This window comes from Neovison vison, chromosome 10 (assembly GCF_020171115.1).
Source record: "Neovison vison isolate M4711 chromosome 10, ASM_NN_V1, whole genome shotgun sequence".
NCBI classification, from domain to species: domain Eukaryota; kingdom Metazoa; phylum Chordata; class Mammalia; order Carnivora; family Mustelidae; genus Neogale; species Neogale vison.
This window is the reverse complement of record NC_058100.1, coordinates 71,943,617-72,013,099: the sequence shown is the minus strand read 5'-3', so window position 1 is coordinate 72,013,099 and position 69,483 is coordinate 71,943,617. Positions and strand designations below refer to the sequence as shown.

General features: G+C 54.0%; 3 protein-coding genes across 7 annotated transcripts in view; 1 reads left to right on the top strand and 2 right to left on the bottom strand.

The window, feature by feature from the left end:
* Positions 1–10,884: 10,884 nt before the first annotated feature.
* On the top strand, positions 10,885–12,983 carry MYOG (myogenin). The gene is made up of 3 exons (XM_044266337.1): positions 10,885–11,418; positions 12,173–12,254; positions 12,862–12,983. Exons 1-3 carry the CDS (start codon positions 10,885–10,887, stop codon positions 12,981–12,983), a joined length of 738 nt encoding a protein of 245 aa, XP_044122272.1.
* A 5,120-nt stretch (positions 12,984–18,103) lies between these two features.
* PPFIA4 (PTPRF interacting protein alpha 4) lies at positions 18,104–66,658 on the bottom strand. 3 transcript variants are annotated; one of them, XM_044267635.1, is made up of 30 exons: positions 66,529–66,658; positions 54,017–54,648; positions 50,695–50,796; positions 50,174–50,338; positions 49,799–49,873; positions 49,480–49,569; positions 48,709–48,900; positions 48,257–48,403; positions 47,871–48,005; positions 45,958–46,041; positions 45,594–45,725; positions 45,233–45,295; positions 44,473–44,564; positions 42,308–42,416; positions 40,528–40,736; positions 38,792–39,032; positions 38,322–38,357; positions 37,973–38,106; positions 37,510–37,676; positions 35,392–35,485; positions 34,847–34,928; positions 34,386–34,586; positions 33,616–33,678; positions 32,965–32,991; positions 31,128–31,303; positions 27,689–27,786; positions 26,846–27,021; positions 24,620–24,688; positions 20,962–21,136; positions 18,104–20,494 (listed from the first exon to the last, which is right to left on the bottom strand). In XM_044267635.1, the coding sequence occupies exons 2-30, from the start codon at positions 54,248–54,250 to the stop codon at positions 20,445–20,447; spliced, it is 3,618 nt and encodes a 1,205-aa protein (XP_044123570.1). In that variant the 5' UTR covers positions 54,251–54,648; positions 66,529–66,658; the 3' UTR covers positions 18,104–20,444. The 3 variants fall into 3 exon arrangements, with proteins under 3 accessions (XP_044123570.1, XP_044123571.1, XP_044123572.1); XM_044267636.1 differs by lacking the exon at positions 32,965–32,991; XM_044267637.1 differs by lacking the exons at positions 18,104–20,494; positions 20,962–21,136; positions 24,620–24,688; positions 26,846–27,021 and adding an exon at positions 27,197–27,447.
* A 2,646-nt stretch (positions 66,659–69,304) lies between these two features.
* TMEM183A (transmembrane protein 183A) overlaps positions 69,305–69,483 on the bottom strand; it is a 14,314-nt gene continuing 14,135 nt past the window's right edge. For all 3 annotated transcript variants that reach the window (XM_044267632.1, XM_044267633.1, XM_044267634.1), the window contains one exon: positions 69,305–69,483. This exon is cut by the window's right edge and continues 525 nt beyond it. The gene's annotated coding sequence lies outside the window, so the exon portion shown is untranslated.

Sequence of the window (69,483 nt, the reverse complement as noted above, 5' to 3'; positions counted from 1 at the left end):
GCCACATTCACGTCCCTGTCCTGAGAACAGAGGGGCAGGCAAAGACAGACACGGTTCCTATTTAATGGTAGAGACACATGTTGTGTCCTTGGGGAGTCCCCTGCTCGTTAGGGAAGATGGAGCCCCTCTCCCCAGAGGGCTCCCAAGATGATAGAGTGATAGAAAAAAACACTATTGCTGCTCTCAGGTAGCGCCCAGTCCGATGGAGGAGACAAGGACAGAAGGCAGGTTCAATAAAAATAATGAAGCTAAGTTAATTGAGTAGACACTAAGTGCCAAGTGCTTTATGAATATGAACCCATTTAATCTATACAAAAATTCCATGAAAAGGTCCTAGTTTTATCCTTATTAAAAGAATTAAAAAGTAGAGGCACAGAGAGGTCAAGTCATTTATATAAGGTCACAAAGCTCAAAAGTGACAATGCCAGGGCTATAAGCCAGGCAGTCTGGATCAAGGGTTCTCAAGTAAAAGACCAAGAAAAAATAAGCCACTGAGCAGTGCTGGACAGTCTGAGGATACTTTGATTACCATGGATTCCAGGCGACTAGACACAGTGGGTCTGGTCTGAGAAAGCTATCTGAGGAGCGTAGTGTCTGAGAGCTTGCTTGGAACGGAAAACCCGGGGATAAGGTTCCAGAAAAGCCTGAAGCAGAGAGCAGGCTCACTGAGATCAGGATGGGGGAACCAGGCTGGGGGAGCAAGATGGGGGCAGTAGAAGTAGGATCCCTGGAGGAGAAAGATCAAGAGCACTTGGAAAGAGATTGGATGGAGCATCTGCACGAGGCCAGTGAGCCCGCCATGGAGAGAGCTGGCTGGGGACGGGAGCACCAGAACTGAGAGGAATTTGGGTGGGGAAGAGCACGAAGAAACCTCCATTGTGAAACTTTCCATAGGGAATGTTCTTGAGCACTGAGCCTGGAGGTGACTCTGGGGATGGGGAGCTGAAGAGGAGGCAAGCAGCCTGTCAACAGCTCAGCCACACACTCCTCCATCCCAGGCCCAACAGGGCTCTCCCAGCACAGAGCTCTCTGGGGCACCCATCTCAAATGGGTGCCCGTCTCTAACTAGTTGACTGTTGAACAACATAACTGAGTGCAAGCTGGGCTTTGGCATGAGACGATCTCAGTTTCTGGTCCTGGCTTTACCATTTACCAGCTACCTACCCTCTCTGGGCTCTGGATCCTCATTGGCAAAATGGTGACAAAAGTAATGATCTCATGGGGATTACTGTGAGGATTAAGTAAGACACAATTTATCTAGCAGCACAGGACTTGGCAGAAAGGGCTCAATAAGTAATGACTCATGGGCTCTCTAAAAGTTTAATTTCCAAATATTGGGGGATTTTCGAGAAACTTCTGTAATTGGTTTCCAATTTAGCCACTGCAGTCAGAGCATATGCTATTTATTGTGGTATTTTTAAATCTATTGAGACTTTCAGTGGCCCAGCATATGACCTACCCTGGTCAGTGTTCCGTATGCCACTTACTGTTACAAACGTCAGTTGGCAAATCGATGGAATGAATAAAGTCTTCTATCTCCATATTAATTTTATCTACTTGTTCTGTGAATTACTGAGAAAGGATTTTTGATATCTCTAATGAGGGCACCTGGGTGGCTCATCGATTAACTACCCAATGCTTGATTTGAGCTCAGGTCTTGATCTCAGAGTTGTAAGTTTGGGCCACATGCTGGGCTCCACGATGGACATGGAGCCTACTTAAAAAATAAAATGTTTTTAAAAATGAAGTTTCTAACTGAAATTTGGGGTTTATCTAGTATTTCTTTCAGTTTTGTCATTTTTTGCTTCGTCTATTTTGAAGGTCTATTATTAGGTGCATAGACATTCAAAAATTAATATGTCTTATTGAAGCATTATTGACCCCTTCATCATGTAATGTTTCTCATTATCCCTAGCAATGTTGCTTGTCAGAAATCTGATTTTCCTGATACTAATACAGCCACTCCATATTTCTTTTTCAATTTTTTGAGATTTTTTACTTTAAGTAATCTCTACACCCAACATGGGGCTCCAATTCACAACCCCCAAATCAAGGGTCACACGCTCCACTGACTGAGCCAGCCAAGCATCCCAGCATTTCTTGATCAGTGTTCCCATGGTATATATTTTTCCATCATTTTACTCTCAACTTATCTGTCTTTACATGTTAAGCTAATTTCATATAGATAGCCTATAGCTGGATGTTGCTTTTTATCCAGTCCTACTAAATACATTTAATACAGTTAGAGATATAGTTGGGGGTAAATCTTGCAAATTGTTTTCAATTTGTCCCATCTGCTCTCTATTCCAGCTCATCTCTTTTCCTGTCTTCTTCTAGATTAACTGAATATTTTTTTAATATTCCCATGTATCTCTACTATTGGTTTATTAGCTATAGGTCTACAATTTATTTTTTAGAAGCTCCTCGAGTGTTAACAATATGCATCTTTAACTTCTCACAGTCTAGCCTCAAATAATACTATACTACTTCACGTATAATGTAGAAACCTTAAAACAGTATAATTCTATTTCCCACCACCCATTCTCTGTGCTACTGTTCTCATAATTCTATTCTTACATTACATATCCTATAGCACATGGTTACTATTTCTGTCTTAAATAGACAACTATCTTTTAAAGAAATTTTTAGATTTCTTGGGGGTGGAGTGTCATCCTTTTCATATTACTCACATGCTTAGCACTTCTGATTCTCTTCATTCCTTTCTGAAGATTCAAGTTTCCATCTTGTATCATCTTCCTTCTGCCTAAAGAACTCCCTTTAACCCTTATTAGAGTGACTATCTCCTAGTGATAAATTCTGCCAGCTAGTCTCTGTCTGAAAAAGTCTTTACTTCACTTTCATTCTTGAGAGATATTTTTATTGGGCATAGAAGACTTGGTTTATAGTTTTTTCTTTCCTTTTAGCACTTTAAAGATGTTGTTCTGGGGGCACCTGGGTGGCTCAGTAGGTTAAAGCCTCTGCCTTCGGCTCGGATCATGGTCTCAGGGTCTTGGGATCGAGCCCCGCATCAGGCTCTCTGCTCAGAATGGGAGCCTGCTTCCCCCTCCCCCTCTGCCTGCTCTCTGCCTACTTGTGATATCTCTCTCTCTCTCTCTCTCTCTGTCAAATAAATAAATATTTTTTTAAAAAAAAGATGTTGTTCTGTTATCTTCTGGCCTTTGTAGTATCTGATGATAAGTCAATACTTTTTAAAAAATTGATTCCCTTATTTATAGTGTGCCTCTTTTTCTCTGATTGCTTTTAAAATTTTCTCTTTACCACTGGTTTTTGGAAATTTGATTATGATGTGTCTTGGTGTGGATTTCTTTGTGTTTATGCTTTGGGGACAAATGATTTTGATTTATGAGTTTATAGTCTTCATCCAATTTGGAAAATTTATAGCCATTATTTCTTTCAACATTTTTCTGCCCTTTTCTGGGACTTTAATTACCTGTATGTTAGTCTCCTTGATATTGTCCCACGGATCAGTGTAACTTTTTTTATATATTATTTTTCTCTGTGTTTCATTTTGGATATTTCTATTGCTTTGTATTCAGATTCAGTGAACTTTTTTCTGCAACATCTGATCTGCTATTAATATGGAATGTATGGAAGGTTTGTGTTCTCCCCGATATTCAAATGTCAAAGCCCTTTGTGTGATGTATTTGGAGATGGGGCTTTGGAGCGGTAATTAGGTCATGAAGGTGAGTGCATTGTCTGATGGGATTAGTAACCCTTATAAGAAGAAACACCAGGAGGCTTGATATCTCTCCGTATATACACACATGCACTGAAGAAAGACCACGTGAGCACACAGCAAGAGGGCAGCCATTTGCAAACTGGAAGAAAGTTCTAACCAGAACGCAACCATGCTGGCACCTGACCTCAGACTTTCTGCCTCTAGAACTGTGAGAAAATAAATGTCTGCTGTTTAAGCCATCCTGTCTGTGGTATTTTAGTATGGCAACAAAAGCAGACTAATATATAATCTTATCCTGTGAAATTGTAATTCCTTTTTGTATCTTCTAATTCTCTCTTATGTTTATGTTTCTCTTTAAATCCTTAAACATACTGAGCATATTTATAATAGCTCTTTTAATGGCCCTGCCTGCTAATTCTATCCTCCTTATTATTTCTTAAAAAAAAAAAGAAGAAGAAGATTTATTTACTTATTTGAGAGAGAGAGCACATAAGCACACACACAGTGGGAGAGGCAAAGGGAGGGAATCTTCAAGCGGACTCCCCGCTGAGTGAGGAGCCCAACCTGGGGCTCCATCCCACAACCCTGATCATGACCTGAGCCAAAATCAGGAGTCAGACACTCCACTGACTGAGCCACCCCTGTGCCCCCTCTATCTTCCCTATCATTTTTTTAAAGATTTTATTTATTTATTTGACAGACAGAGATCACAAGTAGGCAGAGAGGCAGGCAGAGAGAGCGGAGGAAGCAGGCCCCTCCCCGCTGAGCAGAGAGCCCGATGCGGGGGCTCAATACCAGGATCCTGAGACCATGACCCAAGCCGAAGGCAGAGGCTTTAACCCATTGAGCCTCCCAGGCACCCCTTCCCTATCATTTCTTAATCCATTTCAATTGACTCGTTTTTCTCTGCAGGTCACATTGACATAAAATCTTTAGAGAAGACAAGGGCTAATGGGATCAATGGCACAGGGAGAGTTCCCAAGTTTCTGCAGTTAACAGGTGGCAAAACTATTTGCTGTTGGCAGGGAAAACAAAATTCATCACTTCCATCTTAAAGATAGAAAAATAAAGCCCGGGCAAGAAAGGGACTTGCCTCAAACCACACAGCTTGGGACTTGGCAGAAGAGATCCTATCCCCCACACCCGGCCACCTGACTTTCTATCCCAGAAGGCTCCCTTTGTCTCAGTCTAGAGGCTGGGCCACTCCTGCAGAAACCAAGGAAAAGCTGGAGGTCTGAGTTCCACAGAGGGGAATGCAGGGAGGGTCTTCCAGCACATTCTGGGAAGGGGTGGCTGTTGGGAGAGGTATTGGGGAGGAGAAGACAGAGTCAGGAGAAAAGCAAAGGCATCTCCACCCAGGCAGCAGCTGCTCCCAAATATGTCACAACTTGTCAAAGAGGCAGAAATAGAAGCTGTCCATGGAGTGGAAGGGGGTGGGGCAGCTCTGACCCCACAGGGAGGGCAGAATGTGGGGGAGTACTAGGGCATTAGAAGGGAAGGGGGCTAGGTGGGGGGGCTAAGTCTGGGGGCAAGTATGACAGATACATGCCAGCCAGTTCGAGGGAGACGGAAATGAGTCCCGAGAACCCTCTGGTTGCCTTTCAGGGAAACTGAGTTTGGGAGTAGAAGTGGAGATGGGAAAAGGACAAAAAAATCCAAGGAAACCTGTCCTCTCTCATCCTACAAGTCCATTCTCCTGGGCCCGGCTCGGTTCAAACCACTCTCCAAACAGTCCCACGCTGACCCTATGAGCACTTCCTCCAGACCCACAGGCTGAGTCAGAAAAAGAATGTTACCTCTGAAGGGGCCATTTGGATGATTCAGATCAGCATCTTGATTTACAAACAGGGAAACTGAGAACCCGAGAGGAGAACCGGCAGCGACGTGCCCCGCCTCCTTATCCATGGTTCCTCCTTCCACTTGCCCTTAACTTCCCCACAGTATTTGTCTCCATCCGGAGCTGAAGGCCCAGTTCACACAGGCACATGGAATACTCATAAGAAATCCTCACCCCGATTGTCAAAGGCCCCCAGGTTCACCTAGCAACACACTGTGCTGAAACCCGGAGTGGTTATTTTTAAACCTAGCTCTGTGCTTTGTGTCCACCAATCACCACCCCCAGCCCCCCCACCCCGTCCCTGGGGACCCATTCCCTTCCGCCTCCAGGCCCACACCTTCCCCCACCCCAAGGCCAGAGATTCTTGATAAATGAGCCTGGCCCTGAGCTCCAGATTCCAGGCAGGGACGGATTTCCCAGTGGTTATCTGATGCTCAGTCCTCAATGGAAACAATGTGAGGCCTCCGGAGGCCTAGGGCCCCCCCTGCTCCTCACCTCTCAGCTGGGGCTCCCATCTGCCTCTAGACCTCTCCTCCTGTCTCAAACCCCCAGGCTTCCTTTGGTCTCCCCAACCTAGTGTCTTTCACTCCCTTCACCTGTCTTCATCTCTCCACGTCTCCCTGACTTTCCATTCCAAGCCTGGGGCCACTCCAGTCCCCTCTCTGGCTGCCACCTGGAAATCATGTACTCACATGAAGTATGTTCCTTACCTGTCAGCCTCAGGGAGAGAGAGGAGACATCTGGATTCAGCCCCAAGGCCTAAAATCGGGCCGTCCAAGAGCCGACACCCTTCAGACTTCTGATACTGGTGCTCTGTGCACCCTTGGACAAGTCTGATCCCACTTCTGGGCCTCAGTTTCCCAGCATGTAGAAGGAAGAAGGTGAACCAGCTAATCCTTCAGCTACCTCCCCGCTCTGACGTTCTATGATTCTGTGATGGGTTCTCACTCTGCCATGAGGCTACTGCTCCCCAAATAATCAAGCTGATTTGTATGCCACATTCATGCATCTAGGTCCTTGAAATGTCATACATTCCTGCCACCCAACCCCCACCCAGTTCTCATCCACAACACCCAGAGACCCAGGCGAAGAAAACAAAAAATGAGGTCTGTCTGGAGAAGCCTGAAGCCCCCACCCTTTCCAGACTCTTCTTTTTGCTTCTCTATTGCCAGGCACTTGAGACTCCAGAATGGAAAACTTGCTTTGATGTTGGCCAAGCAACATGGCAGCCCAGGTCAGCCCACCTGTGAGGTCGGCAGGGACTGGAAGGGGCTGGGAATCAGAGAGTAGAACTAGGAGTGTAGCAGAGGGGGAAGGAAGGATCCGCGAGGCAGGGGAAGGGGATTTCTGGGCATTTGGAAACCCAACCACTACCATGCAGATGAGATCAGTCCAGCATGCAAATAGATAGAATTGAGTTGAGACAGACAGGGTGGGGGAACAAACAGCTTAGCCCTGGAGCCCCAGCCAGGGATAAGGGCTTCTTCTGGAGGGAGCGGGTCGGATGGAGGAGGCTACAGTCGGGGCTGGGGGCCCTGTGTGCCCAAGCCAGCAGGGGTGGGGATTAGGGCCCGACGCCCTGCTGTCAGGTTAGAGTGATGGATCACCGCTGGTGGCGGAGCACAAAGGCTGTTCTGTGCTTGGCACCAATGTGTTCCCATCCATCAGAGGGCAGCCTGCATGGGGTGGGTGAGTGTGCAGGGGAGGAAGGCCGAGCCCCGAGATGCGGCTGCTCCGCAGCTCAGCTATGAAAGAGGAACAAGGTGGGAACCCCCACCAGGGTTTTGAGGTCAGAGATGCCTGGGCCACCCTAGCTTCTCAGTCCTAGGAGGGTCTGTGCCCCCCAGCTGGGCCCTGACATGGTCCTTAGGCCACTTACACGGGGCAGACAGACACAAACACATCTACAGACAAGGATTCACTGAAACCCAGGCACAGAAGACCACCCTAACCTTCCAGCCCTGCCCTCACCTTTGGTTAGAGACAAACATTACACACACAAGACCAAACTCACACCTGAACCTAGGAGTGGCCACTGAGCCTGTTTCCCGCTCCCACCCAGGTGCAGCCCCAGCCCTGGGGAATGACGCAGAGTGGGCCCCTAGGAAACCGGGTTCAGCTGAGAAAGGGGGGGAGTTCATAAACTCTTTCTCTGGATTATAGCATAGCACTTTTCCAAATACTCTTCCGCCAGCTAACTCGGCTCACTCCGGTTAGAGAACTTCGTGTACCCATGTCTCTTTCCACTGTGACTAGGCTGCAGGCACAAAGACCACATCTTATTCACATCGGTGACCCCAACACGCAGCACAAGGTGTGCGATACATATTTCTTGATTGAAAGAGTGAGTGAGTAAATAAGATACACACCTGGGATGGGGCCAGGTTTTCCCTCCCCGACTCCTGCTCTTCTGGTCCCCTGGAGGCGGTGACAGCCAGGGCAATAGCCTGGGAGAGAGGTCAGGAGTGCAGAGGACAAAGCAAGGAAAGGGACTGATACTTACTGGGTGTTTCCACGTTCCATGTTCATTACTACAATGACCATTCCCCTCTCACACATATGCCTGCACACGCATACCATCCCTCTGCCAGCTGATCCCCACACCCTCTCCTGGTGGAATCTATCTCCCCGCAACTTAGTGGGTTGCTCCGACCTTCAGCACCTCACTCCTGGATCACTGCTATGGTTTTCTATGGGGTCTCTTTGTCTCAGCTTTCGAATCTGCCCATGTCCAGTTGGGCCCCCTCCCATCTGTACAGACTCGTTGGATCGCCTACTTACCAGAACCCCGAGAGCCATGAAAACCCTCCACCCAGAGCTCCCTTCCCCTCCTCTCTTCTCTTCTAAATCCCACCTGTTCTCCAAGAGCCAGCCCAACACTCTCCTCCTCCTCAAGCCTTCCACAGAGACCAGACTTTGGTGATTTTGACTTTCCATAAACTCCTGAAACGCTAGTTGGTGAGCCCACTCCTTTGCGATCGATCACGGCCCCCATGTTTCCTGCTGCATTAAAATAGCGCTCTTACATTACAATCTAACATTCACACTTGAGTGTCCATGCTCGCCAAATAGATAGTAAGATCCTGGAAATCAGAACAAGCCCAGCTTTCCTGCTTCCATTTTTAGAGGATGTGAACACACTGTTTAGGGACAAGGCAGACTGCATCCCAAAAGGACCAAAGGATGCAATTTTTTGGTTTCCATAGTAACTTCCACATCACTTCTTTCCTCAGGGCTCATAGGACTGGGGTGTAAACTGAGGCAAGGTTTTTCTTTTTTCTTTGCTTGGCGGGATGTGTTTTAGAAATAGCACTTCTTCTTCAGCCCAGCTGGTCAAAGCAGAGTCAAAGCAGGGTTTAGAACCCAAAGCACCCCCAGCCCCGACTGCTGTCACATTGGGAAGAACCAGAACCCAGTGAAGACCTCACTGCTTCCCTCAACATGCTTAGGGTTTGTTTGTTTTTTTATTACCCCACTGTGACCCCCCTCATTTCTGTTCCCTACCCCAAACAGACACCAGCATTTTCCCGGCTCCTCACCATAGACGGTGAGCGGCAGGAAAGCCGGCTCCTTCAAGCCCCATGCAGGGCTCACCTCCCCTAAGAAGTCGTCTCTGAGGGGCACCTGGGTGGCTCAGTGGGTTAAAGCCTCTGCCTTTGGCTCAGGTCGTGATCCCGGCATCCTGGGATGGAGCCCCGCATCGTATCGGGCTCTCTGCTCAGTGGAGAGCCTGCTTCCCCCTCTCTCTCTGCCTGCCTCTCTGCCTACTTGTGATGTCTGTCTGTCAAATAAATAAAATCTTTAAGAAGTCCTCTCTGAGTCCCCAGCACCATTATTCCACCTCTTATCGTCCTTGTCACCGTTTGGAACTTATAACATCAATCTCAAATATCAAGTGGAGGAGGGACCAGACTTAGTCCACTGGTTCCTAGAGAAGAAAACAGGACCAAAGGATAAAAAAGGGAGCACATCACAGCACAATCCAAAATCCAGAAGGCCTCCCCATGGCCAGAGCTGCACATCCGTGGAACAGGCTGCCTCGTGAGCCACAGCAGGACAATGGCCACCTGTGAGGGGGATTCAGACATCACAGGTTGGCGAGAACTAGGTAACCAGCAGGGTCTACTAATGCTAAGGTCCTAGAGGGCAGAGACCCTGCCTGGGGCATCCCTGTAACTCTTCAGCCCTAAGATTGTGCTTGTCCGCTGCTGGTCTCTCGGGCCAGCCCACAGTCTTGGGAGGCTTGGTCCTCTCAGACCCCAAACCCTCTGCTGAGAGGTAACCACGGACTGAGAAGCCTAAAGATGGAGTAGTCCCTCTTCCTCCTGACATTTGAGACCTACATGTTACGTGTAAAACTGATGGCTTAGATGAGAAGATGCAGAACCACGCCAGGTGGTCGAGGAGAGACAAGATTCAAAGTGAGTCCGGAGGGCTCTGCTTTCTCCCCCTCCCACCCACCGACACCAAGCAGTCAGGAAAGGCTGGCCATGGGGCAGGAAACAGAGTTGAAGAGGCAACACAGAAGGGCAGAGAGATGATCTGGAGGGAGAGAGGGAGGAGACAGAGGGTTTCCTAGATCTTGACCTTGCTCCTCTGGGAAAGGTGGCAAGGGGTAAGCCTGTAAGTCCTCATGCTCTGCCCCTGACCAGCTGTGTTAAAGGGAAGACTTCTACCGACTCCTGCCAAAAAGATCAAAAAATTCTCCTTGCCTCCACTTCCCTGTTACTGGAGACCTATGAGATACAAGACGTCCAGGCTGCTTTAGAAAGCCAGAAGCTGAAGTCATTTTCCTCTCCAGGTTCCTTCTTACCCCTGGACGTGGAGCCCCCATACACACCCTGAATTCAAAGCGGTCTCATGCTTCCGTCGGACGGGGGCTGGCTGAGGTGCTGTCAGGAAGCAGGGGGACGGACACCTTGACTTCTTCAGGCCCTTTCCAGCCTGAACCCTGCCCTTCCTTGTTCCCTTCCCTCGGCTCTCCCCCACCCCCACCGCACTTCTCCAGGACTAGCAAGGAGAAACCAGGCAGGCCGCCCAGCTAGGAGTAATTGAAAGGAGCAGATGAGAGGAGAATGTGTGTCCTCCCCCACCTCCCCTGCCCCACAGGGGCTGCTGAGAAATGAAAACTAATCAAATTACACCGAAGGCCTCCCTCCCCGTGTACAGGAGCCGGCCCAGGCTGGGGCAGGAGGCTGGGTGGGGTGGGGCTGCGGGGAGAGGGAAGGGGAGTCGCATCTAATCCACTGTAAACGTCTTGATGTGCAGCAACAGCTTAGGGGGGGCTCAGGTTTCTGCGGCGTTGGCTATATTTATCTCTGGTTCCATGCCAGCGGGGAGGGTTTAAATGGCACCCAGCAGTTGGCGTGAGGGGCTGCAGGAGCTTGGGGAACGAGTCTTTTCCGACCCCATGGAGCTGTATGAGACCTCCCCCTACTTCTACCAGGAGCCCCACTTCTATGACGGGGAGAACTACCTGCCCGTCCACCTCCAGGCCTTCGAGCCGCCGGGCTACGAGCGGGCCGAGCTCAGCCTGAGCCCCGAGGCGCGAGGGCCCCTCGAGGACAAGGGGCTGGGGACCCCCGAGCACTGCCTGGGCCAGTGCCTGCCGTGGGCGTGCAAGGTGTGTAAGAGGAAGTCGGTGTCTGTGGACCGGCGGCGTGCGGCCACGCTGAGGGAGAAGCGCAGGCTCAAGAAGGTGAACGAGGCGTTCGAGGCTCTGAAAAGGAGCACCTTGCCCAACCCCAGCCAGCGGCTGCCCAAGGTGGAGATCCTGCGCAGTGCCATCCAGTACATCGAGCGCCTGCAGGCCCTGCTCAGCTCCCTCCACCAGGAAGAGCGGGACCTTCGCTACCGGGCTGGCGGCGGGCCCCAGCCAGGGGTAAGTGGCTGTCCCACCCTGGCTGCCCTGGGGTCACAGCAAACCCTGGACAGCCTCGTGACCCTTGGGGGGGTGCTCAGTCAGAGGGTAGGAGCAGGTGACAGGTGGGATCTTATGGGCCCACAGGACCCTCCCCCTTCGTCAGAACGGGGCTGTCCAACTGACCTCTGGTGTCCCTTTGTCCTTTCCGGCCAGGCTAAAGGCAGTGGGTAGAAGCAGATGTGGAGGGGGGTGGCAGAGGACTGAAGAAGGGGATCTAAAAGCAAGTCCAAAGTCAGCCTGGGTGGGAGCGAGGGTTCATCCCAGTGCCTGGGGTTGGGGTCTGAAAGGCACAGCTGAGGGCCACTTTGCACCCCCACCCTACGCCATCCTGGGTATGTGGCTGAGCGGAGAGAACAACTACCCAGTGTCTCTCCCAGAGACCCAGCCGACCCGCACCTGCTTCCTCCATCCTTATCCTAGGGTCAGGAAAACCTGGGACCCCTTTAGGCTGGGTGTCCTGTAAGGACAGGACTCACCAGCCAGGATGGAGGCCAGGAAAGGCCTGGAAGCAGGGGCTCTGTGGTCAGGCAGGAGCATGAAAGTTGCTGCCTGTGAAGATCCTGAGGCTGGGGGCTGCCCTGGGCTGGAGCGCTCCAGCCTGTGGCCCACTGTCCAACCCCACAGTGGGAGCTTTCACCCCGTGGAACTGGACAGAAAGACATCACCAAAAATGGCCCGTGCTCTGACCTTGGGCCTTCGCCCTGTCTTGCAGGTGCCCAGCGAATGCAGCTCCCACAGCGCCTCCTGCAGTCCAGAGTGGGGCAGCACCTTGGAGTTTGGCCCCAACACAGCGGGTAAGTGAGACCCTCCAAACCTTGGCTCAACCCCATCAGCCTGTCTCTAGGCCCAGCTGTCTGCTCCGGCCCTCTTCCCTTGCTGTCTCCAGGGAACGGCTGAACCCAGGGTCCCAAACGGTGGGCCGGAAGGCCCTAGGCCTCCTGGAGATCTTGACCAGCTAAGGACCGGTCTAGGCCTCCTGCAGCTCCCCAGCCCATGCCTGGGGCCTGACCTGCTCCATGGAGAGGAGAATGTCCCTGCCTCAGGGGTCCCTGGGAATCGCTGAGTCAGTCCTGCACAACGGGGCCAGCAAAAGGCAGTTCCAGTCTCCCAGGAGACGCCGTCCTGGCCCCACCACAGAGTAGCTGCTTTCAAATTCTAACCCAACTAGGGGAGTTCAGAGAGGAGGCATATGTGTTCAGTGTACACACACACACACACACAGATACACACGAGCGGGCGCGGAGCGCTGGGAAAGGCATGGGCTGGGGAGTAGGATTCTTGAGTTTTGCTCACCCATCTGTCCGGGAAAACCTGCGCCACCCCCAAAGAGCTCAGTCCCTGTCCTGGATCTCGACACCCGCTTCACCACCCAGGTAACATCCTCCCTGCTTCTCCGTACAGATCACCTGCTCACAGCTGATCCTGCCGATGCCCACAACCTGCACTCGCTCACCTCCATTGTGGACAGCATCACAGTGGAAGACGTCTCTGTGGCCTTCCCGGATGAAACCATGCCTAACTGAGACCGTCTGCCAGGCCAGGTGTCCGTGGGAGCCCCCACACTGGCCACAGATGCCACCGCTCCTGCAGCACGGGCTTCCTAAGCCAGGCTGTCCTGATGCCAGAAAGCCAGCCCCGGGGCTGCCAGATGCCAGAATGTCCCCTTCCTCATCCATATAAGGTTAACTCACCACCCAGAGAGGGAACGGCTACTCTCCTGTAGCTGACCCCCTACAGCAAGGAGCATCCTGTTTCCAGGGAGATGAAGCAGGGGACCAGAGTGCCCCTCATGTGTGCCCCATCTCAGGGGGCAAACTCAGGAGCTTCCCTTTGTTCATAATGCCGCCAATTCTACCCCCTTGAGAAAAGTGGTTTGAGAGCCGGAGACAGTGTCCTGGCCAGCACGAGCTGTGTGCATCTCCTGTTCTTGTCTCTTCCCAATGCCAGTGGCTGGGCTGGGCCTGCCCTGAATCGAGAGAAGAAAGGGAAAGGAACAACCCTCTGTTCCCAAGTCCCTGGGGGGCCAAGCTTTTGCAGTGAATACTGGGAACCTTCCAGTGGTTTTATGTTTTGTGTTGTTTGTAAAGCTGCCATCTGACCAAGGTCTCCTGTGCACGAGCTGCCAGGGACAGGCAGGGAGGGGGGCAGGGGCTCTTGGGGTGATTTCTTTTCTTAACTAAGCATCGTGTGGTTTTGACCTTGTTTTGTAATTTTTTTTTTTTTTTTGCTAACTTATTTGGATTTCTTTTTTAAAAAATGAATAAAGACTGGGTGCTAGAAGAGCGTCTGTGATGATGGGGGCGTGCCCGCCCCTCCTGCCCCTGCCCCTCTTAGGTGCCTCCTAAGGACTGGATTTAGTGGGGCTTCAAAAGCAACTGAGGCAACTGTCTTGCTGTAGTCACCAAGTCCTGGGAGCCCTGCTCCTGTTACCCCTATGAAGGAAGCTGGGTGTGGTGCACTAGCTGGGCAAAGACCAGATCCACAAACCCCTCAAGGCCTGGAGGAAAGCCTGGGCCGTGTTCTGTGGCACGCTTCCTTATTCATGGACACTGCAACAGTCTATGTGCTCCGCCTTCAAGCCCAGGGGGTCCCGTCCCTTCCAACTAATGACCATGCTCTATGCCCAGCGCTCATCCCATAGCCAGCAGGCAGAGTTGTGGAGAGGGAATTTGTGGGTTTCCCCTCCCTAATCCCTGCCTCCTCTCTGGTGTGACATTACCAGGAGCCCTCCCAGAAAGTGGGAGGTGAATAAATCAGCCTGATGGAGGTCAGACACTGCCACTTCCCTGCAGGCCAACCAGCGTGTCCCCTCGCCACACCCTTCCCTCCCTCCAAGTTGAAGAGGATCCTGGCCCCTGCCCACAGCTCAGAGGATGAAGCTGGTTCTGTGGGGGATGGGGGGGTGCCTCACAAGGAACAATCAGCGGAAGAGAAGCTGGGGTTCTCTTCGTGGGATGTTATCTTCCAACTACAGGCTTAAGGGAGAAGGTGGGTGGAGAATTGAGATTCTGGACAGAAATTACATAACGACTAGCTGGGGAAAGAGCAGAAGCTAGAATTTGAATGGACCATGAGCATCTACTAAAAATTTTATTAACTCCAACTGCTTTAGGCTAAATTTGCCTGATTTACTGCAAATTACAAGTTTCAGAAACATTACAGGAGTCTGGGGATTCGGAGCGTGATATATTCTAGCCCCCACTCAATTCTTTGGGGTCCCTGACAATGGGCTTTGCCCAGTTTGACCCCCCAGGCTCTGGGACCCATTCTGCACTTGCTCTGGGCTCAGCAGGGCCATCTCCCCCACATCTGCCCTCTCAACTTGCTCCTGAAAAGGGATGTCAACCCCCCACTCCCAGAAGCTCTGCCTAAGGAAGAGAAGGGCAGAGCAGGCTCACAGACCAAGGTGAGGGTGCAGAAGGGAGCCCCGGGGCCCATTTGTCTCCAACCAGTCAAAGCTGGGCCTGCTGGGAGTCACAGACTGGCTTCATTTGCCCCATCTGTGGGGTCTTCTTGCGTTTGTGTCTCTGTGTATAGTCTTACCTTCTCTGGAAGGGCCGAAGAGGAATACCTACATCATTTGCAGGACCCTCAGCATCCCCTGACTCACTGCCCTTGGAGACAAGGAAAGCCACAGGCCTGAGTGCAGCACCTTGGCTCTCGAATCTACACTCACTCCCTCACTACCCACCGAAAATGCTGAACTCCACATTCAAGGCGGCGGGGGGGGGGGTCTCCCTCAAGTTCATTTCCTCTGTCCCTGCTGCCTCCCAAGCTCCCAGGTGGATACAATCCCACCAGTCACCCTTCTTCTCACTGGGGGCCTAGGAGCAGCCAAGAACAAGTGTACTCGTCTCTGCTACACAGCTGACAGGCTCTGGAGTAGCTGAATATATTTTTTTAAGCTTATTCTTCTTCACTTATCACATCAATTGGAAACTGAGGCTCATATCCCTAGCCTGATAAAAATGAACAGTCCTCAGCAATGGCCATCAGGGTCAACATTACCGACCATTGTTAGCGGTGACCATGGTCTACCTATTTCTTCTTTGGTCTTTAAGTCCTTAAGCCTCCCACCAGAGCAACAAGGTGCTGGGATCTCACAGGTGTGAACAGCAAACTTTGCAAACAGAAGCTCAACCTCAGCCATTATTTGCACAGAATACACAACTGTCATCAACGCACTGGGCCTTTCCTGAGCTAGATGCTTAGCCTTCCCAATTAAATTACAGATAAGACTCCAATTAATGAATAATGAGTGGTAGTTCTTTAGGGAAATTAGCTTAAATCCAGTCTCCAGTGGAAGTACCTGCAATGAATCAAACCGGGTTAATCAAATGTTACCTAATAATGGACTTCAGGGAATCCTCTAGAACGTAAAGATAAGAATTACTCAAGAATTGGCGTACTGGTTGTCTGTGTGTAAACAGGGACTTCTCAGAGCGTTTAGCTAATTAGCATGAACTGCAGAATGCTTCCAGGACTAGCTGTTGTTTCCAATACTATGGGTTGCTTAGGTATCCAACTTCTCAGTCGTCTATCTGGCAAACTGGAAAACCTCTTCAGTGCTGCCGGTGTAGTAGCTGGTTGGACCAGCTGGAGAGGGAGGTGGAAGGGGACAATGGAGGGCGAGAGAGGAGCCCTCTCAAATCAGGTGTCCCTTTCATGAATAAACCATATCACCAACGTGCCCCATCCCCCTATCACCAACATGTCCTATCCCTTGGACTTGTCTGACTTCCTGGCTTCTGGACTCCAGGCTGGAGCTGGGATCCTGGTGGTACACCAGAGCTGAAGAAGGACTCCAGGTTCAGCTGGAGTCTTGGCTAAGGACCCACAGCCCAGGCGTGGGTGGGAACCCCCAATCTCCACCCCACAACAACAGTGGCTGTGCCTCACCCCCCAGCCACAGGCAACCACTAGACACAGGCTCTTGGCCTCTCGCTCTGCCTGGAGCATTCCTAAGGAAGGCAAAGGAAAGTGTTCTAGGATGGAAACCTAGAATCTTCTTTCTTTTCTACAAATATTGACAGAAAGTTCAGCGTGTCTACAACTAAACCTACATTTCCCCACACGCTTGCTCCTTCTACCTTCCCCATCCCAGTGGATGGCAACACTGGGAAATAGTTTTCAGTCCAAAAAAAGTTGTTCTGGATTCTTTAGGATCTTATCCTGCAGCCAGCTGGTCACCAAGGCTGGTCAGTTCTACCTTTGGTCATGGAGTGGTTGGGAGGGGACCCCCCAGAGACTTGCAGGCACTAGGCCAGCATATTCCCTCCTCTGTGTGCCCTTCCTGGGTCACAGGTTGCCTTGTCTGGCTCCCATCCTGTCCCCTGTGCCTAAGGACTCTGCCACCCTGTGCCATCAGTGTCTGGAATAGTGATAGCCTTGGGAAGGATACGGTGTATTACACTGCTCTGAAGTATAATTTAGGTGAGCAGAAGAAACACAGTCCAAAGAAGACCACAGAAACCAAGTGACACATGAGTGTGGGTTTGGGAAAGGGAGCAGGAGGAGGCTGAGCCAAGGGACAGAGGCTTGAGCTCACTTAAAACAGAAGCAAAGAAAAGAGAGAGAGAGAAGCAAATAACATTTGGTAGGCAGTCCTGGCTTTAAGTCGGAAGTTTTAACATATATATTGTAGTGAGGACAAGGCACTGCAGTCAGAAAGCCTAGTTCTGGAACCTACATCTGTCTCTGACCAGCTGTGTGGTCTCAGCCTTACAATTTCCTGTCTTGCAAAATAGCCAATAAACACATCACAGGGCTACAGAATTAAATGAGCTAATAGGTTGAGCATCCTTAAATGGGGTCTGGCACACAATAGTTCCCAGTAACTTTTACTTTATTTAATAATAATCCTCATAAAACCCCCCTGAGATAAGATTGATTCATTTATTTACTCGAGTGTGTCCATCTAGGGATCACGAGATCGGTAAGACAGACCCAAGGGGCTTCCTCACAGCCCCCATGGGAACGGACGAGGAGAAAGCCTGCAGAGCATGGTGGTGTAGAGTGCCAGCGAGCAAACGGTTGTTGCTTACGTAATTCTGCTGGGGAGGAGCAGGCCATGCCTCCCCGGTGATGCTCTACGTGGGTCTGGAAGGTTCATCGCTGCAAAGGAAGGCAAGAGGCATTCTTGTTGCCTTCTGGTGATGGGGTTGGGGGTCAGACGTTCTGGAACTCGGTGGACTCAGACTGGTGAGGGAGGGGATACTGGAGGCAAGTCACAGGCAGCCCGTCATACCATGTGGAGGGGATGGGCCTCTGATCCACAGGCAGTGAGGGCTGCCGCAGCGTGAGCCAGCGGGGATCGAAGCAGGGGCACAGTGGCCCTGGAGGCCAGGAGGAGGGCGGAGCTCAACAGTGTGAGCGGAGAGGAAGAAGAGGAAGAAGTGCAAGCCCAGCATCGGGGCTCCTCACTCCTTGTCCTCAACTCCCTTGACACAAGCAACCTGAACATTAGCTTCTCCAGCAGTCCCATGGGTATGAAAATAAACAGAAGGTTCCTGACTTGATGTCTTTGAAACTCAGATGTTTACTTCCCAGGGGAGCACAGCCCTGAGGACGATGAAGGAAGCTGGACAGGTCTGCTGAGGTCTAAGTTGAAAGAAAAAAAAAAAAAAAAGACCAGAGCCACGTGTAGGCTGTCTTAAAACCAGGTTGTTTATTGGTACGTACACACGCACACTCACACTCATCCACACCCACACACCCACTCCTGATGCACTGAGCCAGTACAGTACTGAGAGGGGTACCGACGAGATACACGAGGCTGGTGAGGGGGGCGTTCAGGGCACTGGCAACAACTTTTCAAGTAGAAAACACACTGACTGTGAGGCAAGAGAGACACCAGGAAAACAGCCTTCCGGCACTGTATGCGCGAGTTCTCTTGCCCCTCACCTCCCTGCAATACTTCCCAGGATGCCCTGAATAGACCCAGGTACCTGGGCAACCATGACAGGGTGAAGGTGTGGAGAAGCTGGGGCTGAGTCTCCCACTTGGCTGGTCCATCAAAAGTCCCCTGCCAGGAGTCAGATGGCCTGGTGGTCCCCACCTCCACCAATCTTAGGAATCTAGGGGTTCCCCATAATCTCAACCTCCATTACCCAGGAATTGGGGCCTTTTCCCTCCATCCCACTCATTTTCTGCTCAAGAACGCCTCCAGCTCCACTGGCAGCTGACTGCCGAGCAGGGAGGGCAAGGAACAATGAGGGAGAACAGAGCAGCTGGTGCTGTGCCCACACCCGGAAGCCCACTCGGCCCCAGCACGAGTGGACATCTTCTCTACTGAAAAACAGCAGAGGGCTCCAAGCCCTGGCATCGCCCCAGGCTCCATCACTCATTCTGGCCAGGGTGCTCAGACCCACTATCCCACCTGCTAGCCGAGCCCCTGCTCAGAACCCATGTCGATCAGGTTGCAAACCAGCTGCTCAGTCACCTGTAGGACAGCTCGGCACTGGCGCTTCTCCAGGAAACCGGCTCCAGCTTCTCTTCCCCTCCTCTTACTGGGGGTCCATCAACTCACCCTGAACTTGGGTCTCAAACACTTCCAGGCATTTTAGCAGGATGAGGAAGTGAGTAAGGAGGAGGGATTTCTTGGGAATGGCATTCCAACCAAACTGGGACCTGTACCCCCAAGCCCCGGCTGCCACCACGCTGCTGAGGAAAGCAATTAAAATGATGGAGGCTGGCGGTGGTGCAGGGGGTGGGGTGTCTCTGGAATTTCCGGAGGAGGTGGTCCCTGCACACCAAAAGTGCCCTGAACCAGCGGCAGGTGATCCAGGGACAAGCAGGAGAGTGACGGTCTTCCGTCAGGAGAGGCCTTCCTCTCCATACCAACAATGGATTTCCTCGTCCTAGGACAGGACTCACGGAAGGGGAAGCTTTATTTTCTTCCCAAGAGATCCGGAGAAGAAAGCTTCACACTACATTTTGCCAAATCCGATTTGTAGCTCAATGTCTCTTCAACCCACCCATCGTGTATATTCTTAGGGGCTGGATTACTAAAGAGGTGGGGCAGAGGAAGACAGCATGGGAAGGAACACTGGGAACGGAGTAGGCAGTGCACAGGTAGCTCTCTTCTGCCTCAGAGCCAAGACCCTACACAACCCCACCCCCCACCAGCCCTGCCCCAGCAGCAACTCCCCCTTACACCTTATGGCTGGGACAGGACAGGACACCTTCCCCCTGCCTTTGAGGCTTAAGGCTGACACAGGCAATTGGCTCTCCCTCCAGGTGGCCGACCTGCACCTCTCAGTGGGTGGAGGGCTGAGAGTTTCCCCGTCCTTAACCTTGGCTCAAAGTTCAGGAGCCCGTTTCTCTCAGATTCAACCTCAAATCACGTCTGGGTTTCATCTTAAGCAAAGGCCTGGAATCACCTTAGCCTTTCTCCTCCCCAGCCTCACCATCCTGAGAGAGAATGGGGCCTTCTGCAGCCCCTCCCAGCCCCCAAGGAGGTCCTGGAGACAGGAGGAGCCCTGGTGGAGATGAGCTGGGGAAAGGTGCGATGCTGGGAGTACTAAAACCAGATGTCAGACAGCTGGGATGTGCACATGGACGGGAAGGCCCCACGGCCTGAGCAAGGCAGAGTCTGAAGTGCCATTTTCTTGGAAAAGCCATCCCTAGCCCCTGGCACCACATCCTGGTCTCTGGTGGAGGTCAAAGTCCAGACCAGGCTAGGTCCAGAAGAAGGAGGATGAAGTCACACCCGGCCCTGGCCTGCTGTCGTCCAGTCCCTTCTGCAGAATCCCAAGCATGGACAACCGGGACACCCAGCCACAGCCACAAGAGACTTACAAAGGGCACACGGTGGGACTCAGGGTAGTGGGATGCTGAGGGGATGGAGGAGTATATTTTGAGGTCCAGGGCAGCTGGAAAGTCACGGACGAGACCAGGAGTTGTAAGAAGATGGGGAACGAGCAGGACGGGCCAGGGCCGGCTGAGCCCACTCAGCCGGAGGACGCTGCCCCTGGGGGCCGTGGCTAGTCCCGGAAGGCGGAGAGCATGTGTCCGTAGAGATAGTGGGAGCGAGCTGAGAGAGAAAGGGAGAAAGGAATTGCTTGCTGAGCGGGGCGTCATACCGGCCAATGATGCAGGCGAGAGCAGCGAGCTTGCAGAAGCACCAGGGGCGGAAGCGGGGTGCAGCGGGGGGTGCAGCCAGGCGGGGGGGGGGGGGGGGGCAGCGCGCACGCGCTGGGGTCCAGCGGCAGCGGTGGCGGCGGCGGGGGGCGTGCGGCCTGGCCCGGCCCACTTACCCCGCGCCACGGGCACACCCCCGCGAGGGCCGGGGCGGGAGGGGGGGGGTCAGCAGGAGTAGGTCCGCACCGTGGAGGGCTCCAGTCTCGGCGCGCCCGCCGTCCCCGCTGGCAGGAGTCGGCGGCCACGGGAGAACACAGGGCGGCGGTTAGTGCGCGTTCGGCGGGGCCCGCCCGCCCGCCGGCCCGGCGGCAGCGTTAGTGCAGCGGCGCCCGCAGGCCCCTCGCGCGGCCCGTCACTCACCCTCCGGCGTGACCTTCTTCGGTGGCGCGGGCGGGGGCTGCAGCGGCCCCAAGCTGGCCACGCGGAAGGCGGCCGGGAGCGTCTCCGCCGAGGCGCCGAGCAGGCCGCCGTGCGGCTCCCGCGGCCGGAAGCGCTTCCTCCAGGACGGCGCGCGCCGGAACACCTTGTCCTCGCCCTGCACGCGACACGCGGCGGCCGTCACTCCTGCTGCACGGAGGGCCCCCGTGGCCGCTCCTGGGGCTGCCGCGCCCGTCCCGCCCGGGGGCGGCGGGGGCAGGTTCACCTCCCCCATTGGACCCCGGGTTTCCGTCTGTCAGATGGACCGGGAGGAGGGAGATGACGCCCAGGGACCCTAATAGGCTCTGAGGCTCCCCGTCTCCAGGTGGGGTGCGGTCCCCGCGGTCGGACCTGTCACCTCGGGCAGCCTCCTGCAGTTGAACTGTTTCCCTGCCCGCCCCGTCATCTCAACCCGGGCTGCGGATGCCCACGAACCCTCGCCCCCACCACTCAGCCTAGTCCGTCCCGTGGGAAACCGGCAACAGCCAGCGGCCAGCCCCCACCCAAACCCTCCTGCCTCCGCTCTGGCTTGGGCCCCGGGCGCTGGAAGTGCACCCATTTTACTAGCTCCGTGTCTCTGGGCGAGTTAAGCGACCTCTCTAAGCTTCCCTTTCTGTAAAATAGGAAGGACGTTCTCTGCCTTATCTCTTTGTCTGGCTGCCTGGCCCTAGTGGAATCCAGTGAGATCACCTTAGGACAGTGATGGATCAGGTGAATGGCTCATCAGAGGCAGGCTGCTCCAGGGGCCTCTGCCCTCTGCCAGCTGAGTCCCTAAACTCTGTCTGCCAAAGGGCACCCAGAGCCATAACCCTACAGGAGGCTCCTCCACACAGGCCTCTCCAGCTCACCCTGATGAGCCCACTTCCACCCTGCTTGGCAGCCATGTCTAATCTCCCCCCCCACCACCAAACCAACCCCTGTTGTCAGAACTGGGGCAGGCCAAGAGCTGCCAGAGGAGCAAGGGACACTAACCCACCAGTTCTTGCCTCAACAGCCCCTCCCAGCCCCCAAGCCTTTGGGGTTTGCTGCTTGTGCCCTGAAGAAGCCAAAGGCTCCTATCACTTCTTGGCAACATGGACCTCTGTCCTAGCACTCACCCTAGTATCATTTTTCCATTTACTTATGATCTAGCAATAAGCTCTCCCTCTCCTTTCCCCTCCACCCTGCTCCCTCAACGCTCTCCCTCTTTCAAATTCTATGTTCCAAGGGACAGAGACCATCATCTTTTTTGTTCCAACCAATGTATCCCCAGTTGCAAAGGTAGTGCTTGGGAACAGTAGGCCCTCAATAAATATTTGTTAAATGAATGGATGGCAGCTGGCTTCCTATGCAGGCATCCCACCCGTGAGTTCATCAGGAACCTTCCTCATTGCTTTTGTCCACTCCATGATCCTCCCCTTAACCTAGCCCAGAATGCATTCCCTCTCTCTCTCTCTCCGTCCCTGCTCCCCCCACCCATTTCCACCTTCAGCCAACCTTAAGACTTATGTCTGTATCACCTGTCCCCTAATAGATGCTCCTCCTGCTCCCCTCCTCTGTCCCCTGGAATTCTGCTCTCCATGTCAGGGGAGAATTGGATGCAACCCTTGAAGCTTGAGAGGGAGAAACTGAGAACCAGAACAGACAAAGGAACAGTACAAGAGACAGCTCAAGGTTGCTGAGGCTGTACTAGATGTCTGGCCAGGAAGCAGTGTCCCTGGATCTCTGACCTCCCCTGCACCCGCCACCACCAAATCCCACCTCCTTCCCATTACCTTGACTTTGAGCTTCCTGCAAGAACCAGTCCTCTGCAGCCCCACACCTAGTTGCATCCCAGAAATCCCTCTGTGCTGCCAAAATGACATCTTCTACTCAATATTGAGCCCAATGTCTCAAGCCAGAGAGGCTGGCTAGCTCTGCATGCTTCTAGGAAGCAGCAAGATGTAGGGGAGAGAACAGGACTCAGATACACTTTTGTTCCATCCCTGCTCTGCCACGCATCAGCCTGGGATAGCAGGTAAGCTACTCCTTTGAGCTTAGTTCCTCATCCGTCAGTCCCATGAGGTAATAACCCATCCCCCATGATGACTGATGACTGTTAGTGTAAAATGAGATGTCTGTCACCACTATACCCCTCTGCCTGGGCCAATGCCTGGCCCAGATTAGGTCTTCAAAGAATATTTTTATAAGGACTGAAGGAATAAATAGCTTTCTAATTAGAAAGCCCCATGCTAAGGTATAGAGGTGTCATTTTTCTAAGCAGCATCAAAGAAAGCTAAGATCCTAGGTGTGTGGGGGATGAGAGGAGGGTCCACACAGCAGGGGCACTGGCAAAATTAAGATCTCTGGGAGCAGGGGCAGCTGGTGGGGTCTGGGAATTTATCTCCTTGACAGGAGTACATACACACACGCATACACATGTATATTATGTGTGTGGAAATAACAGGCTCCAAATGTCAAGGTGCCTCTGTGAAGAAAATACCCCTCCACAAATTCTGTGTATTGTTGAGTGTGTCCTAGTTACTGGAGCAGAACAGCCAGTCCACAAAGGTGGCCCTGTTAAACCCAACTGAGAAAGACTAATTGATATGTAGGGGACACTAAAGGTGTCCCAAAAAAGAGGCCCAAAAGTCCAAACAGAGGCACTGGGTGGGGCAGGAGGATGTAGAAAGGGAAACTACACAGACCTTGAAGACAGAAAGAAACAGATCTGATTGAAGATGGAGACGTTACAAATAATCTGGGTTCTTTTTTAACTTGTCTGGACCCAAGGCAGCCCAGCCCGACCTGACAGGCAAAGCCAAGCAAGGCTGGTGATGGGAAAGTAAGTAGGGAGGAAGGGAGGGGGAGGAGAGAAGGGGGAAGGAGGGCTGAGGAGGGGGCTGCCTCTAGGAAACAGGTATCTTCTGCGAGGCATCACCACTGGGAGGGAGCATTACAGCTCAGAACGCCCAGGGCCCCCTGGACACAGGCCAGCCTAAACTCAGGGAAAGGTCTGATGAAACCCAGGGGAAAAGGTTGGCTTTTCACTGACCAGGGGGGCCAGGAGAGGAGAACTTTAACGTGGCTGGAAGGTAACTCAAGAGAGAAACCGCAGAGGAAGCAGCACTGAAAAACGTCCGGGCCAGAGTGTCAAACCCCACGGCCGAACAAGCAAGCACATGCTTCTTTAAGGACCTCGGCATAACGCCGACCTCCGAACAACCATCCAGCACGGGATGGGAATCCTGAGAAGCAGGCTGGAGTCATGCTGTACCAAAGGCACTGAGAGATGGGGTCTGAGAAATGAAGAAAAAGGTGTGATCCCAAAGAGATGGCCTTTGGGGGAGCTTCCGATCCTGTGTGGTTAGGAGCGCGGTGGGGCACAGAGCTGAAAGATGCTAGATGAAGTATAGCACATAGGAGCCTTTAGTTTTTGTACAAGGAGTTTCATGGAGACTCCGCTGGGCCTGGCCGTGCACCTCTCCCCCAACTCCCTGACTTCATCCTCATCCCCTCAGCTCTCCTCTCCTAGGCCACCCACCAATTATCAGCCCAAGGAGAGCACAACTCATGAATTTCAACCCAATGAACCAACAGTGCCCAAATCCCAAAGTCCCTTAATTCACAGCCAAGTACTCACATCATCCAGCTTCCGGTCTGTGCCCAAGGCCAACAGATTGTTGAACTCTCTTTCCATCACCTGGCGTGCCTGGAGTCCATAGGGTTAGAGGTGGAGAGATGGAAGGGGTAGAGTTAATGACCTCTATGCCATCTTGCCCCCCATTAGGGCCCAAGGGCAGAGATGGAGTATCCAGTGCATTCAGCCCATGAGCCCTAATACTGCGCCTTCACACAAACCTCAGCGCGCTCTTGGAAGTGAAACTATAAACCTTAGGATTCTTTCATACAGAGCATACTGGAAAACTGTAACTTTGTACAAAGTGGGACCAGAGAAAGCGTGGCCTCACACTCTGTCTATATGGGAAAATCATGCCTTCCTCCCTTTCTGGAGGGGCAATAAGCACGTAGATCACAGAAAATAAGGATTTAGTTTATTTAAAGAAACGTATTTCATAACGTTCCACATCAAAAATTTAAACCAGGAGGACTACTCAGGCACAGACATTAGTGGCCCTTGGGCTGACTAGTGCCTATAGGCCTGGGCTCGGCCTCCCAAGAGCCCAACTCAGCAGGAGATTTGGGAAATGCCAGGAACAACAAAGTTTTAGAAACTGCCACTAGATACTTTTAACCATTGCTGATGAAGAATTCCACATCGGGTCAGCGGCCACTTTCTCTAAGAGCTGAGCGAAGTGGACCCGTCAGAAAAACCAGAAAGGTCAGCAAGCACCAGAGAGGTCTCCCGCTGCTCTGTGCAAAGGCACTGCTGGCCACAAAACCCGGACGCATTTAGAGACAGGAGAGCAACAAAGGAGAAGAACAAGCTCGTTTCTGGGTGGAAAACGGCAACCACAGAGCTTCCTAAGGACAGCCTCTGTTAGTCTTGAGAACGTAATGTTCTCTTAAGGGACGGGAAGGGAGAAGCTTAGTCCACGTCCAAGTACCCGGATGACACCGCTCCTCTGGGCAGTGGGAGGAGAAGCTGACAAAAACTTCGGATAAGTCTCCCCAAGCTATGGGAGCAGGCGAGAAAGCCGAGGAGGTCGGAAGTGTGCACGTACAGAAAAACCACAGGGGCCATGGGACCTCAGCTCTTCTTAGAGAACAGGGGATCTGTGCTCTCCGTGCTGACTGGTTGGCGGGGTCACCGCAGAGGGCCTACGGGACACACGGGCCCTGCATGGCGCCCGATATGCCCAAAAGGCCAACTCACCGCCGCCCCCTCCCAGAACTACGAGCCAACACAGCCCACCCTCACACGAGCTAACACGCATCTGCTCCCAGAATAGCTTGCGCGGCTCTGGCGGCTGAATTTCAAGAGGCCTGACAGCTGCAAACAGTCCAGACAAGGGCAGCTAAAATGATCAGGGCATAGAGGCGCGTCTATATGAGGAAAGCCTAAAAGAATTAAGACCACTCCGTCTGGAGTGACAAAGGCCTGGGCCCGAGGCAACACAATCAAAGTCGATGAAATGACAAAAGGTGAGGCTGGTTCAAACCCCTTCAGTCAGGAGGAGGCAGCACCCTCCCTTCCCCTGCTGGGAGCCCCGAGTGGGGCACGTTCAGGACAAATAAAATCAGGAAGTACTTTGCACAACAGGTAGTACTTCTCAAGTCCATCACCCACAGGAAGTTAGAAAGGCCAAGCATATAAATAGGTTCAAGAGAGTTTACATAGAGTCTTGGATGGCAGCTCCATAATAACTATGAAATGTAATTTAAGGAGACATCTCATCTTTTGAGCTGTTGACAGGGAGACACAGCCCTGGCACGGAGAGGCTCTGGGCCGTATTCTTTGGTATATTTAGCTTTCACAAGCCTGGGGGCCCAGGAGCAGATCCCCAGGGCAAGAGACAAAGGAGACAGTGGGCTCTCTGATCCCCTCAGACCCCAGGACTAGTTCCCCCTCTAAGAAAAAGGTCAGAAAAGCAGAGTGAGGGAAAGATAGCCGCAGAGTGTCAAATGCGAAGATGGGGTCGGGAGAGGAAGCGGGGTGCCCACGGTGTCCATGGCAGGGCTTGGGCAGGGTGGGCTTTGTATCTGAAGGACACTGGTTCTCCCTAGATGCCTTGGTTATGCACCGGGACCACTTGGAGTTTTGAGGCCATCATGATTCCCCTCTGAAACAGCCCCCCAGAACAATCCCCCAACAAATCCATAAACCCATGCGCAGAAGCGGGAGAGAGCCGGAGAGTGGGGCAGAGAAGGGAGCCTGAGGTTGAGACTGAGAAACGAGGATGCCCACCTGGGTGTTCTGTGTGGGGATCTGGAGGACCAGGGCCAGCGTGTTGTGGTCAAAGTTCTCGTCCAGGGCCAGCAGGGCCCCGTGCACACCACTCTCCTGCAGGTTTCCTGCGTAATCCCGCAGCCCAATGGACTGGACCCAGTGAACCACCTGGTCATTGGTCCAGACGAGCACATCTGGAGGGCAGAACAAGAAAAGGACCAGGAAGAGGCAACAGGTTTGGCCACACCCCCTCCAGGGACAGAATTGGGGCTCCCTGGACACAGAGTGCCAGTCTGCCGCGCTTTCTGTCTTTCGTTCGTCTTCCCTGGCTGGTTCTCTTAGAGAACCAGCCCCACCTCCCTCCATCCCTGCCAGCCCATAGGATTCAAGGCCAGGCCAGCCGGCTCCTGGCTGTCCTCCCAGAGCCCTTGCCTGGGCCCTCTCCTGCCCCCAGACTGGAACGGTCCTCTTAGTTTTCCATGTTCGAAGAGTCTTCTAAAACTTGCCTCTCTTTTCTGCCCACTGCCGCCCAGATCACCAAGTTCCATGAGCGCGTTCCCATACCAGTTTCTAGCGCTGTCCTAGGGGAGTCACTGCGTTTGTCCAGTTGATAGCCATTGCTGGGGGTAGGGGGGGTTACGGCTGACTGAGCAGGGACTATTTCTTCTCCACCAGATGCAACATCCTTTGGGCAGGACTACGTCTCCCTCTTCGCACAGACTGGGGCTGAGGGTCCCCTCTAGTGTTTGGAGCTTCCCTGAGGCACAGAATGCCTCTTCTCCCCACCACTCCCCCAGGGCAGGGAACAGCGAGGCAGGACCCTGCGCCCCAAAGGCTGCCCGAGGAGCCTGGCCAGCTTACCCTTGATCTCGTGCTGGCTTTCCTCCCGCCGTTTCTCCAGCTCCTTCCGGTCATAATTCAGCCTCTTCAGACACATGATACCGTACTGAAGACTGGTTCTGCAGGCACAGAGTCCCCCCTGAGCCAACGTCTCCGTGGGGTCACATTCCTGCCACCTCGCCCCCACATCCAACACCAGCCATAGCATGTCCAGGCCGATGTCTCTCAGCTCCAGGAGCCCCAGCCCAACTGTGCTCCTTAATCCAGGATTTACACATGACCCAGCCCAAGGCCACTTCCCCTCCTCTGCCCACCCCGGATCCCCCCTTGTGGTCAGGGTATGGGTCTGATTGATGGAAAGAAAGTTCCCTGAATGAAGCAACAGCCCCCCCACTCTCTAGGCACTGGAATGGCCCTACAGATACGTGACCCATACAGATAGGACCCTACAGGAAGATCCCTGCAGATATTTCTTTGAGTCCCCATTTCACTCAGAGTCCTGACAATGACCTATCCATGCTACACAATTTGCCTTGGACACTGACCCCTCTGTTCTTCCTCAAACACAGTAGGCACACTATGCCTGCCTATGTGCCTCAGGGCCTTTGTATTAGCTGCTCCCTCTGCCTGGAACATTCCTTCCCCTATCTGTTGCATGGCTCACCCCCCATCTCCTTTAAGTCTTTGCTCAAATGTCATCTTCTCCATTCAGTGGTTCCCTTCTCCACCTGATTTAAGATGGCAACATTGCCAGCATGACCGCAGCTCGTACTTCCAATCCCCTTTACCCTGCTCTAATTTTTTTTCCTAGTGCCTTTTATCTGTTAACATACTATATATGTATACACACACAGTATGGATGGATGGATGGATGGATGGATGGATAGATCCTTGTTTGTCTCTCTCAGTTAGAATGTAAAGTCCATGAGGGCAATATGTTCTGTTCTCGGATATGTCTCAAACTCCTAGAATCGTGCCTGGCACACAGTAAACACCATAAATGCTTACTGAAGGAAATGAAATAGTTCGCAGAAAATACTAAGAGTACCTAACCAGTACCAGGTGCAGAGTAAGCATGCAATAAATCAAAACAAGCCAGAAGGACGCTACAGAATCTGTAGGCTGGAAGAGACTCCACGGGCCACCAGCCCAAGCTCCCATCTCATGCAGACGACACCTGTGTAGAATCCTTCTGAGTAGTGTGAGCTCCTCTGAAACAGGGAACTCACTACCTCTCAAGGCATCTCATCCCGCCTTTCATTAGTGTTCTTCCTTCCCTTGAACCTGCTTGTCATTCAGCCTCTCTGCGCTTTGTCATCTATCAAACATAGGAATAGACATTCCCTCCTAACTCTATTACGGAGGCAATTGCCTTGTGAATTTAAATCATGCTGCCTGCTCCCTCCTTCTCTCCCCTCAGCTCTCCAGGCAGCCCTGCTTCCTAGAACAAGCCCTCGAAGCTCACAGAGACTACTTCTAGGAACTCTTTTCTGACCCAAGGCAACCAGTCATTGCTCAGACCCCTGGTTTAAGCCATGGTCCACTGGAGGCAGCAGGAGCACACACACCTCCTGATTGAAAATGCCTTCTGTCTACTTTTGATCCCACTTGCTATCGTTTTCTGTCTAATTCCTAGGGCTTTCAAAGCCGTTGCATTGCATGGTGAAAATCTAAAGTCAGATCAGCCTGGGTCTGAATGCCAGCTGTGCCACTTCCCAGCCTGGTGGCCCTCAGCACATGGAGATGTGGCCACCTCTGTCCCACAGAGCTGCCACTAGCATTACAGAGAACCGTGCACAGACGGGCTTGGCCTAGCCCCTGGAGCATCCAGGCATCCAGGCCCTCAGCAATGGCACCACAATCAGAACATCGTTGATGACCGTGTGCGCTGGTTCTCCTATCAAAACAGCTGGTTCTCTAGGAAAGCCACTCAAGAGAACACAATGTTCCAAGGAAAAGAGCTGAGACTCTCCAGGGGCCTGGGCAGAGGGTCGTCAGGAGGACCTCCAGAATGCTGGGTGGGGCCGGCCTGACTGATCCCCTACCCCACCAGGCACATGTCTCCCAGCTCAGCAAGGGGGTTCCCCTCTTCTCCCGAGCCCTATCCATCACTGAGGAGGGAACAGGTGCAGCAAGGCCTGGCAGCCTCCCGGACAGAGACAAGAGATTCCAGCCCTGGGAAGGGGTGGGGGAGTGCCAAGGGAGGTCACGGTCGAGAGTTCCAGCATCACGGGCTCTGCAGAGTAGTGGCAGGAGGGCTGGACTCGGTTACCATCCCTGATGCTCCTTCCCGTGCCTCAGTTTCCTTCCCCGTGAAATGGGGAAGCCAGCTAGATCCCTTCCGAATTGAACCTTCCCTGGTTTATGAATCAGAGAGACCGAGAAACATCCGCAGACTCCCAAGAGAACCTTGAAAAGCCACACGCTCCCAGCCCCAACATTCATCACATTATCCTCTCATTCTCCTGGGTCTGAACACCAGCTGCACTACTATCCAGCTTCGTGGCACTCAGAGCACATGAGCCAGGGTCATACTTCTCCTGCAGGGTGGCCGTGGGCATTAGAGGTAAAAGACAAAGAACATGGCTGAAATAGCAACCTGTGTGATTTGAAGCTACGTGTTAAAAAAGCCTTCCTAAAGACGGTCAAGCCCTAGATTTTACCACCCACCGGGCTCCCCAGCCCAGTGCTTCCTGCGGTGAAGCAGGTCCACAGCGAGTGAAGCAGATCTGGAGACCGCGTCTACCTGCCGTAGGAGGGCGGCTGCCACCAGCTCCAGCTGGCTGTCCCCACGCTAGAATGTGTCAACACATCTCCCAGTTTTTAAGAGAAGCCAGACATCCAGAATTTTGTGGAAAATTCCCTAGTGCTTAAACACTGGCAACTAAATCCATAATCTTTAAAATACTGTGTCAGCCCAACAAAACACAATTGTGGGGCCAAAGTCTGCCCACGGGCTGCCAGTTGGAGACCTCCGCCGCAGACACGTGTGAACAGGAGACCTTGTCAGCAAGGGGGAGGAGAGCCTTGGATGGCATCCTGTACCAAACGGGGCGGGCTCGAAGCTGAGAGGCAAGGATCCGGGATGCAAGGAGCACCAGGGCCCAGAAAGACCTTTCCTCTCAGCTTGGAAGGAAATCAGTAGACATGGAAGCAGGACCCTGGTTTCGGGTGGAGGCTTCCTAGAGTAAACAGAGAAACCTGGGCAGCCCACAGGCAGAGAAACGAAAGGCAGACCTAGGAGGGAAAGCTCCAAGGATGTGAGGCTGAGCAAGAATGAATTTCTGAGTCTTCAGGGCTGGAGGGGAGAGGACCAAATCCTCCCTCACGTGGAGGGATGGGAAGAGGCCCCGGCTTTTGCAAGGGGAAGACCCGTTGGCACCCACACGGGCCACAGGCAGAGCCGGAGGCAGCCACGTTCCTGCAACAGAGCCCCCGGGGGCCGGGCTCCCCTGCTCACCGGTGGAAGCTGTCCACCATCTTCAGGTGAACCCGCAGGTCCTTCTTGGTCAGGTGGTCCAGCATGCGTGCGTCTACCAGGCACTCCATGAAGTAGCTGCGGTACTGGGGCAGCCCCAGGCTGGGCAGCCAGTCGTTCCCGATCCACTCATGGTTCATGTCCCCATAGGCCAGGGTCTGGAGGAACAAGGCAGAGTGTCTGTGGGGGAGGAGGGCCTCGCCAGCCGGCCGCAGCTGGCGTAGCCTGTGGAGGGAAACAGCCCCCCAGCCGTCACAGCCGCTTGCGTTCACTGAGAAGCTGGGAGTGGGAGGAGCGGGAGGGGTTTAAATGGTACTTTTTAAGACCTCAGAATGATACGGCTCCACTCACGGATCGATTATCTACACTAATGAACAGAAGCAGCTATCCAGGCAGCAGATAATACGGAGTCCTTCGACTCAAGAATGTATTTGCGGTGGTGTGTGGCCGACCTGCCTTCCTGCTTCTCCACCGGCCTCTAGCCCACTGATCCCAGGGGACAGGCTGAGTTACAGAGGGCAGAGGGGCAAGGAAGAAAAAAAAAAAAAAATCCAATCTCACTTGGGAAACTGGCCTCCCACATCTACCTGAGAGTTAGGAACAGACTAAAGTCAAAAGCCACAGGGGATGGTCTGCACTTGCACTCTGAGCTCTGATGTCCACTCCAGGAATTCCCCAGCCCCTCTGTTTGCTGCTTTCGCCAGCAGTCTCTGCACATCCCAGCCGCCCCCGTCCACCCGCTCTGTTGTCACCTCCTGCAGACAGCAGGGACTCCTCTGGCCACCTATTCTTAGAAAGACTTTAGGGGGGCGCCTGGGTGGCTCAGTGGGTTAAGGCCTCTGCCTTCCGCTCAGGTCATGATCCCGGTGTACTGGGATGGAGTCCCCGCATGGGGGGGTGGGGTCTCTGCTCTGCAGGGAGCCTGCTTCCTCCCCTCTCTCTCTGCCTGCCTCTCTGACTATTTGTAATCTCTGTCTGTCAAATAAATTAAAAATCTTAAAAAAAAAAAAAAGACTTTAGGAAGAGCACCACTCCCTCACTGTTTCCTTACCTTACTTCATTTTTTTAGACTGAAACACTGATTTTAGCTTTTAAAAGTGAAAGTGCTATACATATAAAAATAAACGTAGCATAATATCATAGTATAGCTTCGATATTAAGCATAAAGAGGAAGGTAACATCAATGGACACCAACCACACCACCCCACGGCTGTGTCTGCCCCTTGCTCGCCTTCCCCGTCTCGTCCCCTGCTGTCCCTCTAGAGGTCCTTGCTATGCTGAGGTTCTATCATACCCTTGCTGGAAAAAATGTTTTTACAGTTTTTCCAATCACCAACGTGTATTTCTCTAAAATTATATATTATTAAGTTTGCTTGTTTTTGAGTTGTAGTATAAAATTCTATGAATCTTTGGGGCTTAGATTTTTGCACTTGACATGGTATTTGCCGACTCAGTGAATGAGGAAAAGGTCTTTGCCCAGGTCACCAGGGATGCCCCTTAAAGGGGACAGGGTGAGCATGAGGACTCATGCCCATCTCAGTCTCATTATTCCTGGGAAGAGAGGGGAAGAGGCAGGTGTGCTGGGGACACGGCCCTCTAAGGCGGCATCTGCCACCCTGAGAAACCAGAACAAGTAGCTCAAGGGGAACGAGGAGGAAGGGGGCTTCAGTGGGATGAGAAAACCCATCTGGGACCTTTCATGCAAAGAGGGGACATAAACAGACTGGGACTCGGGGAGTCCTGCTGGGCAAAGAGCCTGTGGGGAGAACACTGTCCTGAACTCCTGAGAGGTGGCTCGGGACAGAGAAGGGGATCTTACCTGTGCCCAGCTGCCCTCCTCACTGTCCTAGCGGGAACGAGTGCAGCGTGTCAGGGGAAACAGGCAAAGTCAAGAAAGCTGGAAGCATCCACCCCTGGCCCCATCGAGCAGAGGGAGCAGACACCCCAGTGGCTGGGAAGGGGACTAGGAGGAGCTTGTTGGGGTGGCAAGACGGAACACAAGGTATCTGTGCTAGTGCAGGTGTCTGTGTTTGCGCTGAGGGCGGAACAAATGTGTATGCGGCGAAAACACACTCCCATACCTTGTAGGCTTGGCTGGGAGCCCCTCAAAGGGCCAGGCTCTCCCATTCCCTGTCCCCCACCAAGCATCAAGCACAAGGACTCTGCACCTTCAGGCCCAGAGCCGGGCAAAGCACTCCCTATTCCCAAGGCCAGCTCTTCTCCACTACATTGCACCAGTGGCCTAGGGTGAGTTCGGGGCCCCCTGGGACAGAACCCCCAGCACCCACTAACTGTTCCCATTCCCACTCCTTTCCCAACCCACCACCTGAGAACAGAACCCAACACACATCAGGATATCAGTCTCGTATATAAACCAACTGCCACCCCCTCTGACTTCCCACCACCTTCCCATCATCCTTGTGGGGGTCAACAGCCCCAACCCAGGCCTGAGGCCCAGGGCCAGACTCACTGTTTTAGTGGGTGTTGCCAGAGTTTCCATCTCTTCGTGGGTGACCCAGACATTCCCGGAAGACTGTAGGCAGAGAGGAAACCTAGCAGGTCCTGCATGTGGGTCCCCAGGGTTCCCTGGAGGCTGGGAACCGCAAGGACAAGGACTAACATCCCTTCCCTTGAGTCCTCCCACAGGCCAAGCCCCAAGCCCTGCAGACTGAGGCTCTGAGCACCTCCCCATATCTCTGCAGCAACACTGCTTGGCACAAGGCCTGGCATCTCAAAAGCTCCACAAATATTTCCTGAATGAAGATGGATGAATGGCACAGATCTAAAATACGGGCTGATCCCAATCAGAGAGATGCATGGCCGTGAGCGACTTTACTCTGAGAGTCCACGGACTAGTCTGCAGTCGGACAGAGAGGCTGGAGGACCAGGACAGAATTCACAAGTGCCCTACCCCTCTGCATCCCCAAGTCCGGTAACCACGAAGAACCCCTGGAAGCCCCATCCTTGGAAACTGTGCCCAGAGATCTGCAATGGTTCCCAGAGTGGGGATAGGGGGATGGGGCCATGCGTGGTACGCAGGGAACCTGGAAGGCAGGGAACGAGGCTGCTGGGATCCTCCTGGTATCAATGTTAGCCCCTCCTAGAGATCAGATGGAGCCCTTTGAGGGACTGGAAGGGGCAGGAATCAAGGCTGCCACTTTCCCAAAGGCCAATGGGAAACTTCGCAAATTCTACGCCAGGACTTCAGAAAACACCCTTCGTGAGGGATAGGCCACTCACGGTCCTGGAGGTGGGAGGGGCAGAGGGGCTGGTCAGCGACACCATCTCCTGGATGGCCAGCCGGAGCTTGAGCCGGTGCAGGGCATTGCTGATGCCGATCTCGCGCTGGATCTCTGTGTCCGACAGGGCCGACATGATGGCTCCACTCTTGACGTTGGCGCGGCAGGCGGCCACATACCAGGCGGGCATCCCCACCCAGAGCTGCAGACACGGGCACAGGGGGTAAGTTCAGCCCCTTCCCCACCTTCAAGAGCTTGAGGATATCAAGGAACAAGGGCCAGGCCTCATCCATAGTCTCAAAAGAGCAAACATGGTGCGGAATTTAGGAATGTAGCAATGACAACCACCAAATGTCTTTCCTTCCCATTTTACAGATGGAAAAATCTACAGCCTGAGAAGGTGAGGGGATTTTCCCAATATCACATGGGTGATTAGTTTCTGGGGACAAACTAAAGGCTTACCTCCAGCCAGGAGACTACAGTAGGGCCATCCCATTGGGCAAAGGGCATTCCTTTTCTGCGGGCATCTTCAAGCAGCTGGTGTCTTGCAGGAAGAAGAAGAACAGACTCACTAGTCTCCTTTTCTCCCAACCATACTTACTCCTGAGACCGCAGGATGTGCTAAGTGCACTCTCACAACCTGACTCCCCACCACTAGACTGCTGCCCCTGCTCCGTGCTGCGAGACACGGGCAGGACTCCTCTCCATCCCCAGAGGACAAGGGGCTCCGACTTTGTATGCACATGGCCTGACCCACAGACATTTCGGTCTGCTCTGTCAGAGATGCACAGGTCCTGGGTCTCTCTCCCCCAGACCCCCAGTCTCCTTCTTCCTTGGCTCACCCTCAGAATCACCTCCCAGTCCCTGCTGTGCCCAGGTGCACCGGGCCAACTCAGTTCAGAAAGGGCGTGGCTCTGGCTCTGGCTGCCTGAGCTCAGTCCCACAGCAGGCCAAGAAAAGGACAGTGGGCAACGGGGCTGGGTGCACCCCTGGCCTGTGGCTCTTACTTCTTCCTTAGCCGCCGGTCCTTCTCTGCCTGGGTCCCCAGCTTGGCAGGCACCATGGGCTCCTGCAGACCAAGCTCGGAGTCTGTTAGCATAACTAGAAGGAAGAGATGGCATGTGAGCCAGGCCCCTCCTTTTCCTCCCTTGGCCTGGGCCAGGATTGGGGAGCAGACCCGCAGGAGGCTCCTCAGCATTTAACAACCCAGGAGGCCTAATGGGACAATCTATCACTCCCAGAGCCTCTGCTCAATGTCCCTACATCCCGGTGGCCCCACCATGGCATCAAATGGGTCACCCGGACCAGAGAGTCTCCCCTGGGGAGACTCAGCCCTGGAGGCGTTTTCCAGCCAGATGGACTGAGGCCTTCCTACCCTTCCAACAGCAGAATCCTAGACAGAACATAGCTCTCCTCCAAACCAGGGTGCAAAGGAAACCCACAGAGTCAGACATGAGTCTACTCCAGGCTCACAGAGGATTATCCTGATCTGGCTGGGGGTGGGAAGATGGGCACACTGAGAGCCGTATGCCCCTCGGCCTCTTGCTCAGGGAGCAATCTTGCACAGTCCCCATGGGGGAGCATCCCTAGCTCTGTCTTCTTCTATTAAGGATCCCCTGAACAGACGCCAGGCCCCTACAGAGTTCACAGCAGGTGTCACATCTTAGAATTCATCACATTCCCGTCCCTCCACCCAGTGCAGCTGGCCGTAGGTCCAGGGTGACCCAGGAAACAAGGTGAAATGCCGTCTCAGGGTCAGGCACCACTGTGGTGCAGGGAGCGTAGAAAATCCTAAGCCTGCCCACAGAAGATCTCATCCACAGATGAGCCTTTCTCAGCTCCCTCCCAGCGCCCTCTGCACCTGCTCCACCTCCCCCCACCCGCCCCCCTCAGGGCTGGAGGCAGGGTGCTCCCCCCCCTTCCCCACCTAGACAGAGGTACCTGCTTTCCCTCTTCCTCCTCCTCACTTAGCTAGCTGGCTTCTGATTCACACCTTCTCTGAGGCAAAGGAAGGTCTAATTATGCCTTTGGGTTCAAAGGTTCCTTTTTTCTAGTTGATCAGGCCCTCCCCCAGCATGCCATTGTCAATGCCCCTGCTGCCTCCGGAGAACTTCTCCAGGCCCTTCTGAGCCAGCCCACGGAGGGTCCACAGCCACTTCCTCCTTTCTCCCAGCCTCTGTCTCCCCCACTCTGAAGAGCCTCAATCGCATACAGAGCTTCCACTCCCAGAACCTGCCTCCCCCAGACCCCCAGACCACTCACACACAATTCTTCTTGGCTTGGCTACATCCCACTTAGCCTTCCAACCTGAGCCCAGCATTTGCCTAGTAGAGGAAGCCAATGCAGGCATCCCTACCACTCCAAGGCTGAGTTCTGCATTCCAGAAGCGCCTGAAGCACACTGCTATCCTAACACTGTTCTGGAATCATCACTTTCCCTTTTCCCTTTCTATGAGACACTGAGCTCCTTGAGAGAATGGCCAACATTAAGCCTTGTATACAGTAGGTACTCAATAAATGTCTGTTGAACAAATGACTGAATAGATGAGGGAAAGAGGAGGAAGGACGGGAAGGAAGGAAAGGAAATCAGGAACAGGGGCAGGTGGAGGAGGACAGCTGACATTTACTGTGTCTAAAACCCACCAGGTGCCAAGCACGCAGCAGAACTTTCTATTAGCACATTTCTATTTCTATTAGAACTTTCTATTAGGTGGTAATGCCACTGCTGCCCAAGCATTTATGCGAATGTAGTATCTATGAAGCCATCAAGAGGCATTATGACCTGTTATATCCTGGAGGGCAGATGCACTAGAAGTAAGTTCTAATCAAGAACCGAGTCCTCCCAAAGGTCCTGAGCACAGGACGTCAGAAAACCTCCGTACTACAAGAAACCTCAGAGGTCCAACCTCTCACTCCGGGCAGGAATCCCTTCCGCAGCATTCCAAGAGCCACCGTGACACAGCTCTCGCCCATAGCACCTGCCTCTCCTCCCTGAAGTCAAGACCTGCGTGACTGCAGCTTCCACACACGGGCCCCCAAGAGGCCAGCATAGGAGGCCAGACCCCAGGACTCCCTCCTGCTCTGGCCCCTCCACTTGCACCCATTCGCTAGGACGTGGACAGACACCCTGGCCCGTGGCTCCATCCCGGCTCAGCTGGATCAGCCGGCCCTTCTCCTTCTTCCCGAACAGGCGGCCGATGGACGACTTGATGCCCTTGCGCTTGGCGCCCTTGTGCAGGGAGTCCTGGCTGCTGTTGCTGCTGCTCGGGTTGCTGCCCTGATCCTCCAAAGCACTACAGGAAGACAGCCAGGAGGGGGCGCAATGAAAAGAGACAGGAAACCTGGAAGTGAGACCTCAGGGAGAACTTACAGGCAAGTGCCAGAGGTTGGTAGGGGGGGATGCGGGGCGGGGGTGACTAGAACAGGTGACCAAAGGAGACATGGGAATGTCCTTCCCCGACGGTGTTTCAAAGAGAAGTGAGATGTTCAGACACCTGGATACGGGAGACTCTATCCCTCCAGAGGCAGGGGGAGGGAAGAGATGACCTTGGGGTAGAGGGACTCGAGGTGTGGGACCTGTGCCACTTACCTTTTGCCTTCTTCCTGGCTCAGGGCGGGATGGCCAAGCTTCTCTAGCCGCAGCGTCCTGGGTGAGGAAGGAGGAGAAGTCTCACATTTTATGGTGGCTTTATCCTCTCGGTTCTCTTCCCGAGACACTGGCGACTGAACAGACAGTGAAGCCGTCAGGGGATAGAGGGAGAGATCTGGGGCCTGCCTACCCAGCCCAGACGAGGCAGAGGAGCTTGGAGAAGTGCAGTGGGAAGACTGGGGGCCTCTCTGAGCCCAGACTCAGACTCAAGGGCCCAGGGGAAAGAAGCCAAAGGGAAGGGCCTGGGAGAATTCACCCGTTAGTACCTGGGTCATCGGGCAGCACTCACCAGCAGCTTCCTCCTATGCTTTCTTAAGTCACTGGGCTGGAAAAGAAAGTACAGGGTAAGCTCAGAATCACCCTCCAGATGCCCGAAAGTCAACCCCAAGAGAGCCCAGTGGCCTTAGGAGGAGAAGGTAGGATTCAGTGGCCTGGAGAGAATACCACAGCCGAAAAAAGCCAGCCTGGAAAACTAAGTCAGGGCTCCCTCTGGAAGAGAGGGAGAGGTACGGGCAGGAGCTGAGGTTCTCGCTCTCTGCTTCTCCACAGGGTTGAGGAAGACATGACAGGCCCCGGCTAATCCCAGGAGGACATGTTGGTGACCGAACATGCTGGGGTCCGTGCCCAACATGGGAAGAGGACACCAGGCCCAGCCGAGAGGACTGAGCCCTACCAAAGCTTCTCGGCGACCCTCAGCCAACCCGCAGAGTAGAGCCCAGAGCCGACTGGGCTGTTCATCAACTGCCTCCAGACTCTCACCAGGGTCATGACCCCCATGCGGTCCAGGTCCTGGGCAGCACTGCGGGAGGTAAGCTTCGGCGTGGAGCGGCCGCTGAGCGGAGGGGACGCGCTGGCCAGGGACAGGGCGGTCAGAGAGGTGGGGATGGAGCCACGCTTACGCAGCTGAGTCAAGTTGAGGGCCTCCATGCTGCCGCTGGTCACTCGAGTCTCGATTTCCTCAGCACGCAGCTCCGCAGACTCCTTCTCTTCCTGGATCATCCTGGGACCAGACCCAACCAGACACTGTGTTGGTCCCCCAACATCCCCTGCAGGCCCAGCAGGTGGGGCAGGTGCTGGCACCGCACTCCCCACCCTGGGACCCCAGGCAGCAGGCAATGTCAGGGGAACCCACACTGTTTCTGGCATGGCCGGGACACACCAGGCCTTGTGGACACAGCTGGATCTCCCCCCACCAACAGCTCGGAAACATTTCTCTGACTTATTAGTTGACTTCACATAACAGAATGTGAAGGAAGGCATTTAGTCAGTGGGAATCAAACCATTCCAGAAGGCAGAATTCTTGACCTATCACTGACTAGGCAGGCCACCCGGAGTCAGACGCTCTGGTCTGTTTCCCCCCTAGACCCAATGTCAGGAGGGGCCCAAGCCAACAGGTCCCAAACCTGGGTCCTTTAACTGATGCTGACCCCTGATGGAGTTTTCCCTCTTCCAAGAAAAATGAGAAAACCCATGATCATTCTGTATGTGTGGGTGGGGAGGGGGTGGTCACAGAGGCACATGTCTTTGTTCCTTCACACATGTGCACACGCGTACATGCATTGATGTGACAATGCTAACTGTCCATTAGGAGCCAGACTCATCTTTATTCTGAGAGTATGTCTTTCCAATGTGAGGGATGTGAAAATGTCCTTTCTTTTGTAGAATGGTCGTGATAGGAGACAGTAGTTACCTTTCATGTTTTCCTTTCCAGAATAAAAGTTGGCGGCTCTATGTTAATATCCTTCTTTCCAGTGTGTTTGTGTGTGTGTGTGTGTGAGAGAGAGAGAGAAAGAGAGAGAGAGAGAGAGGTGTTTTCTTTCTAACTGGTCTGTGAAATCCCAAAGTGTGGAAACTTTGGAACCAGATGTCCCCTACAGCTCTCTAGGCTGAGGCACTGTGGCTCAGATCTTTCCTTGCCACTGGGGATAAACATTCATAAACCTCCTATAAAGGCAGGGTCAAGTACAGGTCTTGATCCCGTGCTCTGACCCTGGCTTCTGTTTGATGCCTCATTAGGGATGGGAGGAATGCTACAATACATTGAGTGTAGACCTGAGTTTGAATCCTGGCTCTGCCACTTACTGTGTGGCTTCGGGCAAATTACATAACCTCTCTGGTTGCTGGCCCCTTCTCTGGACAATGGAAATAACACTGCCTCCCTCAGAGACTGTGTTAAGACTGCCAGGGGCATCTACAAAGTTCTCCCCCTGATCTGGCCTCAGTCAGTGGGATCTCCAGTCTCAAACGCAGGTGCTGTGGTAACACAGTCTCCCCAGCCCCGGGATGGGAGATGAAGCCCGAGAAGTCAGGTCGAGCTCTCACCCCTCTCGGTCCGGCATGGGGCCTGATGCCCTGCACCGAGTCCCTAGACTAGGCACTCAGAGGTGCAGCTGGAAGAGGCAAGCAGATACACAGAGAAGTTGTCCTGCGGTGCCCCAACCTAAAGGGACCTCTGTCCTTCAAGGCGCCCACAGGCCCTCTGCCCCAGCCCGAACCTGATCTCCTCATTGATGGCGTCAAGTTGCTCCTGCAACATCATGGCCAAAGTCTGGGCGTCCGAGTGGCCGCTGGGGGAGACAACATCCACGGAGCCCACCAGACCCCCTGGCTCATCCTCGTCCACATCAGAGATCTCGGGGTCACTGTCAAAGGCAGGGGCGGCGGTGGGGGCCAGCCCCCCAGGCAGTGGAGAGGGCTCCCAGTCCTTAGCAAAGGAGGGGGGAGAGTAGTGATAAGACACAGCGGGCAGCTGAGGAGTCGGCCCCTCCTCACCTATCCCAGCGGCAAAGGCTCCTCCCAGGGACCCAGGGAGATCGGTAGAACTTAGAAGCGCAAAACGTCAGGCCCCACCCCAGGCTACACACAAAGTGAGTACCTGCACTTTAACTAGTTTCCCAGGTGATTTTTTTGCCACTAGAGTCTAAGAAATACTACCCAGTTCAAGGAGCCAGGTAGCAGAATGGTTAGGAACATATTCCAGAGACAGCCTGTCCTGCTTTGGAATCTGATTATTAGCTGTGCAACAGTGGTAGAGTTGTTTAACCTTTCTGTGCCTCAGTTTGTTCATCTGTAAAATGGGGATGGTAACAGTACCTACCTATGAGGTAGGTAATCGTGAGAACAGAGTAAGGACTTTAGCACAGTGTCTGGAACAAAGTTAGCACTATGAAAGGCTACCCCTTTCTACGAATACAAACTCTCTAAGAGTAACTAGATCCAGGGGACAAGAGAAGCCAAGCAGTCCTGTCTGACTGGCATCTCCCAGGGTTTCAGCACGTCTCAGGACGTACCCAGCCCTGAGAGGTGGTGGTCTCAGAAGTCACGCTACAAACATCTTCAGTGGACAAAGGCCCGGAAGAGGAAAGAGCACAGAAGGAGGCTGAGCCAGCCAGAAGATTTGGGGGGGGGGACGCGGAACAGAGAGGTATACTAACCCCATCCTCTAGGACCCAGACCCACAAGTTCCCCTTAAGGCTCTTTTCTAGGCACCTGCTGTGTTCTTATCAACAGAGAGAGGAAAGGGTGAAGGGAGAAAGAGACACCTTCAGATTGTGACCCCATCAGACGAGGGCTTACCTAAGGGCAGAGAGGAGTCCTCCCCCAACAGACTAGGAGCTCCCTCCTCTACCTGTATCTTGTAGTGCCTTAGAGCAAGCCGAGGCCCTGGGCCCAGGGCACAATGTGCTTAACCATTCTGGGGTTAAGAGGGAATCTCGCTTCCCCAGATAAAAGATGAGGTCAGTCCTCTTCTATCCTTTCTTTCCTGCTCCCCCACCCTCAACCCCCATCCCCCAGGCAGCAGGATCAGCAAGAATGCAAAGCTGCTTCTCAGAAAACGTCAGGTGCCATCCCCAGGGCCCCTTAAACCTGCCATCCCTCCCTCATCTCCCCCATAAACCACAGCTCGTGTTCCAGAAAGCTGGCCAATTCCACCTCACCCCTGTGTCTCCCTCCCCGACCACCAGAAGCACACGCTTGCACCCCAGGCACACGTGCACACGCTTCAGTAGGGCCTCAGGGACCGGCTGGCCGCCCGCCAGCCCCGACCACTTGCCCACCAGGAGGCCAAGGCGAAGGGGCACAGCTGTCGCAGCTAACAATGGCCCCAAGCCCCAGGGCTGCAGCTGTTGTCCACATGGGGCGTGGGGGTGGGACGAGAGGGGAGGATTTGCACCGCACGCCAGCCGTCTGTGAAACTGGAGCCAGGCACGCGGCCGAACTGACCCCAAACTCCCCCAGGGGAGAGCCCTCCACACTCACCCATCCACCCCTCACCTTGGCAGACTCGTCCCGCAGGGCTGAGTAGCGGCGGTGCAGGCCCGCGGGCACGTGCGTGGCTGTGCTCAGGGCGAACCGCACATCCCCTGCGCTGCCCATGTGCGACCTTGAGTGGTTCAGGGGAAGAAAAGACCGGCCCTGAGGACTGGGAGCCCCAGCTCACACCCACTAGGGCCCAAAGAGTTAAGGGATCTCTGGCTTGGTGATGAGAAGTCTTAGCTGGCAGAGAGCTACTGTAAATGGTTTAAGGGTGGCTGTGTCAACAAGAGATTCGATTTATTCTCTGGTGCCCCAGGGATCAGAATGATCCAGGCGAGAACATTCTAGGGGAGCAGATTTCCATTTAACCGAAGAAGCACCTTCAGATAGTAAGATTTGGTTTATGATGCAACTGGTGACTTTTAAAGAGCTGAGCTCCCCATCAAAGAGGCATGCAAGCAACAGCTCTTGGGCCATCTGACAAGAATGGATTTTGCAAGGAAGGTCTCTAAAGGTCCTTTTAATCCCAAGGGATTCATCCTCTCCCAGCAACTTCCCTTGGGTTTCCCCATAATCTAGACTGAGTTCCTGGCTGAAATTCAACCCAGGCAGACTCCCTATCCCCAGGAAGCTTGGGCGGGGGGGGGGGGGGGGGCTCCGACACTCTTATCAGAGACATGGACTAGAAAAACCACTTTCATGCCCCCTGGGTTTATTCCAACCCTAGGATTTTAGAATCCCAGTAATGAGGCTCTGGAAGGTGTGGATGCCTTCCCTAGTGACACTCCTCCCCTATGATGCCTTCCCAGTTTGAGGGGGCTCAGGGCAGAGGGATAGGGCAAGCCTATAATGGATAAGGTAGCTGTAGGGAAAGGGGAGTTTCTGCTTATCCCCCCTTCTCTCCTCCAACTCAGTCCCAATTCCGTGATAGGTCCAATGCCAATAATTGGCATTGACCATCCTCCTATGGTCAATGCCAAGAATTCTCAACCATTAAGGAAAGCAATCAGAGGCAAAGAGCTCAGTGTACTCAGAGTCATGAGACGTATTCATTGAGGGCTGGGGCAGGGGGGCTCTCTTCGGAGAAACCTACGGGAAGGAAGAAGTCAGAGGAATTCCAACTACTAATCCCCGTCTCTGTTTCCTGCCTGTCTCCATATGTCCTAAACAAAAATTCCTGATAAACTTGAAGGTGGTACTTATGTCTCTACCACCCCAGACACCCACAGGCTTCCCTACTTCAGGTTTAACATCCCTTTCCCTAATGCAAGCCCAACCCCTCCCCACAGAGATGGGCATGTACACCTTTCCTGTCACCTCTCCTCAGGGAAACTGATCCCTATTGCCCCAACACAGCAAGAGCATGACTGAAGGAAACCTCAGAGACTCCCTTCTGTGAGATACTGGTTTGGAGAGAAAACAGCCCGGACCCACGGACCTTGAGGGGCATCGCCTACTAGTGTCCTCAGTCTTTACCCTGCCTCTCCGGGCAGAGAAGTGGAGGCAGGACTAAGGTCTGAGTTCAATGCCAATTACCTCACAGAATATAGAGAAAAATCCAGAAGTTCCCTAAAACATGGACCTAATTCAAGCATTAAGTGAACAGCGCCACTCCCCATCTCTTACAATGTTTTCCGGGACAAGGGAGGTCACAACCATGACGTGGCATCTCAACTTCCAACCATGGGAAGTTCGGGAGCCTCCTCACGTCAGTCCCTCGTGCTGCCTTGCTGCTTCCTGCCTGCTGTCTGAACCTAGGTGGTCCTGAAGTCTGAAGCAACAATCCTCCAGAGCTCTAAAGATGGTGTCTCCAAGGAAATAGAATGAACCACTCTCCATGAGAAAGTCCTGTGGGACATCAGTGAGCAGGTAACTCAGCACACCCCTCTCCAGGGCATGTCCTCTGTCAAGGAATCAGGAAGAACAGCCTGTGTCCCATGGCACTGGGGAAGGAGCATCCTGTCTTTACTTGCCTCTCAGCATCCCTCAGGGGACGGGTGCTCCTTCTATGCGGCCCAAGTGAGCTAGGTGATTTTGACCAAGTTCTGGGAGCCTCAGTGTCCCACCATGGGTAGGAGGAGGACCCTGAGGTCCTGGGCGGTCTTTTGGTGGGAGGAAGCCTCCTTCCTCAGGGTCCATCCAGGACCCCATCCCAGCACGCCCAGCCTCCCGCGCTCCAGTACCTGGAGTGGACGCCATCCACAAACGGCCCCCCTCGACCCTTCAGCTGGTCCACCTCTTGGCGCAGCTTCTCAATCTCTTCAGACAGGCGGCCCTGTGCCAGGCAGACCCGGGGTGGGGGTGGGACCAGGGAGGGGCGGAGAGGGGAGAGAGGGACAAAGAGGACAGCAGAGTTGGGGAGAAGCAGAAGAATGTACTGCAAGTCCAAAGCCAGGGGCCCCCGGCCAGGCCCACAGATGACACCAAGAGAAGAGGTCCAACTGGAAAGTGAGCAGAAGGGTCGGCAGCGGGCAGGCAGAGGGGCAGGGCCAGGAGAGGGTCTGTCTTGGTAAGGATTCTACTGGAATAGGTCTGATGAGCCCTCACCACTACATAAATGCATGGCGGTGGAGGCTGGGCAGCCGAGGGGCACGGGGTGCCCGCCCAGACCTCACAGATGTGGCTGAGCCAGGGCCAGTGACCAGTCCTCCCAGAATCACTGGACTCCTGCCTCACCTGGTTTGAGGCCCCATCAGATCTTTCCCTGGGCCCTGCCTCTGCTGCCCCCGCTATGCCCTAAGCTTATGGCCTCCGTTTCTTCTTTACATGTGGGTGGTGACGCATCCACCGTGAAGGGCTCTAGCGAGGATCAGCGCAATCCCGTCTGTACACAGACTAGCGTGGTGCTGGGTGGCAGAGCAGCTGCAGGAAACACAGGCGTGTTCCTTCCTCACCGCAAGCCCGGCCCTCCCAGGCTGGCGGGGCGGCCCAGCAGCTGGGTACCTTGTGATGGTGCTGCTCCTCGATCTGCCGCTGGGAGCTCTCCAGCTCCTGGATCAGCGTGTTCTGGGGGAGAACAGCTGGGAGCTAGCGACCCCGCCCTGGCTCCTCCACCCGATCTGGCCGGCGCCTTCCCCTCCCTAATCAGCCCCCCTCCCCAGGCCAGACCGCCCCTCCTCGCCCCTCCTGCTCCTCCCTTCCCCAGCCTCCCCCGACTTCTGTCCACCCAGGTCGACGTCCCAGACGTGCCCCGCCCCTGACTAACCTCGTGCAGCCCAACACCTCCCCTCGGCTCCACCCACACCCTCGCCACGCCACGCCCCGGCCTGGAAGCCCCGCCCACCAGGCCCGCCACCCACCGCACCTTCTCCTCCAGGGCCGCCATTCGCTCCTTGAGGTGCAGCTGCAGGCGCTCGTTGGACTCGCTGAGCAGCCGGTCCACGGTGTCTGACAACCGCTTGTTGTGGTCCTCGTTCATCTTCTCCCGCTGGCGCACCTGCAGAGCCAGCAAACCTGGTCCCAGGTCACCCCAGGGCCACCCATTCCGGCCTGGTTCCAGCCCATGCACCTGTCCCGTCCTCATCCTCCAGAGCCCCCCTCTCCAGCTTCCCAGGACCACCTCCCGCCGCCCCTCCCAGCTCCCACTCCTCAGGCCTGTCCACACGCCAATCTGGGAGGCTGCCCTGGGGACAAGGAGAGGGCCTGCGAGCCCAGCCCGGTGCCCTCACCCTCGCCAGCTCCTGGTTCTTCTCCTCCAGTTGCCCCTCCAGCTGCCGCAGGTGCTCCTCAATGCTGCCGTGCCTTTCTTCAGCCTGGAGGTGGGCATGGGTCAGTGCATCTCCAGATCCCCTGCCCTCCTGCTCAGGCCCCGCAGCCCACCTACCCTGTGCCAGGGGGCTCTTCGGGGCTCAGGGCCTCAATACCAACAAAACCCAACCCTCCGCATCCCCCCCTTGGAACAGAACTCCACCACCACTACCCTTCTTCCCAAGCCCTCTCTACTCCCTGCCAGGTGATCCCCACCCCCTGCTTCCTGCTCAGGGCCTGCCTTAAAACAGCCCGGAGCTGGCAGCCCAAAGGACTCCCCACTTACAGAAAAAAACTCCACTTGAAAGTATGAGCTGCCATAAATCTCCTCTAGGCCTCCAGGCAGACGGACCTGCACTTAACACGAATGCAAGCCAGACTGCCTGGGTTCAAATCCCGGCTCCCTCTCTTCCCAGGGGTGTGATGTTGGGCAAGTTACTGGACCCCTATGTGCCTGAGTTTCCTCCACTGTAAAATATGGGTAATCATAGCATCTCTGCCCATCAGATCACTATGAGGACTACATGAGATAATCCGTGGCAAACACCTAGGACGCCATAAACAGTCAGCAAATGCTGGCCATGGTTATAACCAGCCCAGGCAGAGGGGGTCCCCTTCCATTCCTGTGTCTGCAGAGGCGGAGATCCCATGTCTCTGCTGATAAGGTATTCCAGACTAGCACAGACCTTAGTCAGGAAACCCCTCCTTAGAGCCCCTACTATGATTCATTTGAACATATGAAGCCCTGCAGCCCATCCTGTCTGGTCTGGGAAGCTGGGAATGCGGCGGGCCCAGCATCACGTGGTGTCCTCCACCGCACGTCAGCCCAGCACCACCTCCCTGGCCTCAAGAAAGACCTCACACACCGCCAAGTGCAATGCTATCATCACGAGATGATGACATGATCAAAGACATAATGACACAAATGCCTGCTTAGGGAGGGAGGGACTTTTCTCAGGTTACGGAGCCGGTCGGTAGCAGAAGCAGACTTGGTCCTGGGTTGACCAACCAGCACCCAGGCTGGAGGCTTTGACCACGGAGCCCCCAGCTGTCTCACTGGCACAGCGGCCAGCCTCTATCCTCCAGAGGCTTCGGAGCCTGCTGCTTACTCAGTGCTGACTTCCTTCTCTCCAAGGCTGGTGGGAGGGTAGCTATGGGGAGCCCACATGAGCCCCCCCCAACAGCATCCAATGGGGTGCAAATACCAAAAAGTCTCCTGATTAGCCCACTGCACATGTAGGTCCCTGCATTTACCCAGCTCTGCCAGATCCCACGATGACTTCAGCCTGCCTACCTCTTAGAAATGATTCCTCCATAAAGTTAACTATCCATCAGGTACAAATCTATTCCCCTTTATGAATCCTCCGGCTGCAGCCTTCAAGCAACCGGAGCTAGTTTCTAGATCCAGAATGCTTCCGTTTGACAAAGAAAGGTATGACCCCCCCTATACTCCCGCTACCCACCCCCCAACCTGCTCTGATCCGATCTCCTCCCAGATTTCATCTTTCCAGGGACCAACAGTCCTGATTGTTCCAGTCCAGCCCCCAGCGATGGCTAGTAGTGATACAATAGTGTCAACAATCATCAAAACACGTTGCATCGGCAACAGTTTCATCTACTTCTCCGTGGACTTCTGCAGCCCTTTCAGGGGAGCGTCACTTCCCGGAGGGGTAATGAGGGCAGGGACGACTCTTCCAGCAGACAGACACAGACGGTGTGTTCCTGGAGGCATGCGGTGACATGCGGTGACACTCTCTCTGCACACCGCATCAGAGCTCCATAAAGCTCCGGAAGCCAGAACAGAGGCAGAGCCCCGCGCCCTGGGCCTACTTGCCTTGGTGAGAGCTGCGATCCTCTGGGCCAGTTCGGCCTCCACCTCGGGCAGTGTCTCAGCCTTGCGCATGGTCTGCTGCAGCCTCTGCTCTGCGGCCTCTAGCAGCTCCTGCAGGTGCCGGGCCTTCTCTTCACACTGGCGGGGATGGCTGGGAGTCAAGAGGGAGCCCCAAAGCCTTTCCCCTACCCCGTCCCTGGCCCGGGCCCTGCCCCAGGAGAGAGCAGGTGACAGGCCAGAGGGAGCCAAGGATAACCGGGTTCTTGGCTGCCCACGAGGAGACCTGCAGGACTCCCAAGCTCCTGGGCCCCCGGGGAAGAGGTTCCGGCATGATCACCAGGACCTCCAGGGTCAAGTACAACGCCCGCCCCCACACCAGCAGGAGTTACCTGGCGGTGCAGGGACTCCTTATTGGCCAGCTCATTCTCCAGCTTGTCATTGAGGTCATGGATGGACGTGGCCTCGCGCTGCGCAGCCAGGTAGCGCTTCTCGAGTGTTGTGATTCTCTCCTCCATGTCTTCCTTCTGGGCCAGAGCCTGGGGCAGGAGAGGAGGGCACGGGAGGGAAAGGCATCAGCTTCTCTCTGCCCCCATCCTGCCTGCACCTCCTCACCAACGCCTGACTACCTGTATCCTCCCCATGCCTCCCTGCTAGTTTCTGACCTTGACCCAGCCCTCCTGCTACGCCTCCGCACAGTGGACCCCACCCAGTGTTCCCTCTTAAACTCCCCAGCCCCAGCCTGGCCTCCCTCCACACCTAGGGCATTCTAGCAGCTGCCCTCCAGAGTGCTGAATGCGTGCACACTGCAACCAGGTGAGGGCAGGCGGGGGCCGGAGCTCACCTCCCGGAGGTCCCGCTGATGCTTGCTGCTCAGCTCCTCCGACTTGATGAGGTCCCGGCGGGCAGTGCCCAGATCCTCCTCAAGTTCAGCCACTGTCGCCGTCAGGGTGACCAGTCGCTCCCGAGCCTGGTTCAGCTCAAAGTTCTGCTTCTCCAGGAGCTCCTGCAGCTCCTCTACCTGGCCCGTGTCATCCTCCGGGGACAGTGAGCCGTGAGTCAGTCGTGGGGCCCAGGGTAGCCCACCCCCTTGGCCCACCCCCGGGACGGCACTCGCAGAGCAGATCCCAGCTCTGCCTCCAACGCCCGTGCACACCTCTAGCAGCCTTCCTCGGGGCCTTCCTCGGGGCCCCAGGAGCTTGCGCCAGACAGAGACCAAACAAAACACCCTTGTTCTCCTGTGTTTCCTTTGAAAAACAGTAGTGTCTAGTTTTACCTGCTGTCTCAGAATCTTGTCACCCGGGAAGGGGCAGGATTAGGGGAACAAAGGCTCGGGGAGAGAGAAGGGATCGGATCTGACACAGACACACACAGTGCCTTAAGGATTCCAGCAGACAACAGAGTAGGCACCTAGCTGCATGTGGGGGACACACATACAAAATCTATCGATTTCTTTATGGGTGGGGTAGGGGGAAGAAGGAAAGAGACATGGGAATATTGGAGAACGCCCCGGATTTCACTCAAGCGTTTGTTCTCCTGAACAAACGCAGGGTGGGGCCCTCACATCCCGTCTAGGGGCAGCCCTGCCCCTGCCACGCAGTTCCCCATGACCCACCTTCCACAGGCGCTTCGGTCCCCTCTCCACGGTCCCCTCCTCTTCCGCCACTCCGTCGCGACCCCCGGCCCCCTGCTGCAGGGCAGACACCTGTATGGAGGGCACAGTCCCCAGGGTGGTAAGTCAAAGAGAAGAGAACTTCCGGTGTATTCCAGACCCTTCTAGGTCCCCTGCCTCCTCCCAGCCTTGCATTGGCTAGGGGTCTCCAGCCATGACCGTGGGACGAAATCCAGTGTAGAAGCGAGTGGGGCAGAGCAGTGAACCCGCCTCAGCTACCGGGAGCTGCAGCCTACAGGTGGAGGGCGGGCGGACGGCTCACCTGCTGGTGGGCCCCTGCCAGCTGCTCTTCCAAGGTGGTCACTCGCTCCAGGGCTGCTCGGAGCCGCTCCCGCACCTGCCCGGGGTAAGGGGAGATGGAGGAAGACACAGGGACCCCACGGGACTCCGGCTGCAGGAGCCTAGCCTTGGTCTACCAGCACTGGGGCACGAGGCAGAGAGAGGGGACTGCCAAGAGGCCCATGTCCGAGAGGGAACGGAACACTGGACCCGGGAATAAGGCTGGTGGGAGGAGGGGCCGGGGCAAAGCTCGAGGGCAGTTTCCCCTCAACACGGGGTGCAGAAACCGCAGAGGAGGGACGCGCAGAGGCAAGGCCGGGTGGTGGGGTGGGCCAGGCGGCAGACCTAGGCCGGCTACCTTCTCGTCCAGGGCCTTGTGGTGCTCGAACAGCGACTTGAGGGCCTTCAGCACCTCCACCTCACTGGACACCCCTGAAGGCGACTGGGCCTGGCGCTTCACCACAGTCATCCGCAGCGACCGCTCGTGGCGGGACACCAGGCACTCCAGATGTTCCAGGAGCAACTGGCAGGGCACGGGGCAGGGCAAGAGGGAGGGCTGTGAGCAGTGCCCCGGGAGCTAGAAGCAGGACCCCCGTGACCACTGAGAATACATGAGTAGGGCCGTGCACCCCCTTATTAAAATGTTGAAATGCTTCAGGTTGGTGAACAGCTGCTGCCCCAAGCCAGCTGCTCCAGCCTCTGTCCCAAGACCCAGACGTTCCCAGGGCCACCCTCATCTATGGGGGAGAAACCTAGGATCGACCCCAGAACATAAGACAGGAAGAGGTCAGCATGGGGCCGGGGATGTGCCTGGCCCTGGCCACGCCCTTGGTCGGGGGTTCACCCCACAACACACACACACCTGGTCACCCCACTTACCCTCGTGTTATTCCGCTCTGCTTTCAGCTCTGATATCTCTTCCTCCCTTTCTAGAAGCTGCTCCCGACACATGCTCAGCTCCCGAGTTAAGGTGGCAAATTCCTGAAAACCCCCAAGACCCCTGAGTGCTTGGGGATTTGCTCCCTAATCAGTGCCCTGCATGCCCACATCGGTGGTGGGACCTTCTCACCCACCCCTTACTTCTGGCACCTGTCCCCAGAAAAGTCCCCATCCATCCAAACCACAGTTAGCATCCGTGCCTCCAGAGGGGTCCCCATCTCTGGGTCCTCCATCCACTCCAAGTACACATTAGGGTATGAGGGGACGGAGGTGGAAACAAGAGTGAGAAAGTCAAGGAATCTGTTCTGAGGCCCCTTCCCCCTCCAGCCAACAACATAACCCCATTATATCCTGCCCCCTAGTTTGTATTTCTGCTCAATGACATTATCCTTTAGAAACAGATGGAGGGGAGTCTCACCTCTGGGTTGGCAAGGCAAGGTCCCGACAAAGACTGGTGGATATTAGATAAGGAAGAGAGGGGGCTTTGAAGCGAGTGCCCCAGGGAGCTCCCTCCCATGCCCCCGCTGCCAGGGCTTTGCAAGAAACGAGTGGCCGTGAAATAAAGGGACTGAAATAAGGACCCACGTATGTGGGAGCAGGAGAGCCTGCAGACCTGCCTGGTCAGCCATGCGGCTCTAGTCCACATCCCAGGGACCCCCACTTCCTTAGTCCAGGGCTGCAACCTGGTGCCTGATGCCAGTTCACTCGCTCTGACCTTACCAAGTACCCATGCTCAAAGTGTCCCTTTGAGGAGCCCTGTCCCCACACTGTCAGGCCCAGACACACAGAGGCACCTTTCCAGCCCACGCATCTCAGTGAGGACAAGCACACAAGGGTGAGAGGCTAGCCCTGCAGTTCCAGGTCTATTGCGCCCTACTTATTCAAGCAGACATCATCTCATTCCAGAAAAGTTTTCCGAAAGGTGGCCCGAACTGTGGAGGGTCTGGGAGGGACTGAACAGCGGCTGCAGCCCTCTCCTAACTGAAGCCTCCTTCCGTCCACCAAGGACGTGTGATTGAAGGAAGAATTCCAAAGCAATCCCCTCTTATCACTCCAGCTTAGGCAACAGGGTCAAGGGCTGTGGGAAGTGGCCAAGGGACCCAGGGATGCCAGAGCCTGAGAAGCCTCAGATCTCTCCTTGATTATTGCCTTTCTGTCAAGGCCATGGCCAAAGGTGGCCAAACATCTCATCAGCCAGGCATGGCCCCAGTGCTGCTCCCCTCCTTTACACACACACACACCATGCACATGCACACTCACACACATTCACTCTCACGCCCACTCACACGCGTTACACACTCACACTCACACACATCATGCACACATGCACAAGTACATATACCCAGAGACAGAACTCAGCACATCCCTAGCCCCATGCCATTGCGCCACCACCAAAGGACCCGTGCTCTCCTCCCCGCCCTTCCCTGGGCTCCCCACCCAGACATCTGCCTCCTCCCCAACTCCAGCCTATTGGACACACTGCTGCCAGGACAGTCTCCCAAAGCAAGGCACTGTCCACAACACAGAATATAAGCCTTGAGTATCCTGTTTTTCAAGCTTCTCTCTCATGGGCTCCTTTCATACATCCTAAAACCTGGTCAGCCCGGGTCACCTGCCATGTCCAATCACCAGCAAACTGTCTTGATTCCACACCTTTGCTCAATGGGCTACCTCCCTGTGGAAAGCCCAACCCTCTGTCACCAGGTGATGAAATCACATCTATCTTTCAAAGTCCATCTCAAAGGATACACGTCCTTGGGACCTTTCCAGACTCCGCAGAGGAAGGCTGTCTCCCTGCCCTGAACGCTGTCTGGAACAGGGCTCAACAGCACCAGCTTAGGAACCCATCGTTCAAGCACAACTACCGTAAACACCTACCATGTACCAGGTCCTGTGATGCTCCCTGGGGACACAGTGACAAGAAAGACATAAGCCCTGCCTGACTACAGCTCCCGGCATAGGGCTAGACTCAAATCCCAGCTCTGCCCCATTAGCTGTGTGACCTTGGACAAGTCACCTAGCCTCTCTGAAGCTCCACTTCTATCTGTAAGATAGAAGCACAGGCCTCCTCCCCTGTTGCTACAATGATCAAATGAGCCAATGTATGTAAAGCACTTAGCACGGGTCTGCCAAAGGTAGCAACTTTTAACACTGATGCAGTTTAAACGACCGTTGGGGCCACTCTTCTCTTCCCCTACCTACCTGGTCTTCCAGTCGCTCGGCTTTTTATCTATCTCCTTTCTAGTCTGTTGGCCCCAGGGGCAGGGCCTGGCTCCTTCAATCTATGGCTTGTTCAGGGCCTCCTGAACCTTGTCCTCCCGCAGGACTCCATATCCCTCTCCATCAAGCACCACCAGACTCTGCCCCCACCAGTTCTGAGCACTGGGCAGGAGAGTCCTATGGTCCACCTGGGTTCACCCTGATTCTTCTTCCCACACACGGGGAAACGGTGGACGTATGGCTCCTCACAGCTGCCTCTCCGGTCCAGGCAGCAACACACACACGCACACGCACACGCACACGCACACACACAAACACACACGCATGCATGCACGCACACACACACAGGCTGGGCAACTGGCTAATCTCCTCAAGCATCACCTTCCATCACTTGTGAAATTGAAATGATGGCGGTAACAGTACCAACTTCATAGCTGCGAGCATTTAGCGAGGCCAACTGCACACAGAGTGCTTAGTACCCAGAAAACACAGAAATGGTGACTTCATTGCTAGCAATGGTGGTATTGTTGATTAAGGAGCCTAAGAGAGGTGTCAAGATACCTGGCTTCTAAATCCAGCTCTGCCTAGACTTTTCTACACCGTACCTCTTGTTCTTTCCATCTGTGTGGTAAGAGGTGGACTAGATGATCCTAAGACTTCTCCATTTCCACCCTCCGTTTCCCCACCCACCACCTCCGAGAATAGGGCACTGACGAGGCACAGGCAAGGCAGAGGCGTCTTTCCAGTCTAGGGTGCCACCTGCTGGCCGCATGGGCTCACTGCAGTGGGCAGCTATGGCTGGGTTTTCTTCCAGCATCAAATTCCATCCATCTCGGAGTGAAACCAATCCCAGGCCAAGGAGCTTGGAAGTGGGAAAGGACTTATGCAGGCAGATGAAGGGAAGTTAAAAGATCTGTGAATTCCATTTGTTGATATGCAAATGGTGCAGATAAACTGAGGGCCCAGAGCTCACTGGGTGCTGGGCTCTGCCAGGCTAGGGGAGAGCTGGGGGATGAGGAAGGTGCGAACCATGTGGCCTTACCTGGGGGAGGGCGGAGTTAAGGTGGCGCTGGAGCTGGTCCCGTTCATGCAGGGCGTCCTGGAGCCGGCTCTGCGTGGCCGCCAAGGTCTCCTGACTCTCCCGAAGGGACTCCAGCAACTTCTCCCGCTCGTCCAGCATGTTGACCATCAGCTGCTCAAAGTTGGCGTCAGCATCGGCGCCATGGGGGGGCCCCAGTGGGTCCCCCTCATTGATTGTGGGCATCACCTCACACATGGTGGGGGTGGGCAGGGCCTTCTCAGCGGCAGGGGAAGGGACGGAGTTCACAGGGTTGACACCTCCGGAACGACCCAGGGCATGGGTCTCTGAGCAGGCGGCGCCAGGCAAGCAGACGGGTGGGCGGGCGCTTCTCCCATGGCATCAGTTGCTCTTGCTCTGGAAGAGACCTGGTACCCGGTGCGCCCCTGTGGACTGGAGCCAGAGGGTCAGGCTTAACCTCTCAGGGCTGGGGCTGGGTGCCCTATGTCCCCAGACAAGCAGGCAGCAGCCGAGTGTGGCCATGACAGGCAGACAGAGCAGGGCTGGAAGAGGGCCCTCCGCTTAGGCTGAGCGCTGGAGCCTGGCCGAGTCCCAGCTGGGTCTAGCGACACCCATCGTTACTGAAAGGCAGTGGTCTGTGGAAGAAGAGGCTGCCGTGAGGACCAGCTGAGTAGAGAAGGGCATCCAGGGGTGGGGGTGGGGGCACAGGACACAGGACCTGGACCAGAAGGTGGGGGAGGAGAGCGAGGCGTTGGCGCATGCCCCTTCTCCAGGCTTACTCACTCAGATGGCGCCTTGCTCACTTCTCCCAAGGAATGCACATGCCCACTGCCTGCCGTAGCCTCTGCCTCTAGCTCTCCCCACCCCCAGCTGTCAGAAGTGCAGCCGCAGTGGAGTGGTTCCCCACCCACGTGGCTCACTGGCCAAATATAGAAATGATTCAGTCAGTGGCAAGGGAGCAGCCAGCAGGCTGCCCAGAGTCCTCCTGAGACCCGGGGGTGGGAGAGAAGAGTGGGCGGATAGGGTCTCTGCCCCCACCATAGCCTTCTCCCCTGCACTTAGGCCAGGGTAAGCACAGAAGGGGTTAAAGGGCTCTTCATGGGCAGGGGTCCACTAGGGTCACAGGAAACAGGGACAGGGCAGCTCCTACCCAGACCACTGACATAGTCTGGTTCCTCAGAAAGGCACAGGCTGGGCACAGGGGCGGCAGACAGCCCTGACCGGCTCCATGCCCATCATTTGGAAAAGAGGCTCTGGTTCAAGTCATCCCCACTCCTGAAGCCAGGCAGACAGCAGGCTGCCACTCTGAATTTGTGGCCCACCACCTCCACGTCGGAGCAAGACCTGAATGAGGTGAAAGGACCTGGGGTCATGCCGGGGGTGGGGGGTACGGGGTGTTGCTTTCCTGATGTGTACAGGCCCCGGCTTGTGGCTAGACATCTTCTCCTTCCGTGTAATTGTCTACGGCCATCACCAGCCGGGGCGGTTAGCGTGTGCACAGCCTGGCTCCGGGAACCCCTGGAGCCTGGCACAGGGAAGCCCAGTGGTCAGAGCAAAGGAAGGTGTGCTGGGGAAGGCGGCTGCAGCTGGGGATTTCTCTGCCCAGCATGGGCTTCCAATTCCCCTGCCCGCTGCTGAGAGGCCACCACTTTAGTCGGTTTTCAGAGGAAGCTGTCTTCAGAGCTCCTGCTGCATGAGAAACAAGATGGGAGGCAGCCAGCATAGCCCTAGGCACAGAGGAGACGCTCCATATACAGTGCTTTCCTCCCTTCCCTCCCCTCCCCATTTGGGAGACAAGGGGACAGCGTCTCGCCTACTCCTTAGGTGGCCAGCTTGGGCGACAGGCGGATTGGGACGGTCAGGGAAGAGACAGGAGGTGTCAGGACCCAACATGAGAAGTCAGACCCTGGGCAGCACCCAGCCTGTGGCAGGGCTGAGCCCAGCAGGGCAACCATAGAAGGGCCATGCCCCTTCCACCTGAACCTGACTGTCATCTCCCCCGCCACCGCACCCCCCACCAAGTACTCAGGATCTAGGCAGAAATGCAAGAGCAAGAGGGAGGCTGGGGAACCTCAAGCTAGAGCACAAGCGCTTGAGAACTCCTGAGCTCATCACCACAGCCTTTCCCAGGGGGCCCAGGCTTTCAGGCTGGCACAAGGGTGTGCCCACACACGCACATAGGCAGCCGCAGAAACCTGGGGACCTGGGACCTAAGCATGTGGCCACACACCTGCTCTCGACACAAACTGGACACAGACACTAACCCAGCGGATCCTTTCCCCAAGCTGGACAGCCACTGTGGAGGGCAGTGTCCCAGCAAATCACAGAGGTGAAAAGTAGCCCCCTGGTCTGCACCACCCCCCACCTCAATGCTCTGCCCCACAGAGCAGCAGGGGGTGGACAGGACCGGGCTGCCAGCCCAGTCTTGCCAGGACTGACAACTCACTGACGCTGGTAACAGCCATTCCTCCAGTTCCCCCATCCACCCTGAACGCTCTGAGCTCTGAGGATGAAAGCCATGATACCACCCCCCACCCCCAGACCTCTCCAAGCTCACAAGCGGCCGGGCCGTCATTCCCTCCCACGCCCTCACCCCACCCCAAGAAAAAAATGAGAGAGCAGGCGGGAAGGCTAGGATGGGGAATGGGCTCCTGGGGGCAGAATCTGTCCTTTGGAGAAGAGCCATGGTGTGCTCAGGAGCTCAGGGGCCCAGGAGCCGCCGCAGCCCAACAGATCCCGAGCATCCTGCAGGGTAGTGGAGAGGAGGGAGCTCAGAGCTGGGACTCTGGACAGCGAGGCTGTGGTTCTGCCACAGATCAGCAGGATGACCTTGGGCTTGTCACCGCCTACTGAGAGCTCTGCTGTCAGATGGAACCCACGACCCTTGTTTTGCCCACTCTCCAGCAGGGAGATCACAGATAAACAGAAAGCGGCGCAGGATTGCAGGGGTGTGTGAAGGACCATCAGTGGTGTGCAAAGGCAGGCCTGTGGAAGGGGTTTGGAAGTTCTCAGGAAGGGAGAACAGACCCCAGGCCACCCGCTGGGATGTGCTAACTATTTGGTCCAACTTGGCCTCCCCAAATCCTTCTGGTCATTCTGGCAACAGAGAAGCTGGCTGTGTAAGCAAGGCCCTTTCCCAGCCTTCCTCCCAGCCGGGTGCCGCTGTGCTTCCCCTAGTGAAATGGCATCGTGGAGAGCAGGCTGCGGATGAGCCCAGAGGGCACTGCCAGGTTCAATGCCCCAAGACGGCTGCCCGAGAACCCCCGCCCCAGCCACGGCCGGCGCAGCGAGGAGAGCAGAAGGGACACCCCCCCCCACCGCCCTGGTCCCGCCGGTGCAGGGAGCAGAGCAGAAGGGAGCTCGAGGGCAGCCAGGCGGGGACACCTGGCTCCTTCTGGCTCCGGGGCGGGCTTTAAATAGCGTAATTATCATCTCAGCCTCACAGAAGCCTCCTCGACTCCTGCACAATTTCTAAGTAACGCTCCCAGGTCCTGATTCCGAGGTGACAGCTACCAGCCCCCAAAGTGAGCATTTGAGGGGCTTTGCCAGCGAGGAGTGTGGGCAGGCTGTGAAACAGAGGGAGAGGGCTCCAGAGAGAGCCGGCGTGAGGGTGAGTGTGTGTGCATGTGGCGGGGGTGGGGGGGTGTCAGACCCACACCAGGTGTCTGGGCTCTTCTTGCCAGAAGAGGCAAATCAGAGGCCTCTCTGGCTTCTCAAAAGTCACCCCCATCTCTTCCGCACAAACAGGAGGACTGTGCCCTGATGGACCTGATGCTCTGACCAGCCACACACATGCCCACATGCAACTGGCTGGCTCCCCACGGCCCTCCCAGATGCCAGCTGGGCCCCACCTTGGTGAGGGAGCTCCTGGAGGGCACAGCCGGCGGCCCCGTGGGGGCCAGAGGGCCAGGGCGAAGCAGGCTGCCGCTGTGCCTGTGGGAGTGGGCCTAAGGCTGGAGGCCCCGGAGCAAAGCGGTAAGACAGGCAGGCCCTGCGCCCACTGGGCCAGAAGGGAGGTGGTCCTCCGGGAAAATCACACCAATTATGAGAGCAGCTCTGACTTACTGGCTATTGACCCCAGGCCAGGCTGTCCTGCATTCACCTACTTTAATCCTCACAGTCCCTCGCAAGGAAGACACAGTCCTTCCCCCTCCACAGACGTGAGGACTGGGTCTCAGAGTCATGTACCCGAATCTACAGAGCTGTGAAGAGGAAGAACTCGGATTCTATCCTAATCTGTCTGACTCCAAGGCAGGGAGAGGGGGTAAGAAAGGGCAAGAGAGACTGTGACTCCTTCACGATTTCTCACCCTCGCCCAAGGGCATGGCAGCCCAGGGCCAGCTCTCCTTGGCCCTCCTCCACCCACCCCACCCCTGGGGAAGGAAGGCCCCTGACCAGGAACCACCACGCTCCCCAGGTGGCCACTTCCCCACCAGAGGTGACCCATGTCCAAGGCTTCAGCCACCATCCATCTAAATCCCTCCCCCAACCCCATCTCCCCTAGGGGCTCCAAACTGAGTTGTGAGCAGTCCCCTGAGACCCGCACACCTCACCACATCCCTCAGGAACTGAGGACACCCCTCGGCTCCCCTCACCCTGTGGGGTTTCCAGATACTACCCTCCCAGGACAATGACGTCCAGCTGCCCACCTCTCCTTTCCTCTAAGCCAGAAGCTTCTCCTCCTCCCGTCCCTCTCCCTGTTCAGCCCACCACCCCAAAAAGCCTTGCCCTCACTCCTCCTCTCCTGCGAGAGCCCAGTGAGCCTCCTCCCCTGCTCGCTGTCCTGCTCTTGGACCATTGCTCACGAGTCCTGGCATCTCACCCAGCCTGCCTCAGTCTCCCCTTCCATGTCAGCCTAAGGCACTTCTGATCACCCTTCTAAGCCCACCTCAAATACTACTTCGTCCATGTGTGGGCCTTCTGTGATCCCCCCAGTAAGATCAAGCCTTCCACAGACCCAGCACGGCCTTTTACTCTTACCTCTCTCTGTGATACATCATCTCATCGGAAGACCTGGGGCTAAGAACCATGCCCTACTTACCTTTGGATGCCCCAACACAGGGGTCATAACATACATAGAATGGAACAGACACATGTAACAGGGTTGTTTCTGGACAGACCACCCCTGCCCAAGTTCCCAAAATAGTAAAAACTGGCTCAAGACCTGGGAATAGGTTCATTTATCTTGCCTTCTGAAAATGAAACCTTCTGGAGAGCAAGACAGGGGCCACTCCTGCTTGGCAAGGCAGACTGTGGAACAGGCTGATGGGTCTGAATGCTGGCTCCTCCCCTGACCACCCACATGGCTGGGAAAAGATGCTTAATCTCTCGGAGCCTCAGTTCCTCATCTGTGAAATGGGGATGATAGCAATGCCCACCTCAGACAGCTGATTTGAGGATCACTGGAGTTCATGTACACAGAGGGCTGGGATCATGGCCCATCGCTCAGGGGTGAATCCGAGCACCTCAGTCTCCTAAGGCACCTCCAGGCCAGGCCCACTTTGAACATACTAAGAAAACTAAAAATCTGTATTAGCTACAGGAAGCTACAGGTTGCCCAAGAAAACCTCCCGGAAAAGCTCTCCTGACAGTTTCTCATGGCTGCAAGAATCCCTTCAAAAGCACACAGTTTTCCAGGCCTCCGAAAAGACCAACAGTGAAACTTTTTTTTTTTTTAAGATTTTTTTTTTTTTAATTTATTTATCAGAGAGAGAGGGGGAGAGAGAGCGAGCACAGGCAGACAGAATGGCAGGCAGAGGCAGAAAGGGAAGCAGGCTCCCTGCTGAGCAAGGAGCCCGATGTGGGACTCGATCCCAGGACCCTGGGACCATGACCTGAGCCGAAGGCAGCTGCTTAACCAACTGAGCCACCCAGGCGTCCCCCAACAGTGAAACTTTACCTCTCTGGGCTTCGGGTTCCCAAATCTGGAAGATGAAGGTCATAACACACAACACGCCCTAATGGTCTTCTAGGTTGTCATGAGGGTCAAAGGGGATAAGACAGAAACTGATAGAAAATGCTACCCAAGGACCCATGGGCACCGACGGCCACCCAGGGCCTCCATGTCCTCATGCCGGGCACCTTCAGGTAGGCACAGGGAGTGAGGTCTCTATCCAACAGGCTCCCCTGGGCCTGTCTCTGTGCAGCCCATCTCCCCAGCTGCTCCCCACACGTTAGGTATGGGTCACTTCTTCCCGAGACATGGCCTGCCATTTGGGTGAGCGTATGACTTACTGTCCAAACCAGGCCCTTCCGAAGAATGAATGGAAGCACTGTGAACACTCACACCAGGACACAGGTAGAAACTGAGCCACAGCTGGCTGTATGGTCACCCTCACTATCACCACCCCAGGGGGACTAATGTCAAAGACTAGTGGAGAAAGGAGGACTGGGAGCCTCTTCTAAAATACCCAAAAGTGGAGCCATCGCAACTACCTCTTTAAATGAAGACGGGACCAGCGCCTGGGTGGCTGTCGGTTAAGCATCTGCCTTCGGCTCAGGTCATGATCCCTGGGTCCTGGGATCAAGCCCCGCATCGGGCTCCCTGCTCTAAGAAGAGCCTGCTTCTCCCTTTGACCCTCCCCTGGCCTTCCCCCTACACACTCTCTCTTTCTCTCTGTCAAATAAATAAATAAAATCTTAAAAAAAATAAAAGAAGACAGGATTTGCAAACTGAGATAGTACCTTTAGGGCCTGCCCGGGGACAATACCACGGCACAGAGGGGAGGCAAAGGCAAAAGGCCCTGAACTCCCTTTTCTTAATATAATCTCATCCGTTCTGAATCTGTCGATGTTTCTGGATGTCTGATTACGGTCTCATTTGTATAAAAGGGCTCCAAGTCGAAAAAGCATCATACGTTTACGTACGGCTTCCAGAAGGCTCCCATTAAGTAAACACCTGCTCCCTCAGAGAGTCAACACGTCAGTGCCACAGGACAACCAGCCCAAGAAGGCTGCACAGGTGACACGGGGGGGTCTACCGACTCCTTCCCACATTCCAAAGGGCTCCCAGAGATCTCAACCAACCAAGCCTGCAGCCCCGGAACACAGCGCATGACTTGGGCTGAAATGACCTCATTAAGTTCAGCGACCCTGGCTGACTTCTGCTAACCAGAGCCATTGGTCAACACTCATACGTGCCTTTAAAAATTGTTTGCAAAAGAAGAAACAAAGTAATAAATGTGGCTTATCTGGAGAATAAAAATCTTTCAAAGCTAGGGGTCAAAATCTATAGGCCCAATATGATTCTTCTGGCATTGGGGGGGGGGGGGAAGCTCAGACGTATCCGAGTTAGTAGATGAGCCCCTAGATGAGGGAGCTGTCTTGGAGCAGAAAACAGAGCTGCCCGCATCAGGAACACGAGAGGGAAGTACTGACCGGGGCCAGGGCATGGAAGGTCCAGAGTACTCAGAACTGCATCTTCATGTGTGTGCCTGGTGACCAAAGGGTATGGGGAGGGGGTGATTATCAAAGAGAGAGAATGCATGTGTATTGGGGGGGGGGAGACATGTGCGTCCATGCAACAGTATGTAAGAGTCATGATAATGTGTGGTGTGCAGGGACGGCCATGGTCACGAGTACGGGGCCCCGCGAGCAGGTGCATGCACAACGAGCGGCACGTATAATGGCGGGTATGTACGCTTAATGGCGAGACAGACTGTGTGTGGTCATTTGTCAAGGGCTCACGACGTAGGACTATGGTCATGCCAACGTGTCGTGTACGTAGAATCACGAGAGTGAACGCGTGTGGCTATGTAAGCACATACACCTGGAGTCATGAAATCGCGCGTGCTCAGAAGAGCACGTGTGTGACATGAGAGCCTCCGCGCGTGGGCGATCATGAAGGAGAGTCCGTGCATGCGCAGTCTTGAACCTGTGTGAGAGTGTGTGAGAGAGAGAAGAGGGAGGGATGGAAAGGATAAAGAAAGAATGAAAATCCCATTTGTTCCAGGGGCTCTGACCCAAACGAGAGCCAAACATTCTGGGTACTCCGCAGTTGGCCTGGTGGGAGCCAAGGTCAAGGAACGGCACCCAGCCCACCCTTCTGACTGCCACCCATCCAAGCCCAGGACTCCCTGTGCATTAGAGATGGCAGCGGTCACCCCCTGGATCTCCCTGCGTGTCACTCCTCATAAGACAGCCCAGACCAAGGTCCTGGCCTGGTCCCCCTCCCCGAGCCTTCCACCCTCAGCATCCTCCAAGCCAGAAAGGAGAAGGGGACTCCTCTTCTGGAGTGGCTGCCAAGGACCCCTACCATCCACCGCCTACCCCAACCCATCTCTTACCTAGAACTGCACATTCCAACTTGGAAGCATCTTCTCCGAGGTCACCTAGGCCAATCTCCCACACGGTGTGGAAGTTCCTTCCACACCTCCCTTACAGCTCATTCTTTCTTTGATTATCCTTCAGGAACAGGAGCTCCCTGCTAAATGAGGAAGCCCTCATTGTCCTAAGGAAACTTCTTCTTCCACTGAATGGAAACCTATCTCCCCTTTGAAGTGACAGTTAACTATCTGAAGACAGTAGCCATGAAATCACACGGGCAGCATAATTTATCTACAAGAATCCAACTATCTTGGGTGAGCAAAATAAGCCATAAAAGACTCAAATGCAAACCAGCTATTTCATTCCACACTTAACTACAAAATTATATTGTATGGAAGTACTCTTTTTAAAATCACTGTACACATTACATAATTAATATGTAATGTATACTACATCTGTACAGTAACGTTATTGTTCCACATTAGAAACCTATAGCCATATACCATGCTATACAGGACACCTGGGGATTTTCACTTTACCTACTGCTATAGAATCTAATTCTCCTACTGAGATGTACCACCACCATACTAGGCCCCCAAAGGCTGCTCTGCTCCAGGTTAAATATTTCTAGTTTCATTGAATTCAGGGAATCAGAAGACAGACCTCTTCAATTCAATACAACAATTAACCTATGGAGTAGATTTCCTTGAGTCCAGTGCTAAGAATTGTCATGGACACAAGAGGTGGGTAAGATATGCCGTCAACCCCCCAAAAGTTTATCGTCTACTTGAGAGAACACAGTTAGAGTGGTTCCCCGGCCACCATCCGGGGATGGGGCCTCATTTTCTGTGATCTCAGTTCCCAGCAGTCAACCACTGATGGAAGCAGAAGATCCTGAAACATCAGGTCAACAGTAGCCTATCCCTACATCACGGCGCCCACATCATTCTCCTCACTTCATCCCGTCAGGGAGCCATTTTATTATCTTTTTTTTAAATAAAAATTTTATTTATTTATTTGACAGAGATCACAAGTAGGCAGAGAGGCAGGCAGGGGGGTGGGGCAAGCAGGCTCCCCGCCGAGGGACAAGCCCCATGTGGGGCTCCATCCCAGGACCCTGGGATTATGACCCCAGCAGAAGGCAGAGGCTTTAACCCACTGAGCCACCCAGGTGCCCCCATTTTATTATCTTGTATCATCACAAGAAAAAGGGGGAGGACAGTAAGATAGTAAAGAGAGTAGAGAGAGAAACCACAGTCTCATAATTTTTATTATAGTAAATTGTTATAATTGTTCTATTTTAGTATCAGTTATTGTTGTTAATCTCTTACTGGGACTAACATATAGATTAAACTATCATAGGTGTGGAGCTTGGGGGAAAAATAAGAGTATATACAGGACCCGAGTACTACCTGTGGTTTCAGGCATCCCCTGAGGGTCCTGGAATGTATCCCCTGCGAAAAGGCAGATTGCCAACCCCACGCCATGGTTCAAAAGCAACAGGGAGTAGCACGTGACCAAACGCCCAGTCTCTGGCACAGCCTGGGGGTCAGCGCAGAGAACCACTTGGAGTATGACCAACTGAATTTACTGGTGGCGGTTTCTCCTCCAGCTCTCTCAGAATGAAGCAGCCTCAGCCAGGGCCTCGAAGCCCCACAGGCAACAAGCTGCTCTGTGTTAGAGTTGATTTCACCCAAGGGAATAGAAGACACTTGATGGGGGCCAGAAGGGGGGTTGGTCTGCAGCACCCAACCAAGGCTCTCTGAAAGCCAAGCAATGAGCTGGGCAGCAGTCATGTTTCCTGTGTTATCGCAGAGCCATTGCCAAGGAGAAGAGGGCCGTCCTCAAGCTCTGCCCAGCCCGGGAGTTTCACACCATGCTAGCTCAGAGCTCCTTCTCCCACTATCCCCACACCCCTACCCTTACCCCGAATGGGCCCTGCCCTCGAGGCATTCTCAGTTCCCGTGGGCTCCTCCCAGCACAGCAGAGACTGAGGGGCCCCTAGAAGCTGCCCCTCTCACCACGGTCCATCCCAGTACTTTTTACTCTCCTGGCCATCTGAAGTGCCACACTCCTGTGAGCCAACACAGGATGCCCTCCAGAGCTAATTATAGGTCAGTGAGCTAGCAGGCCAGAGGGTGACAGATGGTGTCTTCATGTGGCTGCGATACACACCGCCCCTCCCTCTGACCTCCCCTTCGTTTCTCCAGGTCCCATACCTGGGACCTAGACGCTGAGGCAGCTGTCTGTTCTGTGGTCCCCCCTGCTCCTTATGAGCTCCTCTCCAGGACACACATGCCACATGCAACTCTGTGCCCATCAGAAGCTACACCTTGCTCTACAGTGACCCATCCAAGGGTGCAGAGCCCCATGGGAGAGTATCCCTGGCAGAAAAAGGCCTCAGCTAGGGCCTCCATACCCTAAAGACCCTTGACCCCAGCTCCCTAGCCCACTGGGCTTGAACCCTGGCTCCTCCTCCTCCCCTCAGCTCTCACCCTATTATTCTCAGAGGCTCTGAAAGGACCCACTGAAGTCCCTGATGACACCTGCCAACTCTGAGATTCCAGCCATCAACTCAGAAAAAAGACCCAGGATCCCAGCTGCCTGCCCTGCCCCTCCTCCAATCCCTCCTTATCACCCAAAGACCAGACCTCGTATAAGCCGCAGTTCTGACACCATGACCTGCTCACCAGCATACACCCAGCTCCCCCGGACAAGGTTTCACTTCACACCTCCTTCCCCCACACTCTTCTGTCTTCCAGAGCCCGCATCTCCCACTGTGCCAGCTGTTCGCTACATTCTTAGCCCCCAATAACCACTGTGCTACTCATCTTCTCATTATTTTGAGAAGCTGTTTCTTTCAGGCAGCCTTCTCAGGCGTCAGAGTCCTAGAAAATAGCAAAATCATTCAAACTGTTCCTTTTGCTAAGGCAGCTTCTCTCGGGACTACCTGGCCAGTTAACAGTGGTAGGGGGTGGATAGGTTGGAATCCAGTTCGGACAGCTGTTTGAAAGCACGTGGACAGGGCTCTGCTTTTTTATAATGTAATAGCAGATGTAACAAAATGGGGAGTAGGGGCTGTTAAGAGAGTGCCTTCTGTGTGTATCTTTCGGCTGCTCCATGGACCTAAATTGCCTTCAGAAGACCCAGCACATAGCATGGTGCTTGGCATATAGTAGGTGCCCATAAATGTTTGCTGAGTATTGAACAAACTACTAGGTATCAGTTCCAACACCTCCGGAAAGGAGGGAAGTCCCTGAAACCTAGCTACCGGAGGGGCTAGCTCCCACCAGGAGGGGATCTCCATGCTAAACAGAGCCTCCTCCTTAACCACTTGCTCACCACGGAACAGCAGAACAGCAGCCCCAACTCCCATATCCCTCTAATGGATACTACCAGCATACCTCTCCTCAAAGGTGACATCAGCACCTAATGGCACCTTCTCCTGGAGCCCTCCTCCTCCTCAAAGAAAACCACCCACACATTTCCAAGTCCTCCAAACCGACCTCTCTCTTCCCACCCACCATCAAACGCTGCAGGATCTATACCGGAAAACACCAAAACACCCCTACTGCGTGGTCCAAAGTCAATTCCCCACTCCCACCCTCCCAGTTCAGGAATCTATTCCAGCCCTCTTTTCCGGTTGCGCCCACTCTCACCCCCACCCCCGCCAGACCTCAGTTTCGCCGCTCCTTTCATCCCATCGCCCTAGTACTGCGGAGACGGGGGCATTGCTGGCAGAGCCTGAGACTGACAGTTAAGGAACAGAGAGCTAGCGACATTAATAAGGGGTGTTAGCAGCAACGCGGGAAGGATTAAGACCCCCGGTAAGCGCGAAAACCTCAGCACCTCCTGTGTCCAAATGAGCGGAGCTGGCCCAGGAGCGAAGAGGTGCTTTTTCTCTGACTCTCCAGGATGGTTAATGGGGGCGCAGTCCATCCAGCTCCCACCGGGAGACTTGCCAACTCAGCCCCCCTCCTCCGAGGCTGATGGAGCTGAGGGCAAACTCCACGCCCTCCCGCAAACCGGGCATCACCCCCCAATTCTCACCCCCAAGGGCACAGGGCACTGCAAAGGCCGGCGAGGAGCGGCGGAGGGAGCAGCATCTATGTCAGCCGCAGGAGACACATCCGGAGTAAAACGATGCTGTTTTCCAATGCGCGCTAGACAGAGACCCCTCCCCAAAGTGGAGGGGAGCTGGAGGTGGGAAAAGAGGCATCCTTTCCCCACCCCATGTTCTGGACGCTCACCTGCCTGCAGTAGTCGAAAGACAGGCTGCTTAGCTGCGAAGAGGAAGGGAGCCGCCCCCCACCCGGGGAGCCCGACGCGTCCTAGGGAGCAGAGCCGGCGCGGAGGTAGCTAGCTGCAGCCTCCGCCAGCGTCGAAGCGCCCCGCCCCTGTCTCCCGGAAGGCCTCTGGCCCCACCCCCCAAGGGCGGGGCCTGGTAGGCTCCCTCGAGGCCACGCCCCCTCCCCAGCACGTGACGAGAGCCACTTTGCTACTGCGCGCCATCTTGACTTGTCCTGGAGAGTCGCGCTGGGGTGGCTGAAAACCATTTTACCCAGGACGACTAAAGCTTCGGGGCTCAGTGGCGCCCCCTCTCTTTCCCAGTGAGGTGCAGCACATGTCCTCTCCCTCCATTTGACCTCCACCCTTGTTCCTCATCTAACCACTTGCTCACTAAACTGACCTCGGTCCTGGCCTTGTTATCATTGCCAACGGTCTGTCACCCTTCACACCTGCTCTCGCGCCCGTTTATTACTCTTCTCTTGGTAGCATCTGTTTCTTAAGTGGAGAATGTTGAAATCCAGATACATTGCCATAGAGTGAAATTCAGGCCCCTGGCTGTGCTAACACTGTTACTAGAATATGAAATGTTTGTTATATATACATAGTATGAAGACAGTCTCAATGCCAGATTTCTGACAAATTTTAGTTAAATCTCTCCATTTTCCTGAATTGCTCCTTACCCTGTCCTGTGTGGCTATTAATTGCATCTTTCCCATCTGGTTTGTGAAGTGTCATCACAGTGCCTACTCAATCCTTTACAATACCCACTAAGCACTGCTACAAGTGCAAAGAATTTTTACATACACGCAATGTGTACATATTTATAAATACACATGCAACAGTTTCTACAACAAACACTGTACATAGTTGAAATCGGTGGCACATACAACCTTTCATTTATTTTTTTCTTCCAATAAATTCACCAACTGGCTTAGTTTCCTTGTATCTTCAGTAGAAGGCAGGAAATTTTGAGTAATTCTGATTTATTATAAGGGTGAGAAATGAAGCTAAATTTGTTATTTTGTTTGACCCTGAGAGCAAAATCAAGACATGTATTTTTAAAAGTGAAAATTACAAAGCAGTTTTTACAAAAGTAGTCTAGAAGTTCCAATTCTTCTCCAGGTGGTTTGGGGTTCTTCAAAAGGAAATCTGAGACACTTCACACATCCTTTCACTAAAATGAATCATCCCAGAAAAGGCAACTCAGTCAATGCAGAAGGAAGGCAGAAGCCATGATAATACACTTTACCAAGTGTCTGTCAATATCATGCCAAGAGAACAGCTGAGATGACACCTAATATTGTACCTATCATCACAAAGTTTAATAGAAAAACTTAAAGGATGAGTCGGAACACAATTATTAAACCAAATTAATTTCACTCCCCTTTTAAAAGTAACTCTCAAATGGGGAAGGACATGGATCCACCAGAATAATTCCCTTCTACTGCTAGGTATCTTCAGTCCAGGGAACCAGAACTCTGTGCTTCTCTTCTTCTGCCTCAAAGAAGCAACTTTTGGTTGTGAAAGATACTTACTGTCCAAGGTGCTTATTGTCCTTGGGTTCTTTTATTGTTTTTTATCATTTACTTGTGCAAATTCTGATTTTCACTGACCCAGGCTCACTTTCCATGTAAACAGCTTTTAGTACCACCCTCAGTGCAGGGTAAACGTTTAACTGCTAGCAGCTGTATTAAGCAGATGCTTCCTAAGAATATTCTTTAAATAACAGGGGTTAGGGAGGATGATTAAGGAAAAAAACACTAATTTAACAATTTGGTTTGTGATAATAACTGCCCCACAAGATTTTCATGTTCTAAGAATATTATGTTAATGGCCATCTCATGGCAACATCCAGCTAATACCCAGCTCACTGGCTAACTTGGAGGGCTAAGGAGGGAGGACAAGTAGCAAGGTTATCTCCTTAGCAAAAAGAAAATAAAACCAAAATCCTACCCCCGATCCTCTTCTCAGAGTACACCAGCTATAGCAAGCCCTCTAACAGGACATTAGCATTTCTGCAGGGATGAAAGAACTGTGGGCACAAAGGATGATGGGCAGCACAGGGCCTGGCAAAGCAGAATAAGGTCACTAAGTGCTTATAGTTCAGGACGCTAGTTTTAACATGGGATGCATTTTTTTTTTTAAATGACCTTCAGCATAATAAATGCCTTTCTAACAATTCAATGAAAATATCATTGTGCTTCTTATCCTTCCTGCCTTTCTTGGTTAGTTTTACAATTTACTTAGAAACATATCATTTCAAAGACTCATCAATGTTATATACCTTTTAGACTGGTGAGGGATAAGGTATACCACAATCAAATTTTTATTCACCCTTTTACTTTCTTATCTATGTACACTCTGCCTAATCCCTTTTGCCACAATCTACCACAGGGAATGAAACTTAACTTTTTAACTGTGGTATAGCAAAAAGACCTGGCCATATGGCATTGGGTAAGTCACTGATGCAGTTTTCTCAACTACAGAATGGGAAGAGCATCCCTACCTTGCAGGATCATGAGAATTAGAGATATTTCACAAAGTTCCTGGTATAGTATGAAGGGCACAAAGTCATCATCACCATCACTATCAAACCTCATGCAAAAAAAAAAAAAAAAAAAAAAAAAAAAAAAAAAACCAAAAAAAAAAACACCTAAAATCCAAAATTGGCAAAAGAATATTTATGCAATAAATATCCAAAATTATTTTTAAAGAAAGATACACAAGTCAATCTTATAAGATTCTGAAAACCCTGTCACCTGCTTTATTTCTGGAGAAGGGTAAAGGGAGAAGAGAAAATATTCACTTGAATTTGAGGGGCAGCTTAATGGGAAACAGCAGTAGCAACAATTTCAGGCCTCAAAGGCTCCTCTCTGATCACAAGGGAATGCTGAAACTTCCTTGTTCGGAGATGG

Bases quoted from the DNA above. Each gene is read 5' to 3' on its own strand.
- MYOG (XM_044266337.1), top strand. From the start codon at position 10,885: ATGGCACCCAGCAGTTGGCGTGAGGGGCTGCAGGAGCTTGGGGAACGA. The intron at 11,419-12,172 runs GTAAGTGGCTGT...CCTGTCTTGCAG, and splicing joins GCGGCGGGCCCCAGCCAGGG to GTGCCCAGCGAATGCAGCTC. The intron at 12,255-12,861 runs GTAAGTGAGACC...TTCTCCGTACAG, and splicing joins GTTTGGCCCCAACACAGCGG to ATCACCTGCTCACAGCTGAT.
- PPFIA4 (XM_044267635.1), bottom strand. From the start codon at position 54,250: ATGTGTGAGGTGATGCCCACAATCAATGAGGGGGACCCACTGGGGCCC. The intron at 50,339-50,694 runs GTAAGTGGGGTG...GTGCCCTGCCAG, and splicing joins CAGAGCGGAATAACACGAGG to TTGCTCCTGGAACATCTGGA. The intron at 24,689-26,845 runs GTGGGCATCCTC...TATGGACTCCAG, and splicing joins TCCCCACACAGAACACCCAG to GCACGCCAGGTGATGGAAAG.